At 40.3% G+C, this 72089-nt stretch overlaps 1 protein-coding gene and 1 long non-coding RNA gene across 3 annotated transcripts; one reads left to right on the forward strand and one right to left on the reverse strand.

Moving 5' to 3' along the window:
* Positions 1–216: 216 nt before the first annotated feature.
* LOC127568603 (uncharacterized) lies at positions 217–3580 on the reverse strand. The gene is made up of 2 exons (XR_007956038.1): positions 3208–3580; positions 217–1002 (listed from the first exon to the last, which is right to left on the reverse strand). It is a non-coding gene; the product is annotated as an uncharacterized LOC127568603 (long non-coding RNA).
* On the forward strand, positions 2056–47018 carry LOC127568602 (BRD4-interacting chromatin-remodeling complex-associated protein-like). Of its 2 annotated transcripts, XM_052012553.1 has the most exons (12): positions 2056–2116; positions 11991–12036; positions 20671–20719; positions 22797–22868; positions 28953–30938; positions 32300–32516; positions 34544–34665; positions 35738–35799; positions 37416–37564; positions 42428–42522; positions 42711–42813; positions 44516–47018. In XM_052012553.1, the coding sequence occupies exons 2-12, from the start codon at positions 11996–11998 to the stop codon at positions 45466–45468; spliced, it is 3849 nt and encodes a 1282-aa protein (XP_051868513.1). In that variant the 5' UTR covers positions 2056–2116; positions 11991–11995; the 3' UTR covers positions 45469–47018. The 2 variants fall into 2 exon arrangements, with proteins under 2 accessions (XP_051868513.1, XP_051868514.1); XM_052012554.1 differs by lacking the exons at positions 2056–2116; positions 11991–12036 and adding an exon at positions 24775–24981 and having other exon boundaries at positions 20676–20719.
* The last annotated feature ends 25071 nt before the right edge of the window (positions 47019–72089 follow it).

A 72089-nucleotide genomic window follows, 5' to 3' on the forward strand; every position in this document is an offset into this window, starting at 1 on the left:
AAGCAGATACAACAGCAAATCTTTACGAGGCATTTAGACAGGCACTTGAACAGGCAGGGAATAGAGGGATATAGACCACGTGCAGCAGATGGGATTAGTTTAATTTGGCATCATGGTCAGCAGAGACCTGGTGGGCCAAAGTATTCTATTTGTTACTCAAAGTTTCATAGTGCATCAAAGTTACAGACTTAGATAAATTATGAAACATTGTCAAGATAAAAATCAAAAAATCTTACAATATTTATTTTCCAAACACTAAACACAAACTTGCTTTGATTTACAATAATATTTAGTCAGTGAACACACTATTCAACATTGCAGGTAACTGTCATTATATGCCACTAATTTGTTCTAATTTGTTTAAAATATCAGTTTGTTACGTATGTACAATTTTTTCATTTATCCAGGAAATTGTTAACAAATATGCTTTTTCAGTATTTGATAATAATGAATTTGATATTCCATCCATTACCCTAACCCTGTTTCACTTGCAACAGAAACCCAAGTACTTCAAAAAGAAAATGGTTTAGAATCAGCACAGTACATGGACAGATATTTTTTTCTCACCCCGTTGAATATATATACTTTAAATTCGACAACTGAGGTTGGTTGCTTTGATTTATATGAAAATGTAATTCAATGGTAAAGCAGGATTACAAATTTGCGGGATTTAGCATCTAATTAAGCAGAATAAAACTCCAGAGCTGAATGAACCCCTCCCCCAAACTTTTTTCCGACCTTTCACAGAACAGCGTCGGAGTTACTGAAAGTGGAATTTAGTTTTACGGAACGGCGAAGAACCAACGTTAACACATCAGGACGCAGAAATTAGAAAAGACCATTCTGCAATCTGCACTGCAACAAAAATCACACGATATTGTAGATTCAATCGGAATTACAGAAAGTTGAACATTTCTCTCGGTCCTTTCCCAACCAGCAGAATTCCAACACTGCAGACCAAAGTTCGGGGTCTATTGGTGAAACTCAGATTCATTCCTCCTACTGAAGGCATGGATACAATATGAAAAGTCACGACCGTAGATCCCTCTTTAAAGAAGTAGCCCAACGCCGCTCGATAAAGGGCGGACTCAAGTCAAAACAAACTTTATATGAAACATAATAACAGCTGAATGCTGCCCACTGCAACCACTGACAACCCCTCCCTTCCGGACCTGTCATTCTCAGCTAAAAGGCTGACCAATGAGCGGAGGGGGTGGGCGGTGCTTCTTCCGCGGGCCAATAGGGTGTCGCGTGTGGTGTCGGTGCGCGCGTTGTCTTTGTTCGGGGCAAGGACCCCGGCGCCATGCTTGGCGCTTCGAGCAGTGAGAGAGAGGGAGGGGGATGGAAGCTTTTCACTTTGCTTGTTGAAGATACACAACAGAAAACGATTAAAATATACACGCAATCGAGACGACTTAACTTTGAATAAAGTCATTCTTTCAAATAGCTTTGTCATGTGATTTTTGGGACACCCTTTTGGAACACATTCCAATTAATTTAAATAATATTTAAATTTATTTCATCCTATGTCTCCAAATTCGTTCGTATAGATTTCCAAGATAAGGACAGATCAATGCAAAATTTAAAAAAAGCTACGTAACCGAGATATCTATTTATAAACCTTTTCCCGTAACTGATGAGGGTGGGTGGAGAGCAATGGAAAGCCTCAGCACCGTCTTTTTATTATTCATCGAAAAACAAAAGAGAGGAATGAGGAGGTGGGGGTGGAAAGAGAGAGAGAGTGAGAGAGGGGAAAAAAAACACTTCATTAAAAGCATTTCCAAAACGACAGCTGTCAGTATTTTTTTTCGGGTGAAGCAAAAGAGCGAAGAAGTTTCAAACATCCCCCCCCCTCCCCTTCCAAATTAAAAAAAATCTAAACACGGAACAAAGTGAAAAAGATGCATTTAATAAAAAAAATTAAAGAGGTGCCGCTTTAAAAAAAAACGCATACAACTTATGAGGAGAAAAATTATATATTTTTTTCCTTGCAGGAAAATGCCCTGAACAGCTCTTATTTTTGTGTGTGTGTTGAGTGGATTTTTTTTTGTTCTTGGTCATCTCGCCCCTGATTTGATGGCGAGGAAACCCCGTTGACAAGGCACGCTTCATGACGGTGAGTTCCTTCAGTGTATTATAATTTTGCGATAAAAATTTCAAGGAAAAAAAACAACTCCTTCGGGGAGGGGGGGAAAGGAAAAAAATAGGGTCTAAGGGAAATATTTTTTTAGAAAAATCACCTCCCCGCCTTTAGAAGCAGCAGCAGAAAGAGGAGGGGAAAAAAAATCACCCATCAACGACAACAGTAACCACCACCACCACCACCAAAAGAAAAGCTACTGCACCTTTTAAATCTAAAAAAAACTCTTCGCCCCTCATCTCCACCCTCTCCCCAAACTAAATGAGTCATTGATTGTAAAGAGCCGTTCGAAAATATAGTTTTACTTTCCGCCCCCGTGATCACGATGAGTTTAAAAAAATAGACGCCCGAGAGGGAGAGGGAAATAATCGTCTGAAATCCCTCCCTCTTTTTCCTGCTTTCTAAGCGGTTTTATCTGGAGTCACGGGCGGTTGTTGGAAGCGCCATTTGGTAAATGGACCTCACGGGGTTATTTTTCAAACCGACGGTTCTAGATTTTCCCAGTAGATTTTTTTTCCGTTTTCCTCCCTTTCCATCACCATTCCTCGTCTTCCCCCTCCCCTCCTCCCCGAAGGAAGGGAGCAGCCCGCCTAAAGATGGATGGAGCCAGGCTCGTCGCTCACCGGCGGCTTTCCTCCCCCCCCCCACCCCACTTCGCAGCGCTCGGCTGAAGAGAACACCCCCGCACACCTGCCGATTTCTACTTGTTAGCGAGCAGTTGCTTCCTCCTGAGCAGCTAAAATAAAATAAACCTAAAGCCGACCCCGAGGAGGGGGAAAAAACAATGAAGCCGTTTGGTCTACTCCTCCTGTTCTTGTCGATGGGCGGGTTTGGAGGCCGATCTTTTGTTTTTATTTTCTGACTTTTAATTCCCCTCTTCCCTGCTCAAGGTCTCCGATTCATTTCTACTGGAGTTGTCCGAGTTTTTGTTTAAATTGAAGGCTTATTTTCAATGGCAGTGGGTGGTGGTTGGTTTCGCACAACATGGCGATACCAGTTATCCCTTTCCCCCTTATCTCGTTCAATTCTAAGCCGATTTCCCCTCCCCTCCTGCTGCTTGTACCGACCTCTGGAAATAAAATTTAAAACCTGGGCTAAGAATCGCCGGCATCGCTTTTCTCCTTTCATTACATTCGGCCCGTCACTTTTGCTGACTTCGCGCTGGTCCTACCTCGTCGGAAATGCTTCTTGATTTAAATGAGGACATTATTTTTTCCCTCCTTCACTGGACACCCAACTAAAGTTGTCGGGACCAGTAAAAGAAAACACTATCTGCTACTCAGTTTGTGGAATATGTTTTTAACCACTGCATCTCGCTGTGGGCGGGATTTGAAGTTGGGTTTCAACCCATCTTTTTTTTAAAAAGAACTGAAACTGCTCTCTCTTTTACCTTTAAACCCTGTTTTTTTTAAAGAACTGGGCTGTTGCAGTCATTTAATTTCCTTTTTTTGACGGCCCTAATCCCAGTGAAGCGCAGTGCCTTCCTTTATGGCCTTTTGCTTTCGTTAAAAAAGCTAAAGAGCACTGCAACAAACTACTGTACTTTCCTCTGACCACGTTGGCAATCCATAGAATAGAAATTGCCATTAAGAGGCGATGTTTAATTCAAAACTCGGGTCGTGGCGATGAACAAACTGGCGCCGTGCCAACAGCGGTTGCGCACTTTAAATTTGCTGAAGCGACGCCATTTTCACTGCTTGAGAAACCCAATGTTTTTCCGAACATTTTACCAGATAGAATCATAAACTGTTTGTAAAATGGTTATGTGGCTTGTTGGCTGCCTGTTGATCTGTAGCACGATATGTATTTAATGCCAACGGATGCTGTTTTGCGCTGAATAATAAAAACATCATGTACTTGTGCGTGTTTTTGTTGGGTATTTTAAACCATTCAATTTGCTTGCAAAGTATAATACGGTACGGCCCCTTAAAGTTACAAAAATTTTGAATTTCCTTCATTTTCACTGTTACAATTTTAATACTGCTTACATTGTACTCTAGCTCGCTATTTCAAAGAGTTCAAACATTAGGGGTTCTATAAAATACATTGCAATTTTCAATAGCGTTTAATCAAATATAAATTTGCTTTGATACAAAGGATTAGCATCCTTTATAAAGTCCATAAAAAGGTGCAAAAATATTGCTGAAGCAGATGATTTTCACGTATAGTACAAATTTTCAAAACTTGCTTGATCCACAGTAGGGTTATGCAAAAACCTTGGGTTTATTATATGCCATATGTTGTTCTTTGTGTTGGAGGAAGATATCTCTCTCGTTTCAAATGTATTACTTTTGTAATTGATAAATATATAATGCAGTATATCGTGTAGCAAGGGAATAGTACGGTTTGGTCAACTGAAATTTTGGCCTTGTATCCATTTTCCATTGCCTTATCATTGACAGCTGCACTTATTCCTACCCAGGCCCTAAATACAGGATTTTCTTCCATTAGGAGCATCTTAGAACTTTAGATTTACACCAAGCTTTTAGTAATCTGACTTATTATCTCTTTGTGTTACTTGGTATCCAATTTATTTAGGTTGAATGTTTACAGGAAATGCTTTTGTATTAGTATATATAAGATAGGAATCACATCGACAATAAGGTTCACGTAAAGACAACATTTCTTCAAAAGTGTTTCATTCACTGTCAAGCATTTTGAGACACCCTGAAGTTGGGAAAGGCATTATTTAATTGCCAAGTCTTTACAATCTTTTGATGGTTCTGGATCTACAATTTGCATTCTATAAAGTGTAATGTGGAAGTATCATGCAGGCATCAAAATGACTTAATGTATAGAAAGGTAACCGAGGGGCATAAGGGGCAAATCTACACAATATTGTGAAGTTTTAAAGTAGAGTAAATGTGTTGAGTTATAAATAGAAAATTATACCAGAGATAAAAGTTATCATATAGTGCTGCTAGCATACCAATTAACCATTTTAGTAGCCTCTATATGGATGAGGGAAGCTTGCTCAGAGTACAGTTTGTGTCCAATAACTGAGGTAAAATGTCATTATGATTAATGAAGTTGCAGATGAAATGTAAATGATACAGTTCATCTTGCAGTATTCAAAGGTGAAAAAAGGATTTTCTTGGCGAGGTGGAGCATGTTTTATAGTGTTTGATTCAAACAATGTGCAATAGCACACTCAAAAATTCTGGTCATACATTCTGTTTGCATTTTCCTGCAAATAATCACATTTTTAGTGATATTTATTATTAATAATAGTGAAAATACTATTTTCTAAGTGTTATTACGTATAACAATTTTTCAGTGGTGGCCTACCACTGAATCAGAAGATTGTGAGTTCAAGTTCTACTCTGAGACGTTAAACAAAGATCCCATGAGATTTCCAGCTGTCTGTATAAGATCCTATGGTTCTGTTTCAAAGAAAAACTTTGAATGTTATTGGGTATCCTGGTCAATATTTATCCCTTACTCAACATCACAGAAAGATTATCTGGTCCTTATCTATGATCTTGCTGTGTCTGAATTGTCTGCCTTTTTTCTTGTCTTACATGACAACTCTTGCAGGATTGTAAAGGTCATTGAAACATTCTGAGATTATGAAGGGCACAATATAAATGCAATTTTTTTTGTTTTTACACATTATTAATCACTGTAGGATATACAACAATTATGAGTCTTGATAATGTTCCACTTCTCCAAAGGCACATTAAATGGGTGATAATGTGGTGGGCAACATATGCTTAGGCCCTCTGCTGTAATACTAAATTGCACATGATACCCTGGAATGCTGATTCAAGATACAAATAACCATTATCCATTTTAAAGTTTTACTATTGGGCTATCCACCTCAGGGAGGAATCACAGCTGAGCATTATTTCATGTACAATTTTAAAATTTGTTGATAGTAATCTGAATAGGGAATTCTTAATGTTCCCTTCAGATAGCCCTCCTGGTAAGTTTTAATAGTAAAACAGAGGCTGCTGATATCAACTGCACCACCACACTGGCATAAATGAGACAAAATTTGGAATCAAAAGGTGAATAATTATGAAAACATAGAGGGAAGGCAAATGAATGAAGTTCAGAGGGATTGAGGTGTTCTAGTGCATGAATCACAAAAAGTTAGTGAGCAGTCAAACAAAGGGGTTAAAGTTTAAGGACAGGGATGTTTTGTTCCAGTTGTACAAGGTGTTGATGAGGCTACTCCTAGAATACTGCAGACAGTTATGGTCCCTTACCTAAAAAAGGATTTAGTAGCATTGGAAGCACTCCAAAGGAGATTCATCAGGCTAATTCCTGGGATGAGAGGGTTGCCCTATCAAGAGAGGCTAGACAGTTTGGGTTTATGTCCTTTACAGTCGAGAAGAATGAAGGGTGATCTTATTCGAATATATAAGGTCCTAAGGGGGCTTGTCAGGGTAGATATTAAGATGTTTCCACAAGTGGGAGAGTCACGAATAAGGGGGCATAGCTGCTAAATATGGGGCTAGTCTTTTAAAACTGGGTTGTGTAGAAATTTCTATCAGATGGTAGATGACACTCTGGAATTCTTTGCCACCTAGGGAGGTGGAGGCCAGATCATTAAATATATTTAAGATGAAGATAGTTAAGTATTTGAAAGATCGAGGAATTGAGGGTTATGGGGAACTGACACAGAAGAGGTGTTGAGACCAACATAGATCAGCCATGATCATATTAGATGGTGGGCAGGCTTGAGGCGCTGAGTGGTCTACACCTGCTCCTATTTTCTTGTTCTTATGCACCCTTCAGCTACTCAGTAGATAAAATCAATGGAGTATTGGGAGAGGCTTCTTTGAATGAATTAAAGGATTTTAGTTTTCAAAATTTGATCTTTAATCTGGATGTGGATGGAATAGCTGAGTGCCAGAGAAAAGGTGATAAAAGCTCAAAGAACCTTTGCAAAACTAAAGTCAGTGGTGCCAAGGAAACTATTCCAATAGCTGGAATTGTACAGATGCATTCTTACACAAAAGAGGACAAATAAATCTGTTATTACCCCTTGGCACCACTCTCAGTCATCAGAAAATTAATGGAAGCTGACAGTGACAATGCTGTCAAGCAGCACCTATTCTCCAGTTGTTTGTCCAACAATATTTGCTTCGAGTTTAACCAGGAGCTTTTAGCTCCAAACCATATTAATGGTTTGGGCCAAAAATAGACCCAATAGTTAAAATCCACAGGTAGGAATTACTGCCATTGACATTGTGATAGTGTTTTGATTGAATATGAGATTAAGGAGCCCTAACTAAAATTTAAGTTAATTGGTGGGGGAATAGGATTGTTCTGTGAGCTGACATAGACTTTTTCTATGGTCTTTTTCTATGCCATAAGGAAATTTATGGAAAAAAATATATGGACTCCACAGCTTGGAGTCAGCACAAATGAAGATGTTGGAGTTCAATCATCTCAGCTCCATGACTGTAGGAGTTCCTCATTTTCTTTAGATCTTCCAGTTCAGTTTATTTCACAGGAGATGTGACACTTCCCTTTTTATGTACTATTTTCCCAAAATCTAGTGCTAGGAATACATTTCCAGATGAAGCAGTGATATACTTACAAATTGATATCATTTGCTGCTCATGATATGCTCTCTACTATGGGGAAAACTGACACAGATTGGGTATCTGCTTTGTAAAATGCCTCCATTCAGTCTGCAAGCATGACCCCGAGCTTCCACTTGCCTGTCTAATTCCAGATCTCATTCCCACTCTAATATCTCAGTATTTGGCCTTTTACACTGTTCCAACAAAGCCCCAGGAACAGCACCTTATCTTCCACCTATGCACACCTCAACCTTTTGAATTCAACACTAATTTCAACAATGTCAAATAATCAGATTTTGTATATCCAGCATTCAATTATTTTCTTCTGGCAATTTTTGATAATTATTTTGCCTCTCCTGTATATGCCTTCTCCAAGCATAGTTTTTGTTAGTCAGGTAGTCAATTGGGAAAGTGGGCAAAGGAATGGCAGATGGCATTTAACTCAGAAAAGTGAAAAGTGATGCATTTTAGGAAGTTAAACCAGGGCAGGACATACACAGTGAATGGCAGGACCCAGTGAAGTGTTGTTGAACAGAGGGTCCAAGGGAAACAAGCACATAGTTCCCTGAAAATGGCGGCACAGGTAGGAAGAAGGCATTTGGTGTACTTGGCTTCATTGGTCGGGGCATTGAGTACAGGAGCTGTGATGTCATGTTACGGATGTTGATGAGACCTCACTTGGAGTATTGTGTGTAGTACTGGGTGTACACGATTGAAGAATGTAATTAACTAGAGAGGGTGCAGAAAAAATTCACAAGAATGTTGTCAGAATTGGAGGACTTGAGTTATAAGGAGAGACTGGATAGTCTGGGACTGTTTTCCTTGGAGCAAAGGAAACTGATAGGTGACCTTACAGAATTTATAAAATCATGAGGGGCATAGATAGGAGAGGTAGTCACAGTCCTTTTCCCAGGGTAGGGGAATCTAAAACTTGAGAGAATAGATTTAAGGTGAGAGGGGGAAAAAGTGGTTCCGAGGAGTAAGTTTTCACACTGAAGATGGTGGGTGTATGGAATGAGCTGCTGGAGGAAATGGTGGAGGCAGGTAGAATTACAATGTTTAAAAGGCATTTGGACAGGTACAAGGATAGGAAAGGCTTAGAGGGATATGGGCCAGTGCAGCCAAATGGGACTAGCTTAGGTAGGCACTTTGGTTGGCGTGGATGACTTGCGCCAAGGACTTGTTTCCATGCTCACTCTATGAGATACACTCACTCTATGAGATAACAAAACATATTGGTGAATGCTGTGTGGTTGATGTAGTCTACATGGATTTAAGTAAGGCCTTTAACAAAGTTCCACATGGAAATATGGCTCAAAAGGTTAGAACCCATGGGATCCAAGACAGGTTGGCAAATTGAATCTAAAATTGGATGGTTAATAGAGGCAGAGAGTGAGGGTGGTTATGTTTGGAAGCCTGTGGATGAAACCAAGGGAAAGTTTCTGATTGTGTGAAAGTAAGTGGCAGCACCTGTGTTTTAAGTATACAGGAATGACCCTGAGCAAGTGGGTTAGGGTTAAGCTACTATGGCTGTGAATACTGGAACATATCCAGCAGAGAGGAAAAGGAAAAGGGATGGCACGCAGAAATGGTTCTTGTATAAATAGGAAGAAAGAGTTTGAGAAAGTTACAGAGCCCAAAGTTAGATAATTTAATAGTAAATCCAGAAGGCCCTTTGTTTCACCCTCATTTCAAAACTACTCAGAGTAACACATTTCTCTCATCAGGTCTGACGAAGGGTCCTTTATCTGAAATGTTCCCTGTTTCTGTTATCTCAGATGCTTCTTGACTTGCATAGTTTTTCCAGCATTTTTCATTTTCTGTTTGTTTTTAATCATGTTGGGTTAGTTTTTCTTATCCTAATCTCGCCTGCTGGACTGGTCTCACCACCTTACCATTGACAATTCATTACACAGACCCAGAAGCATAATGTGCTGATAACTACAGTAAATAAGCCATTTTGATTCATCCTATCACAGACAGTCCCTTGTTCTACACATCTGTCCTTCACCTTCTCTCCAACTGAAAACTAACGTATATCTTTTTCTTATCCAGTTCTGATGAAGGGTCGCAGATCGGAAACATTGACCATTTCTCTTTCCCCAGATGCTGCGTGATCTAAGTTTTTCCAGCATTTTCTGCTTTTACTGTTCCTTCACTTAAATTTTCATGATTTGTGTACAAGAGCATCCAGGTCCCTCTGAAAAACCAGCATCTTTCAGTCTCTCGATACTTAAAACATTTTTATATACCACAGTGGATGACCACATATTTTTCTGCATTATGTTCCATGTTGTCAAGTGTAGAGTTAACAAAGGTGTGGAAGAGGGTTTCATCTACAGATGAAGTGAGATCAGAGTTGTGAATGGTCTGGTTCATTTTCAGGTAGTTTGACAGGAAAAGGAATTGAGTCAGTGGCTAGAGAACAGCGATTGTGACTGGGACTGGAGACAACAGCTTGGTCTTTCCCATATTTAGTTGGAAAAAGTTTTTACTTATTCCTACTGGATATCAAACAGGTAGTTTAATTATTAGAGGCAGTGCAGAAATCTAGAGAGTTAGTTGTGAGAGAGGACATGTAGACACTGAGACTTAGGAGGGGACCAAGATTAGATTGACAGGAAACATCAGACATAATGATGCAAATGCAAATTTATTGCAGCTGATTGCCTGGCCAAACTGGATAGATGAGAATGAATCCAGATAAGTGTGATCCCTTCTAGGTCGATGATAGTGGAGAAACATCATGGAGACACAAGAGACTGCTGATGCTGGAATCTGGAGCAGCAATCTGCTGGAGGAACTTAGTAGGTTGAGCAGCAGCTATGGGGGGGAAAGGAATTGTTAATGTTCTGGGTTGACACCCTGCATCAGATTCTGATGCAAGGTTTTGACCCAAAATATCGATAATCCCTCTCCCCCCACAGATGCTGTTCAGTCCACTGAGTTCCTCCAGTAGATTGTTTGTTGAGAAATACTAGGGGTTGGATGGATGTGGTCATCTCTGTCAGAATTCTGCAGTTGAATGAGGAGAGGTAGCTTTGTTATAATCATATGTGGTGACATTAATGACTGCAGTGAAGCCGTTAAAGTTCCTTACCAAGGTGACAGGCTAATTGAAGGAATTAAATTTCTGGAAGGATGGACATTATTTAGGAAGTGAAAGCGTATACTTGGAGAAGGAATGGCATTCTGACAGATTTGAAAGGAAGGGGACAGTATATAAGGAGGGAGAACTGTTAACAGTATCTGGTATGATGGGGTCCAGGAAAAGATTAGATGGTTAGCATTTTAGTGGGAATAGGGTCCTGGGAGCAACAGAAAGCAGTCTTAGTGTACAGGCTGAACTTAAAGACTATTTAAGGCAATGGGATAGAAGCTAGTGAAAAAAGCAGGTTCATAGTTAGGGGAAGGGGAGTTGTTGGAAGATTTGCATTTGGAGCTGGGGAAGGGAAAGAAAATAGCAGGAAAAAATAATATGTTACTAATTGCCCTTAATGTGAAATGCAAAGGTAACTCTTGGCTTATTCATCTATTCCCAACTGTCTTCTTAAACCCCTTTCCCTTGCATTGCACCCTTGTCTCTGAGGGGAAAGGAGTTTAAGAAGAGTTCGGAGTAGATAAATGAAGCCAAATATTTCCTTTGCATTTCACATTAAGAGCAGTTAGTAACCTGTCATCTTTATATCAAGGAATCCAAATAGAAAGGACAAAGGCAGTAATTCATTATCTTCTCAGAAATTTGACACTTTAGGTATTACCTATGAACCTCCTTTGTAGAAGGGTGAATATTATGGTTCTTTGTATTTTCAGATTTGGACAGAATTGTTAAAGATGTCAGGTTTTGCCCCACATGTTAGAGTTGCTTGGAATTAAGGGCTTTTTCTGATTTTGAACTTGTTACACTAAGAAATACTACTGAATTTATGGTTTTATTTTGTAAATTGATGTTTTGTATTTTAGATTAGCTGATTTTGAAAAGTATGATAGTGTCGTATTTGCTGTATCTGTGCCTCTAAGGTATTCTGGCATTATTACAATGACATGATGAACAAATTCCAAAATATCCAACAACTTTTTCTCTTCTTTCACATGTCTTATTTGAGTTGAAGAGTCAGAGATATGTGATGTCAGCCATTTTAATAAGAACATTAACATTAGAAGTTGTTCATTCCCTTGGAGAGGCTAATAACAGGATTCATACTTGCCCTATCTGGTTTGTTCTTCAATGATGTGCAAAATTTTGGACAGAAAGTTTGATAACTGCAGTCGGAGGTGTGAAAAAAATGATTTTATTCTTTTGCCTTTTCTAGTTGTCATGGATGATGACGATGACCGTGATTTGCGAGATGTTATAGGGTAAGTATTCTCTTAAATTTGCATAATGTTCATTGGCAAAAAGATTTAAAAATTGTGTGAAATCTACTAGCATTGAGCCAGAAGGTTAGAGGATTTAAGGCTCTGCTTCAGGATTTAAGGACAACTTGGACTGACACTTCAAGTAGTACTGATGAAATACTATAGTATTGGAGGAGATAACATCTGGAAATGATGTTAAGCTGAGTTTCCATCTGATTGTTCAGATGGATATATATAACCCTATGGGCTACTTAAGGAAGAGGAGTGATTCTCATGACATCCTGGCCAACATTCAACAAACACCACCAGAAAATTGTTTATTTAACTGTTCATTTGTTTGCTTTTGTGGGACCTTACTGGATGCAAATTGCTCGCCTATTTATTATATAACATCAGGCTGAACATGCTTCAGAATGTCCTTATGACACGAAATTTACTATATAAATGTAAGTTTATTCTTCTATTACAATAGTGGACAGGAATTGGTCATCCTATTATGCTGCCTGATTTTGATGATGCGGCTGAATAATGAGGGGGCAGTATCTTCACATGCATTTACCAAGGGCAGTATTTCCTATTCTGTTCACAGCTGCTTTGCCATTTAAGGGAGATTATTATATGCTCTTTAGCTATTGCAACCTGCTGATCATGGGCTCAAAGTATGCGCCTTGTGCTACTATTTGAAGGCTGGCCCCATAGAATACTAATGCCATGTTCATAAAACAGGTATACATTACCTATTTCTGATCTTTTTCTTTTCCACTTCTCTCCAATGTTAGTTCCCCTTCCTTGCATATCTTTCTTGAATACACTTCTATAATTTTCTGGGATGAGCTTGTTCTGTCCTGGTACCTGGGGAGGTTCGGTGATTTGATGCAACATGTTTGGATTGCCAGGATCCATGGCACCACTTCTCTTCTTTAGATTAAAATAATATGATATCCCCCAAACAGTGCTTCAAGCAAGGAAGACCATGAGATAGGAGCGACTTTGTGAAATATATTTGCTGTAATGATTTAGAAAGTGACCTATTCTATGAAGTATCACAATAAATGGAGGACATTTGCTGGCTACATTCTTCTAACCTTGTTTCCACTACTGCTGTCAACACACCTGACCATAAAAGGCAAGGACTGCTTTGTCATATTCCGTCAATAGTTTTAACGAGTCAGGCCCATTCAATTTCTATCCTGATATGTGTGATTTGTCTTGGCTTTTTAGCATAGTTCCTGTATGAAAGTGTGAACAAATGCCTGAACATCTCAAATAACACTCCTATATTTGGACTGCGAGCTTCCTTGTGTTTCATGTTAGCTTGTATAATGATTTTTTATATCACCAGCCTAGAAGTTGAACTGCAAATTGTTATATCTATGACATTATTGTTCCTCCATTTAATTTTGTCATCCAATTTTCTGTTGAGTGAAGGTATGTTTCAGATAGAAGTAATACTTTGTCGAGTCTTTGTAAATATTGTACTGAGGGTGTAGTAGATGAAATTTTATATTGGTTCCTGCTCTTTATGAAGGAATGGTGTGTTAAGATCTTTAAGCTTATGTTAGCATTCTTCTTAATGCCTTTGAACTTCCTCTACACTTGCTGCTGGATTTTAGAGACTGCATTTATTTAGTGGGCTCCCTTCACATATTGCTTGTTTGATTTATTTGATGGCTGCAGTTCAGCATCAGACAGGGCTGCTTCCAGTAGCAACACATCTGAGAACTTGTGACTGAGGAGTAGAGTTGATATTACTCTGCATAAAATGGCATCATGTAGCTGGACGTGGCGTGCTTCCGAAGAAAAACTTGGAGACGCGGAGGTTGAATTCAAAACACGCTTTACTCACTCAGACAAAACGCGCGCACGCCAAAGTACCCGAGAGCCTCTCCGGGCCCACATGGGGTGGACTTGACATAAGGTTCCTGCCGGAAGGCCCGCCCCGCGGTTCGTTCACGACGCACGTCTGCCCGTGGCCGCCGATGGCGGTTCGAGTCCCGTGTGTACGGGCTGCTACACCCCCCCCAGAAACGTCCATCGGGGGCATGGGGCCCCCAGTCTGTGTGTCCCGCTTGGGTGGCCTGCCTCGCCGGCGCAGTGTGGGTACCCTCACCGGTTGCTCAATGTCCAAATGCACCAGTTTGAGGCGGTCCACTGTAAAAGTCTCCTCACGGCCACCCACCTCCATGACACACGTAGACCCATTGTGCTGGATCACCTTGAAGGGTCCTTCGTACGGCCGCTGTTGGGGTGACTTGTGCATGCCCCTGTGAATGAAAACGTATTCGCAATCCCCGAGGTCCTTTGGGATAAAGGACAGTGTAGTGCCATGCTTGGAGGTCGGAACCAGTGCCAGGGTCCCTACCTTGTCCCGCAGCCTTGTCAGCACCTCCGCCGGCGTCCCTGCTGGACCTCGGGCCTCTGGCAAGAACTCGCCCAGGACCGTCAGGGGGGTGCCGTAGACCAACTCCGCTGAGGAGGTGCCCAGGTCCTCCTTGGGGGCTGTGCGGATGCCCAGTAAGACCTAGGGGAGCTCAACTGTCCAGTTGGGGCCCCTGAGGCGCGCCATCAGGGCCGACTTGAGGTGCCTGTGGAACCGCTCGACGAAACCGTTGGACTGGGGATGGTACACCGTGGTGTGATGTAGCCGGGTGCCCAGGAGCTGCGCCAGTGCTGTCCACAAACCTGACGTGAACTGTGCTCCTCTGTCAGAGGTGATGTCCGCTGGGAGTCTGAACCTGGTGATCCAGTTTGCGTTGAGCGTCCTGGCACAGGATTTGGTGGACGTGTCTGCTAGTGGCACGGCTTCCGGCCATCTGGTGAACCTGTCGACCATGGTAAAGATATACCTGGCGCCCCGGGAGACAGGCATGGGGCCGACGATGTCCATGTGGATGTGCCGAAACCTCCTGAGCGTCGGCTGGAACTGCTGGAGGGGGGCCTTCACATGCCGCTGGACTTTGGCGGTCTGGCAGTGTATGCAGGTCCTGGCCCAGTGCCCGACCTGCTTGTGCAAACCATGCCAGACGAATTTGTCCGCTACCAATTTGATGGACGCCCGGATGGATGGGGGAGCCAGGCCATGTAGTGTGTCGAACACCCGGCGCCTCCATGCAGCTGGTACCACAGGCCAGGGTTTGCCGGTAGATGTGTCACACAGGAGCCGAGCCGCTGTCGGGCCAACAGGGACATCCTCCAACTGGAGTCCCGAAATGGCGGTGCGGTAAGCCGGGATCTCGGTGTCCGCCTGTTGCGCCTCCGTCAGCGCCATGTAGTCGATCCCTGGGACTGAGGTGGTCGCTGAGTGAATATGGGGGCGGGACAGCATGTCGGCGACTATGTTGTTCTTCCCTGCAATGTGGTGGACGTCTGTGGTGAACTCCGAAATAAAGGAGAGGTGCCTCTGCTGCCGAGCCGACCATGGGTCCAATACCTTTGCAAGGGCGAAGGTGAGGGGCTTGTGGTCTGTATACATGGTAAAATCCCTTCCTTTGAGGAAATACTGGAAATGCCAGATAGCCAGGTAGAGCGCTAACAACTCCCTGTCGAAAGCTCTGTACTTAACCTCCGGCAGTCGCAGGTGTCGGCTGAAAAAGGCGAGCGGTTGCCACTGGCCCTCGACAAGCTGCTCTAAGACTCCGCCGACTGCCATGTCAGAAGCGTCAATTGTGAGCGCAGTGGATACATCGACTCTTGAATGTACCAGGAGGGTCGCCTTCGCTAATGCCTCTTTGGCCCGCTCGAAAGCCTCTGTGGACTCCGCATCCCATGCCACTTCTTTGGCCTTGCTGGCCATTAGACCGAACAAGGGCCTCATGACGCATGCTGCCACCAGCACGAAACGATGGTAGAAGTTTACCATCCCCACAAATTCCTGCAGGCCCTTGACCGTGCTGGGTTTTGGAAACTGGCGGATGGCCTGGACCTTGTCCGGTAGAGGGGCGGCGCCATACCGATTGACTCTGTGGCCCAAGAAGTCGATCTTTGTCCGCCCGAACTGGCACTTCGCTGGGTTGATTGCCAGTCCGTGGTCGCTCAGGCGTTGGCAGAGTTGGCGCAAATGTGCCACGTGCTCTTGGTGTGACTTGCTGGCCACCAGGATATCGTCTAAGTAGACAAAGACGAAATCTAGGCCTCGCCCCACTGAGTCCATGAGCCTCTGGAAAGTCTGGGCGGCGTTCTTGAGGCCGAAAGGCATCCTCAGGAATTCGAACAACCCGAAGGGGGTGATTGAGGCTGTCTTGGGCACATCATCGGGGTGCACGGGGATCTGATGGTACCCCCGGACCAGATCGATTTTTGAAAAGATGCTCGCCCCGTGTAGGTTCGCCGTGAATCCTGGATGTGAGGCACCGGGTATCGGTCGGCAGTCGTGGCATCATTGAGCCTTCTGTAGTCCCCGCAGGGCCTCCAACCTCCTGCAGACTTGGGCACCATGTGCAGCGGAGATGCCCATAGGCTGTCTGAGCAACGGATAATCCCCATCTCCTCCATCTTCCGGAACTCCTCCTTGGCGCGGTGGAGCTTGTCGGATGGGGGCCTACGGGCTCAGGCATGCAGCGGTGGTTCTTGTGTGGGAATGTGGTGCTGCATACCGTGCTTGGGATTAGTTGTGGAGAACTGCGGGGTGATGATGGAGGGAAAATCTGCCAGCAGCCTGGTGAACTCGTCACCCGAGAGTGTGACGGAGTCCAGGTGGAGGGCCAGTAGCTGGGCTTCCCCGAGCTGGAAGGTCTGCAATGTCTCGGCGTGGACCAAACGCCGGCCCTTCAGGTTGATCAGAAGACGGTTGGCCCATAGGAGATGCACCCCTAGTAACGGCCATGATACCACTGCCACCGTGAAGGTCCAAGTGAAACGGCTGGGCCCGAAACGCAGTGGGATGGTTCATGAGCCGTATGTTCGGAGAGTGGTGCCATTTGCAGCGGTGAGATCGGGATCTGGGGCGGCATTACGGGTGTCTGTGTTGGAGGGGGGAAGAACGCTGATTTCAGCCCCGGTGTCTACTAGGAAACGTCGCCCGGAGTGTCGGTCCCAGAGGAATAGGAGGCTGTCGCGATGGCCAGCCGTCGAAGCCACTAGCGACGGCTGGCCCCGGCGTTTCCCGGGAAGGCACATGGTGGGCAGCAGCGGCGCGCGTTCGAACCCCATCTCTGGTGATAAAAGCACCAGTGGTCCGAATCCTCCTCCTTGTCCCCTGTGGGTCTCAGCGGCTTTGGTTGTGGGGTCGTGGCCTTGGGCTGTGTGGTCGTGGTTAGGCAGATGGAGGCTGCTCCCCGCTGTTTACTCTGCCACAGAATGTCTGCCCTGGTCGCGAGCCTGCATGGGTCGCTGAAATCTTCAGCTGCGAGGAGGAGGCGAATGTCCTCTGGCAGTTGCTCGAGGAACAACTGCTGGAATAGAAGGCACGTCTTATGGCCCTCCACGAGCGCCAGCATATCGTTCATCAGCTCGGATGGCTTGCGGTCGCCCAGGCCGTCCATGTGCAGGAGCCGTGCGGCTCACTCGTGGTGGGAGAGTCTGAAAGTATGGATTAGGAGCGCCTTGATCTTAGTGTACCTGTCCTCCATTGGTCGCTGGTGCAGGAGGTCGATAATCCGGCCTGCAGTGTCCTGGTCGAGCGCACTGACCACATAGTAGCACCGCGTGGCGTCGGCTGTAATGTCTCTGAGACTGAACTGGGCCTCAGCCTGCTCGAACCAAACGTGGGGCTGAGCGGCCCAGAAAGTCGGGAGCTTGAGCGAGACTGTGTTGTGCAAGTCGTTGGAATGCATGTCACGGGTTCCAGATGCCATCTGGAAGCATCGGGGTCACCAAATGTAGCCGGACGCAGCGCGTTTCCGAAGAAAAACTCGGAGACGAGGAGGTTGAATTCAAAACACACTTTACTCACTCAGACAAAACGCGCGCGCGCCAAAGTACCTGAGAGCCTCTCCGGGCCTACGTGGGGCGGATGTGACGTAAGGTTCCCGCTGGAAGGCCTGCCCTGCGGTTCGTTCATGACGCGCTCCTGCGCATCCGCCTGCGGCTGCCGATGGCGGTTTGAGTTCCGTGTGTACGGGCGGCTACAATCACTCCTTTGCTCACGCCAGTCTTCAAAGTGACAGTTAAAGGCATCTCATCAATAAAGATGATCAGCAGCCTTTAAAACAAGATTTTCCTAAGAAAAATCGAGGCTGACCAACATTCAAGCCAGATGTCGAATTCATATTTTCTATGCACAGGGAACCTATGTAAATGAGAATGAGGGGCATGATTTCTAAATTCCATATAGGTTTCTTCCTGAAGGCGAATTTCTTGCATCCATGTCACAGATGAACTTCCTGTTTGTTATTTTCTGATGTTGAAACAATATCCCAAATCCTCTTGTTATAAGATAACTAAAATTCTTTGTTTGGATGAAGTGAACAAATAGCTCAACAAAGGAAAAGGTTTTTATATGACACAAGACATTATGGTTATCTAGTGTTTGAAAGAGATATTTTCCCTTGAGCTTTTCTCCATCATGACTTCAGCTCACTTCTTCTGTTTGTGAAGTGAATCTTTGACTTGAAGTTAATGTAACTTGTTTTTAATGTAACTTGAATGCACAGTTAATAGTCAAAATGTTGTGTTCTTTAATTTGGAGAAATTACCTTTTATTTCCAAATTAGATAATTTAACATTTACGTAAATAAGCTTTTTTCCCAAGAAGCTTTGGGCATGAATGACGGCTTTATAAAGAAGTTGTTAATATTAGAGAAAAGTAGTAAATAACATTTTTGGTTTATATACAATGTTAAATTGTTTTGACAAAAATATAGAAGTTTCTGTCCTCCAAAATGCATACAATTTTAGCTCTGTGATGACTTTTGAAGGGGTGAGGATTGAACATCATTTAGTAGGAGTGTCTTGCATCTGAGGATACAGCCTCAGAATAAGGGGATGTCCCTTTAAAACTGAGATAAGGGGGAACTTCTTCAGCCAGAGGGTGGTGAATCTGTGGAATTTGTTGCCACAGAGGGCTGTGAAAGCTAGGTCACTGGGTGTTTTTAAGCCAGAGATTGATAGGATCTTGATTGGTAAGGGGTCTAAAGGTTGCGGGGAGAAAGTGGGATAATGGGGTTGAAAAAAAATGGTGGAGCAGACCAAATCATTGCCTAATTCTGCTCCTATATCTTATGGTCTTATAAGACTTGGGGAGATCTCCACATTAAACCCTTCCCAACCACAGGCAGACAGCACTGCCAGTGCCAGTAAAATAATCCAAAGTTGAACAGAGGAAGACAATGGGGTTACATGTGATAATATGTGACAGAAGTTAATGAGTGGAGGATACTTACATATAAATAGTGGACTGAAAGTCAACCTCAGCCATGTGCAGTAACATGGTTACCAAGCTTTATTGACAGGAGAATTATTCAGTCATCTGCCTGGAGCAGAATTACTCTTCATTCTAAATTTTTGTTGAACATATGTTTTCACAAAGGTACTCATGAAAAATGCTACCATAGAAGCAACTTGGTTCTATATTTTGTATCTTTTTTTCAGGTAGTTCTTGAGGCTGCCAAATTAAGCAAAGGCCTACAAATAAGTTATCTCTCATGTGTTACTCTTTCATAATGCTTTCTATAACTTTTTCTATGTCTTTCTTCATTTGTTTTCAGTTTTCTTTTCTTACCTGCAGTTCTTTTTATCTGTCTCTTTCTCTTTCTCTCATCTTTCTTTTCTGTGTAACTTGTACCTTTGTTACTTGGAATCTTGATTACATTAGCTTGGTGTGCCAATACACCATGTCACAATAAGGGTTTGTTCTCTTCAAGGCTGCCCTGTGAATTCAGGATTTCTTAGTCTAAAGGGTAAGGTGCTTGTTTAGAAGTGAGATGCTTTTTCATAAGAAGGTAGGGGAAATTGGAAGGAATCCCACTTTTGATCCTTCAAACTTATTGTGGTTAATTACACATCAGCATAGAGAAGGACATTTAATAGGTATAGGATATTGTCTTCACATCCACATTGCTGTCATGATGTGGGGTGATTTAAAAGATTTACTGGTAAAACCTTTTGTATTCTTGTATTCTTCCACTTCAGCTGTTTCTTTTTAATGCAACCCTGGATAGAAATAGCTTGAATATTCAGAGAGCAATAAGAAAGATTTTGACCTGATCGTTGTTCACTGCATTTCAGATGTTTTGAGATCTATTTTCATACAGTTGCAGTGATTAAGTTTATGACATTTGCTGGATATGCTTACTACTGAAATCAAACCATCATCCTGATTTCCTACCATTATTTCAAAGTGAGAAAGTGCTACTTTACGTTATAGTATAGTTCAAAATAGTTCCACATGGATCTGGCTCAAAATCCTTTGTTTTCGCATTAATCCTTTTATCAAATGAAATATTCCACAATCAAAGTAATTAATAATTTTCAGTACCGTGGACTTAATGAGGCTTTCGTGCCCAGGTAATCATTTCATTTCACGCTGTGGGGTAGGTGTTATGTTAGTGGTTGAGTTCTGTCTATGCCAAAATCAGTTAAAAAATATATCATTAGGTTTTATATTTGTAAAGTAAGCATCGGCATTTTATTATCCTGTAATTTACCTTATGCTGGAAGAATTAATGTCATTTCATTGATTACTCTTTTCTTTAATAGTGATGTGCAGGCATTGAATGATTTTCTGCATGGATCTGGTAGTCAAGAAGTAAGTATTTTTACTTGTCTTAATGCAAATTTTATTGATTAATTTATTTATGGCTGTGTTACAAATTTCTTTGTCAAGTAGAATTACATTAATTGTATCTAGATAGTGTAAAATAAATTTTTAAAGCAAAAATGACCATGGATCAAATGGAATTCATAATCTGCTGTTATATTTTGTGCTTTTCCTGCCCAGTGGTAAATTTTACAGTAATACGATTAAAAATATTGATGGATATTATCAGAATTCGAAAGAAGACAGCCCTAGAAAATGGATCATACAGTGATATGTTTTTCACTGCCATGTGATTGAAATTTTATGTTTAGATGTGTGTGCTGCAGTAGACTCTCGAGGCTGATTTGCTATTCAGTAGTCTAGCCCAAGTTGACAGACTGTCTTATGGTGAGGTATGCTGCCATTTCTCCATATTATCTCGTTACCACTGGTGTTTTTGCTGTGGTCCTGCTAAATATGCTGTATGAGCTGGAAGTAACAGGCCAAGCAGAGGCAGGGCAGACATGTACTTGGATTCTGAGGGAAGAGGGGAAGTAGGTATTGGAACAACATCCATAGATCCTTCCCCCCCACCTCCCCCCCCAAGAGTGTCCTGGAAGCTGCACTCCTATTTTCAGCTTTTAGAAGAGAAATGTTTCTGGAGGTCAGGGTTTTCTAAGTTAGTGATGAGGATTCTTTTGACTTCTGTAGTGTGAGCTCCAGCCAGGTACCTGTGCCTGTGTGAGTCATGATCACCATCACTGGGAATTTCTAGATCATTTCAGGTGAAGATGACAGCTAATTTGTGCCATGTATGCCAGCTTACTGCACAATGCAATATGTGATGTTAGATGTTTATTTATTAGTCACATGTACATCAAGCACACACAGTGAAATGTGTCTTTTTGTATCACTGAGAATGTGCTGGGGGCAGCCCACAAGTGTTGGCACTCTTCCGGCGCCAACATAACATGCTCACAACTCCTAACCTGTATGTCTTTGGAATGTGGGAGGAAACCGGAGCACCCAGAGGAAACCCACGCAGACATGGGGAGAATGTACAAACTCCTTACAGACAGCGGTGGGAATTGAACCCGGGTTGCTGGTGCTGTAATTGTGTTATGCTAACCGCTACGCTACTGTTATGATGCTCTCCGCTCAAAGAAAAGGGACTTTCTCTCCTTTTGCTTGATCAGGGGCCATTGGGCTGTGGATACTGAGATTTCCAAGGTTGTGGGTTTCCTGGTGGTTCAGGGAGCAATAGATCGCTCTCATGGTACTTTACATTCCCCTTGAAAATTCAGAACTCTTGTCTGAATAGCAAGGACTATCACCCCCTGGACATATGGTTTGTGTGCAGCCATGACAAAAAACTTCCCTATGCTCACTAGCATGTATTTAGAGAGCTTGCATGATTCTTCCATAGAAAGGCTGTCCATATTATTTCCCATTTTCATCCATTCCTACACAAAGGACTGAATCTTGAATGAGAAATATGCCTTCCTTTCTTGGCTCCTAACTCTTCTATGCAAAGAAAATCCTTTCTCTTTCTCCTTTCTCTGTTGCCCAATCCATGAAAAAACTCTCCTAAGTCACTCAAGTGCCTTCAATTTTACACTGCCTAGTCATGGCCCACTGTTCACCACAATACTTTGTGGGTACTGATCTGCTTCAGATGGCAAGATTCTAAACTCTGGAATTCTCTTCCTAAGCTCACTCTCCACTCGCTATCCACACTCTGTAAAACCTCCTTCTTTGATCAGCCCCAAGACATTGATTCAGTTGTCCTTGTCCCAACCTGAGCTGTCTGATCAATAATCTGCTCCCATCATAAAATCAGAAATAGGGATGTTGTCGATAATTGTAAATTATTCAGTTTCTTGTAGTAGTTCACTAGGTGTAGTACAAGGTGTGGACTACATCCAGGCTTGGGCTGATAATAGTTTTAGTTATCTCTCCAAATATTTTTATGTGATTTGGTTTCAAATTTTGCATAATAACTCTCTTGTAAACTACATTAGCATTTACTATTATATTAAAAGGCTTTATGAATATAGTTCAATCTTTGGTGGTTTGATTTTTACAGGTAGACGAGGATGATTTGCTTGGTTCAGCCTGTACAATTGACAACTCTCATTCACTCTTTGCTGATGCCATTGTAAGTATGATAATCAAGAATTAATATTTTAGGTAAATGACTGGTATTCATAAGACTATTGTATATGTGAAATGATACATATGTTTTAAAATAATTATTCATTAGTTTTTCTCATTTTTATATTTATCCTTTTATTAGCAACCTTGCTTATTTGACAGTTTTGTTCAACACTGCTGATACTTCCTTCTTTGCCTTGATTGCACCACTGTGAAGCACTTTGTGATGCTATTCTATCTGCATCTTCATTAAATAGGTGTAAGTTTTTGTAACTTTGCATATCATGAGCAGAGTTATTCCATTTGCCAAACACGTCCCTAATCCCTATAGAGTATTTCTCAAAAAACTTGGAGTTACGCAGAAATCTTTTGATTATAGATGGCAATTTCTTTTTCCAGATAAGACATTGAATTGTCCTTGAAATACTTTGGTGCTCCCAGGATGTTGTTAGTATTTGATAGCAAGGTGAACCTTGCAGACGTAGGGGGCTGTGCCACAGAACGGTTAGGATTACATCCAGCATTCTCATTTGGTAAATGATATTGAAGAATTAGCAACTTTGAAAGCAGCAGATAATTTACCAATAGGTGCATATATTGATCTTATTGTAATCCTGGAGTATGATCTAGTTTCCTTATTAACTTCTATTTTTCAGAATATGAGAAATTTCCTAGCTGAAAAATTGAAAAATAAATTGCTGTACAACTTCATTGCCTGATGAAAACAAAATATAATAATTGATATAATTATATAAAAATAGCATCTTTCTTAATTAATGTAAAAGTAGATTTTAAGTTATGGAGTATCACTCAAACTCAAAGATTAAGTAGAGAAATTATCTTTTTACCAGAGTAAGGTTCATTAAGTCTTAAGGAGGCAAATAGCTTCTTACTTTGATTAACTCCAAATAAATAGTAAAAACATATCTGCATTTATATAGCACTCTTCATGTCTTCAGGATTTCACAAAACACCTACATTGAAATACTTTTTAGTTATTTTGTAACATAGGGAAACACTGCAACCAGGTTGTGCATAGCTAGTTATCATAAATGATCGGAGAAAATAATAATAATTTATGTTTTAATGATATTAATGGAGGATTAACTGCTGGCCAGGATACAGGAACAGCTCCCCAGCTTTTTAAATTGGATGATTGTTTTTTTTCAGAGAGTGTAGCTGGGTCCTCATTTTATTAAACTACCCAAATGAAGCCAGTAGCAACACAGGCTTTCTTAAGCTTTTTTTAACTGAAATGTTATCCCAACTATCACTGAGTTAATGTGGACATCAAAATAGAATTTGTATTATTTGGGCCAGGCAAACATCCTTTGTCTGAGGTAAAGAAGGATTATATTTGGTTGGATAAGTGAGCTAGTTCCGATGATTAAAAATGGCTTGGGTATTCTATAACAGGTGGTTCAGAAGCATCTGTTCACCATGTGGGAACATAAGTGGAGTATTATGGATGTGCATAGTCCTAACAATATACACTAAATTTGACGCTGCTTTGAATAGAGGACTTGCCTTTACTTATTTGCCCACTGCATTGAGTCATTAAGGTTAATTTGACAAATTTAATGAAACACAGCTTTTCATATTACTGTGTATATGATTGAATTAAATTACATGTTCATCGTAAACGATTAGAACAGGTACAAAACTTCTCAATCAGCATTTAACAAGGGAAGCATAAAAATTACCAATTAACAATTTCAAAAAATCTCCTATCAAAAATGGCCAATGAGCAATAGCTACCAAAACTAGAAACCAGAAGAGGAGGCAAATGAATTGATACAGTTTAAAAAAAACTTTCTTCCATTGTATTTACTTCTTCCAATAAACTAAATATTTACAGCATTACGAAGACGAAAAATATTAAATTTGCCAACTTTTACTGTGCCAACCAGGTGAACCTACAACACAGGGCCACATGCATGCCAGACAGCGGAGACAGCATGTTATAGAGAGTGCTAAAATTCCCACATCAATGGATCAGATTAAAGCTCTGCAGTTACGTCATATCCAGTCATGAATGATGAAGGGCAGTTAAACCATCAGCGGGAGGAGGAGGCTCCATGGACATCCTGATCCTCAACGATGGCAGAACCCAGCATGTGAGTTTAAAAGACAGGGCTGAAGTATTTGCAGCCATCTTCAGCTAGATATGCCAACTGGATGATCCATCGTGGCCTCCTCCTGAGAGCCCTGTCGTCACAGAAACCAATCAGTCTTCAGCTAATTTGATATCAGGAAATGTCTGAGGGCAATGGATACAGGAGAGGCTTTGGGCTGTGACAACATTCCAGTTTTAGTGCTACAAACTTGTGCTCCAGAATTAACTTTGTTACGCTATTTCAGTACAGATACAACACTGCCATCCATCCAGTCTGTCTACAAAAAGGACAAACCAAAATCAGCCAATTACAACTGCATAACCATGCTCAAGTCATCAGCAAAATGACATAAGGAGCCTTGAATATTGCTTTCAATTGGCACTTTCCAGTCAGCTGCTCACTGAGGCCCAACTTCCACTAGGACAACTCAGCTTTGGCCTCTAGAGTCTTCGTCCAAGCTTGGAAAGCGTGAAAAATTCTAGAGTGGAAATGAGAGTGATTGTTCTTTACTCAAGAGGTGCATTTTCTAGTGTGCATCCTAAAGGAGCCCAAGTAGAATGAAACTTGTGGTGAGTGGAGGAGATATGGAGACAGCTATCCACTGACTGAAATCACAGTTGGCAGAAAAGAGATGCTTGGGGTTTTTGGAAGCCAATTATCTCAGTTCCAAGGTATTGTCAAAGAATAGGAATTCCTCTGGGGCCCCATCTTTATCAGCAATTTTCCCTCCATCACAAGATCAAAAGTAGGGATAGTTGCCAATGATTATACATTGTTCAGTTTCCTTTCAAAACGAAGTAATTTGAGCTCAGTTGTGGTAAGAAAGGTGCCAACTCAGGGACTGGAAAATAAATGACAAGTAGCGTTCATATCACACACTTGGTAGGTAATGACCATATCCATAAAGAGACAGTCTATTCTCCACCAGTGTTATTCTGGGAGGTCACATTTGATCTGGAACTTAACTGGCCCATCACAAATAATATGGCTGCAAGAGCAGGTCAGAAGCTGTTATTCTCTAGTTAATAACACATTCTCTAGTTAATAACACATCTCTAGTTTCTCTTAAGCCTTTTCAGCATCTGTGAGGCATGCAATAGTATGATGAAATATTATCTACTTGTGTAATTGAGTGCAGCTCCAATAACACTCAGAAAGCTCGACGATATCAGGGCAAAGCTTAACTGCTTGACTGGCACCCTGTCCTTCACCTAAAACTCCCTTCACTATCTATGCGTAGAGCCTGCAACATATTCTGGATACAGGATATACTGCAGCAACTTCTTCAACAGCATTTTTCAAATTTGGCACCCTCCTCAAAGAAGGAAAAGGTGCAAAGGAACCACTGGCTCCTCATTCCTCCCTTCTCACACATCATTGTGACTTGAACAGACATTGCAGTCCATTGACTGTTCCTAGATAAAAATCCTGGAAATTCCCACTAAATAGCTTTTGTGGGAGTTATATGTAGACATCAGGACTTTGGGAGGCTCACTGTCCCCTTCTTGAATGAAAAGAGGGATGGGCATTAAATTTTTGTCTTGCCAGAGATGCCCATAACAAATTTATAAATAAAAGAAGTCATAGTTATGGGGAAATGAGCAGGGTTGTAGGAGTGCTTGATTATCTGTTGAAAGAGCTAGAACTGGCGTGGTGAATCAGATGTCCTTTTACTGTGAGATATTTTGCAATTTTATTGCAGTATAAAGAAAAGCAACAATTTGCTGTAGATGAGAAAAACTTGCCAGCAAAATAATAGTCAAAATATCTGATGTCTTCATTGTTATTTGGTCAAAATCCTGGAATTCCTTCCTTCATGGCACTTGTTGAACTCTTAATTAGTTATTACAACACAGGGCCATTCAGCCCATTGGGTTTATGCTGGCTATGAAGCAGCCTTTTAATTTAACAAGAGAAACAAAAATAAATCCATTTAAATAGCAGTTAAAACTTGCATAACCTCCATGTTTATAACATTTGAACATATTGCTGCAAAATGAGCACATATTTTGTGAAGATCAATGGATCACAGGTTCACCTCAGCTGCCAATAGTTGGAGAGGTCAGAGGTAAGAGAGTACAAGATTCAGGGTAAGAGACTAAAAGAAATACATAAGATGATGTTAACGTGAGAACAGAGGTTTATTGGTAAGTAGCCACTGAGCATTTTCTTAAATGCCCAAATCAGGGACTGTTCTTAAAGTGTGGTTTTTCTATATCTGTCATGGACCTGAAGTATGGTGGGATGCTTAAGCTTGTAATCAGAATTTCTGTAACTCATGATTCGAGGTTATAGTAGAAGAATGGATGAAGCTTCAAGGATATTAATATTGTTGAGCCTCTATTTTTAAATTAGGATTAGAAAGGAAAGGTGTTTTCTGCCTGCATTGCAGGACTTTGGCTGGAATGTAGAACCGTAATGTTTGTTCTCAGTTTCCAGCCTACCTTAAATTCCAGTTCAAGGAGTATTACACATCTCAACAATCAATCTGATATTACTTCCAGAATCTGCTTGGGAAAGTTACTATGTAGCCACAGGAAATTTATTAAATATGCCCTCATTTGGCCCAACTCTAACTAGTTAAGAGCTGACATGAGTAAGTTCCTTTGAGAACTTAATAAACCTGTAACTACTCAAGAGAAATAAAATGTTGCCTTTTGAAATATCATAAATATTATTATCTTTTGTTCTCTCATACTAAAACAACCTCACTTTGTTCCTTCTTAAGCTGTAGAGTTCATTGCAGTGGTAAAGACAGTTCTGCTTTCTGCTCGCAGAGTAGGTCATTGCCTTGAAATTAGATTGCAGTGCCACTTTTCTTTGTCTTACATGACTTAATGAAAAATCATTTTGGAAAGTAAAACTATCAATTTCATGGAAATTCTCTGGTCTGCAATTTTCTTTCTATGTCTTTTCTGAGTCTTACATACTGACACATAGGGAAGCCAGAATATGCACAATGGTGTCCAGTTGCACATTGTGCAGCCTGGCCACCACTCTGAGCTTTTCATCAATGTGCCTTTGGCCTTTGGATGGCAAGAACCTCTCATGTAGATGAAGGTTTCACAGCACTTCTGAAGCCTGCTTCATTCTTACTAAAAGGGGATCTATTGATTAGATTCCAAGTTGGGAATCTGCTTGGATAGGTCCATAATTAATAAATTTACACAGTTTCCTCGAAGATCCCTCTTCACTGGCCTGGTTGCAAGTTTCACCACTTAGCTTGAGACCCTAACCTGATTAATTTCTCAACTGATCTGCTATCCAGTCCAGTCTCCTGAATCACTCATTTGCTGACGGAGTCTCACCCCACTTCCCCCAAGGTCCCCAACAGCTGATTCTTCCTCCACAGGTTTCTGGTGGACAAGTTGTCTCTCACTTCACCCCAATCGATTTCCCTGTCTGTCAACCCTTTTGTCTTATATTCAATCATTGGTAGCTGATCCACATCCTGCTTAACTGATCCTTCTTAACTGATCCATCCCAACTTCCTGACCCTCTTTTCTCATGCACTCTACATAACTGGACTTAACTGATTTCTTCTGTGTGCTTTGCAAAGGAAAGGCCTTGAATTGTGTAACACTTACCATATTTTGCACTATTAATTTTGCTGTAATGGATCCTTGGAACAAATGCTCATTAATGCATCTAAACAGGAACCATTCAACTTGTAAATACATATTACTAAGGTACATTTATTGGCATCAGTTGCCCCCCCCGTATTTTGATAATTTTACCATCCCTTCTGTGTGGGACAGATAATTTTGGCTGGCCACAAGCAGCTGAAAATCTGATTTTGCTGGGCAGTCACTAGAATACCATCTTATTACTAACAGTTACTTTTTAAATGCTTCTAATTCAGTACAAAATTCAATTACTAAAATTAAAAATAACTGAAATATTTGTTTCAACCAAAATTGCACCTGCTGATTGATGAATGATTACATGATGTTCTAATTTGCATTTTTCAGGTTGCTGATCCTACCTCTTCTACTAAAGATACACACAACCATATTGGTGAAGAATCCAACTCAAGACTACAGTTAGCAAGTAGTCTTAATGTCTTGGAGGAGCTGGATACGTCTTCTCCTCTTTCAAATCTAAATGGGGACCAGCCTTTTGATATTCTGCAGAAGTCTCTTCAGGAGGCCAATATTACTCAACAAACCTTACAGGAGGAAGCAGATTTGGCAGCTGGTATTACTTCTACACAGGAGTTTCCACAACCTCAGATTCACCCTACATCCTTTTCTCAGGTTTCTCAACTGTCTTCTGGCATATCATCTGTAAGGGGCTTGACACAACAGCAGATGAATGTAACACCGTCACCCATTTTACAGCAAGTCTTGCGAACTCCCTTTGTAAATAATGAAACTAATGTACAGCCTGGCTTTTTTCAACAAATGGGCATCAACAGTGTTGCCATTCAACATGTACCCAGTAGCAACCCAGGTGGTGGAATTGGACCAGTTCAGCTGATTGGTTCATTAGATACACAACAGCCTGTAATGACTTTTAATCAGCTTGAAGGGTCTCAGTTTATTTCAAAGGACAATGGACAGCTACCTGCTCTAAACTCAGTGACAGTAGGCAATTACAATATTCCCTCTCTTCCCAACCATCAACCAATGTCTTTGAACCCATCTGGTTTAAATGAAACTGGTGGATTGTTGCTTCAGAGGCGAGTGACAGCACTTAATGGAAACACTTATTATGGGGCCTCTAATATTGGCCAGGTCCCACAATCTATGTCCGTTCAGTTTAGTGGTAACAATATTCCAACAGCACTGCCTTTGCATAATATTATTCTTCAAAGAGGTCCTGTACCAAGCCAGCCTAAAATTTCACTCAGTATTCAACCCAAGCCTGCTCAGATCAATCAGCAACAAACTGTTTACAATATAAACAATTTGGAATTGCAGACGGCATTCAAAATCCAAAATGAAGTATCATTACAGCAGCAGCAAATGCAACATAACCTTCCTTTTGGCTCCACAAACTCATCTCAGAATGCAGTAGTGGGCTCACCAATGGGTGTTAACGTTGCGAAGCAGCAAGTACCTAGAAAGTCAGGTAGACCACAAGTTTTAAATCAAACTGGAAGCAGTATCATAATTCGACCTCCTATTGGGCAACATGAACCCCTTGTATCCCAGAACCAGTTTTTCATTCCTACCAGCCTGGCATTGAATATGAATTCAACTGTTCAGCACCTTCAGACGGCAAATGGACAGATTATTCAAAATCGAACAGTACCCACCCAGTTGGTCTCCAGTCAAGTAGCATCAGAATGTGTTATAACAAATCGCAACTCTTCAGGTACAATGCTGGCTACCCAGTCTTTTTCAGGACAGTTCTTAAATCAGAACTCTGCTGGACAGTTGACCTCTGGTCAAGGTGGCATGGAGCAGGTAGTTAATTCTTCAGGACAGCTGTTATCAAACCACGGCTCATCACAGTTAGTTACTGGCCAGGTTCCACTTCAACAGGCTTCACAGATGTTGTTTAATCTTCCGACCTGTCAAGGTGTGCAACCCACTGTTGGCTCAAGCATTAATACAGGAATATTTAAGCAATCTGGGCAGAATGCAGTTCGAGGAAGGTCATTCCAAAATCAGCTGACTGTTTCAATTGCACCTAGTTCTGTGGGCTCCAGTTATGTGTCTACAGTGCAGACTCCAATATCATCAGCAAACAATGGTGACCATACACAAGCAAGTTCTGGTAGTAACCTTGTAGTGGTTTGCCAGGGTGATCAATCACTTCTAACTGTACAGTCTACACAACAGCAGCCACAGCAGTGCCAGCAACAAATGGGTATGAATCCTATTTTCCGGATTACCAATCCTTATCACCAAAATGCCAATGTAATGCAACCCTCGCGGCAGGTCGCATTCAGCCGGGCAGAGATGCCAGTAACGCAAATCAGCAATCAGCAGCAATTCCTCTGTTCACAAGTAGGTGATGAATGCACTAAATTTATCAATGATTAATATTTAAGAAGAACCTTTTGGTTGATATTACCTGATGTATTTTCATTTGCAAAACATTGAAAAATAGGAATAATAATGTACTGTATTGGTGCAAAATTCAACTTACCCATTATATAATCTTAAAGCTACTAAGATAGAGAGAAAGATGTTTTTCATTAAATTGTTATGTCACTCAAAATGAACATAAGCTGAAATATTTTGGAATGAAATATTTAATTAGACTACATGGATATGGTTAACTTACTCTAAGCAGATTGTTCTTAAGAGTTTTTTTGATTTTGTAGTGTGTGTACATTGTAATTCAATATAAAAAAACAATTTTTCATAAAGCAAAATGCAGGTAAATAGCATCTCTGTAGAGAGAAATCAAAGTTTACATTTGAAGTCAATGGCCTTTTAAACCTGATAAACCTCATCAACTTGAAATATTAATACCATTTTTCTCTCTCTGAAGATGCAGCCCAACTGCTGAGTGTTTATGGCATTTTATGTTTTCTTTTAGATTTCCAGCAACTACAATATTTTGTTTTGGGTTATAGTTTAATTTTCTTATTTTTGTGAACCTAGTCAAAGGAACTTGAATAATTTCTAATCTTCTAATGTTTCATGGAGTCTTTTTAGGAACAGGAACATGAATAGGCTCTTCAGCCCCTTGAGTCTGTTCTGTCATTCACTGAAATGATGGCTGAACTGTGACTAATTTCAGATATCTTCATTTACCCCATATCTTCAATGAACAAAAATCCATTATTCTGAGATTTTAAATTAATAATAGACCTAACACTAATTGCTGCTTGCAGAGGAGAGTTTCAAATTTTCTGTCAATCTAATTCAATTTTGTAATAAGTTAATTTCAGTTACTTGCTGATTTCTTCTGTATGGAAGTCTCTCTTGATATTTTTTGAATAGTTTTTTTCTAGAGATTTGCTTTCCATTTCTTTTTCCTTTCTTTTAGTATCAGCTTATGACAAGCAGGTCTAATGGGTGACTGTTACATTCAAATATCTGATATCATAATATGATATATTTGTGATTAATCTGGAGTTAATTTATAAGTTGATATATTTTCCAAAATTGGTGCAACTTATGTACTTGAACAAAGGACTATATGAAATGTACTTAATGTATCTTGTACCTTTATAAATTATGAAATATTTAAATTCACAAGTTGTAAAGTGGTTGAATTCTAAATATTACTAGAAAAGATATCATGTGAAATTTGTATTGACTACTCTGATATGTGGAAAAATATTGTTTAGATCGTGTTAAATGGGATGCTAGATGGATTAGTGTATCATTTTATTTATTCAATAACATGGTTGCAGGCTTCTAAGAAGATGATAGCAAGTAAGCAGGAGCCAGTCACTAGCCAGTCATTGGTTAGTTTGGGGCAGCTCTCCAATCAAGTTTCAGCTTCACTGTTTGGAAGTCAGACCCTGCCCAGTTCTGTTCAAAAGGCTCATGCTGCTGATGGCCTACGGCAGCCACAAATACCCAGCTCATTGACGAGTGCAGGGATCCTGGGCAAAACCACGTGTCTAGGTATGTAGGGGAAATTTTCAGTACATGGACGTTGCAACAGGACCTATTGTCTTACATTACTGCTTTGTTAAGAATAATTTGTGAAAAACATTTTTATATACTGCATCTTGAATGTATTGTGGTCATGTTGTATCACAACACTTTGAAACAAAGCAGAGGTAAAAAGTAAAATGAAACTGCTAAAAATTTGCAAAAAAATTACGGAATTTGAAAATAGTAAGCATATCAAGATGCAGATTAAGAGCTTCAGTTTTAAATAAATGATATTTTGGAAACAAGTTATTTAATTTGTGCATGAATACATTTGAGAACATATAAAAGCCCTAAGATAAACTTAACTGTTCAAACTTGTAATCAGTAATTAATACTATCCTCTCAATTTTTTTGAAAAATGGAGCTAAACAAGTGACTCCTTGGTCCACTCATCCCTCCCCCTCCTCAGACACTTCCCCTGTAACCATGTGAGGTGTAATGCCTGTCCTTACACCTCTTCCCTTGCCACCATCCAGGGCCCTAAGCAGCACTTCTTGGTGAGGCAGACATTCACATGCATCTCTTGAGCGTTAATTATTGCATTTGGTGCTCCTGATATAGCCTGCTGTACATTGCTGAGACTAGGCGCAGACCAGGCTTTGCTGAACACCTGTACACTGTCCGCTATGGCCTTCTGGAGCTCCCAATTGCTAGTCATTTTAATTCTCCCTGTCACCACACCAACATGTCTGTCCTCGGCTTCCTCCACTGCTAGGGTGAGGCTAAATGCAAACTAGAGGAATAGCACCTCGTATTCCACCTGGGTAGTCTTCAACCCAACAGCATGAACGTTGAATTCTTCAATTTCAGGTAAACTGCTCCCCCTCTGTCCTTCTTCTCTCTCCTTCCGATCTACTCAGCTCCTCCAACACCTACTCCCCCCCTCCCCTCCAGTCCCCTATCACTCTGTTTCTTTCCCCTCCTGTCCCATCCAATCCATCTGGCCATCACCCACACACTCCCTCCACAGGTTTCCTTACCCCCTCAGTCCCCATATGCCCACCCTATCTCCCTTATCTGATTCCATGCTGCACCTTCCTCTCCTATCAGATTCCATCATCTGCAACTCTGTTGCCTCCACCTATCACCTCCCAGTCCCTGTGGCTATTTCTACTTTTCTCCATCAGCCTGTCGCCTCTCCGCCCCTGGATTCAACTATCGCTTGCTAGCTCTTGCTCCGCCCCTTTTTATACTGGCTATCTTCCCCTTTCTTCCCGGTCCAGATGAAGGGTCTCAACCTGAAATGTCAACTATTCTTTTCCCTCTACAAATGCTGCCTGACCTGTTGAGTTTCTCCAGCATCTCGTTTGTAGCTCAAGATTCCAAGAGAGTTTGTCAAACCTAATGCAGAAGAGAATAGAACCATGGAGCATTGATTCAGGATAAGGAATCAGGCATTTAAGATTGTTGACAAGTTTTTGCTCTCAGGATCGTGAATTTTTGAATTTCCTATCCCTTTTGGAAAGTATGCCATGGATAAGCCATGACATTGTTGATTGGTAAATTGGGTTTGAGGAGCCACATGCTCGTACTCGTGTATTTATGTTCATATTTTTCAGACAGCTGGTAAAATAGGAACAGCTAAAATAGTGATATTGCTGTCCCTCTCCATTACACCTTAACTGCAGCTGAACTGAGGGCAGTTTATCTGTAGGTTCACAAAAGGAATTTTTATTTAAAGTACAATGTTATCAGGGGAAATGAGAACAACTAATTAAACAGCTTAAGAAAATCCTTCATGAAAATAGATTTGAAAATTAATGTCTTAACTGCCTAGAAGATTTTTTTGCATCTCTGCAATGTCAGTTAGCTCAAGACAATACAATAATGTAGAATTAATTAAAATCTAATTAAATACATACATTTGTTTCTTTAATAAAATAACAGGCCAATTTAATCTGCTTTGTATCTTCACATTTCATGTTAAGGTTTTCATGATTCACTTTCTTAAATGTCATTTATAAGGTTCTTTTCTCTACATTTATACATTGTAGCCGTGCAAATGAGTGATGGTCAACTTCACAAAGCTGCTGGTACTTTACAACAGCATTTGGGACAACTACATTCATTGCAGGATAAAATATTAGGGCAGCCAGAGATGCAGAAAATTTCACAAGTAAGTTGTTGGATTTTATTTGTTTTAATACCTTATGTACAATTTGGGCTCTATCATTTCAATTTCTAGTAATCAATAAAAAATGGTCAGCATTGTCACCAGGTTTTTCAAAGTATCTGAAGACTTCAGTTTTACAATATGAAGTATAATGCTAAATACTTCTTTGACTGCTTTGATACTTTTATTCCCAAATAATAAATAGCAATATTAAATTGCTTTACACGTTTGTACATTTCTTGCAGTTTTGGCCCTTTCATCTTTAATGCACATGCCTTGAACTGCCAAAGCCCTATACTCTGGAGTTCTGTTTCTAATACACTCTGCCTCTTTACTTATCTTTAATTCTTTGCTCATTGACCAAATTTATGGTCAGCTGTACTTGTATCTCCTTGTGTGACAAGGAGTTAAATATTCTTTGATCTTTTTCTTGCAAATCACAAGTTTTGCTATGTTAAAGGATAAATATTTGTTTGTTATGTCAATCAATTACAACAGTATATTTTGTATATTGTTTTGCAATGTTGAACTCAAGAAATTTGCAGTAATACCCTTGGTGCTAGTTGTTAAATTATAGTTTTTTTGAGCCATTTAATAGTTTTAGTGAGGAATGTTCAAAAATAGTTTTACTCAGATGGATCTCCTTGAAGTGGTAGAGTATTGTCAGAATTTAGAATTTGTTTTGAAAAGAAACACTATAAGATGAATAGTTATGAAATTCTGCATTACTGGTAGTTAAGTTAATAGGTTCTTAACTAGTTTACTTAAATTTGTTTGCTTATTCAGATATTAGAGAATACAAGATTTTCTCTGTTTGAATTTTTAGTTTGCTTTTGTTTAGCTAACTGCATTTTATTGGCCTCTTGTTTTCAAGCAGTTTTAAATCTTGTTGTTTGGAGTGGCAACTGTAAACATGAATGTGTCTGAACTGTTCTACAATGCTCCACCTCCCACTTGTGTTCTAATCTGCCAGGAGGTGCATAACTTCATATCTACTGACATACTGATGAAATTGTTGTAAGTGCTGGTGTTTTATAATATGGAAGCATATCATACCATGTTTGTTTCATTCTAGTTTGATGGCCAGATTGTGGGACAGAAGAGACCTGCATCAAAGCAACTTACTAAAGAAAGTTTGTATGTACATTTGTTTAGTGGTATACTGAATTTTTAAGAATTTTAAATTATTTGCATTAATAATATTACTAGTATATTCTGTATCTGCCTATCCACTCATGCATGATTAAATCATCGCTTCTTTTGTTTTGCTCCACTGCTGCCTTCCTCTACTATTGATGCTCATACTTCCTCTGTGTCTTTTGCGGTCTTTGCCCCTCTCAGCTGTTATCATCATATCCTCAATATGACATTTGTTTGCATCTGCTGCACCAGTCTGGTTAGGTTGGTTATCCATTGCCAGAATTAGTTTAGCCATTTTCAACAATATTACTTCTCATCATCTGTAACTAAATTCATGGTCATTCTGACTTCAAACTTCTCTACATTAATTAGTTTCTTCTATATCATCCAGATCCAAAAAAATTGTCCAGCAGCTTCTTGTTCTTTTCTCAATAGTTTTATCCCTCTGACAAAATCCAATAGCTGCTTCTTTGATTTTGTGCTTGCCCTACATTCTCACCTATCAGTTTTTGATTCAATTCTAATTGAAATTTTAATTTCTTTCATCCTTCAAGTAATGTTCTTCTATTTCAAGGCCATTTTCATCACACTGATAAGGTCAACTAGAACTTCCATCCACTTCAACTACATCTTCATCTCTAAATGATCCATCATTTCTAAGACTTGACAGTATTGTAATCAACTAATTATCTATCCAGGTGTCCATCTACATCCCATTTGAACCCACAACATTTAGTAGAAGTCACCAATAATAAAGTATGCAACACTGACCTTGGTAGAGCATCTTTGATTGCTTTCATTGACTCTGCAATTTTTGTCACAGTAGACTCTTCATGGGATATTGTCTTAATAGTTTGTGCAGTGCTATATTCACATTACTCATCAGTGTAGTATTTTTATATTCTATGCAATGTGTTATTTGCATTCATGTGTATATTATTGGAACTTCTACCAGAACAATAATGTTCCAATTTCTGTATCAACCCTTTCAAATGAAGTGTTTCAAATTTGAGCTTGTGTGTCATGGGCTGTGGTGACAGGACAAGGTCATACTGGTCATTGTCACTATTCATCTAGAAAGAGGTAGAGCAGACCTTCAATCAGTCAGGCAACGTGGATTGAAAAGTAAGACCTAGAAATTAAAGGACAGACGGCTAACTTATTACCCACGTCCACTTATTGTAATGCTTTGATTTGTTAAGCTGTAAAACTGTTATCCTTTGATAGATGTCATGAACTCAGCATTCTTCAATATTTACTTGTAAGGCATAATTCAGTTTCTCCCCATCATTTCCAAGCTGATATGTTGCTGCAGATAGAGGTTTGTGTCGGGGTTCTTTCCAGGCATCATCTTTACTTGTTTCAAAGCTGTTTCATTTTATATTAACCACAGACATTTCATTGGTTAGTTATTGTTGATATGATTTTGTGTGTGATAAGAGCCAAAAATAGCTTTTAATAATTGCATTGTCAAACAGTTACCATTGCTGTATCTTTAGCACTGCAAATAGGATGACTGGCCATTGTTGATTTTTAGATCAACTTCTAATATGAACAAGTTTTTCTAAAAATTGCATGATTGGCAAGTGGCCTAATTTTATTTTTTATTTAAGGATTCTTCAGCAACTACAAGAAGAACAAAGGAATGTTCTACAACCTGACTATAAAACACCATTCAGGTCACAAGAAGATGCCATGCAAAGGCTTCTACCATATCATGTGTTTCAAGGGAATCTACCTTCCCAAGAGGAATTTCAGAAAGGTAAGTCTCCTGAATATTTTAATTTTACTTTTCTGTCAGATGTACTGAGGTCTAATTTTATGTAGCTACATTTAGGACTCTGGAAATATTATGAGCTGCAATATTTGGAATTGATTTACTCTCAGGCAGTTGAAAGTCCTCTGTGCCCTCATTAGTTATATACTGCAAGGATCTCCTGTTGATTATACTCATAAATGTACGACAGTGTTTTCATTATTACCTGTAACTGATACATTAAAGTTAAAAAGTTATGAAGTATAAATAAATAAATAAACAAACTATTATTGCTGCATATTGCATATGATATGACAGCAGTAGACAGTTGAGAGTGTGTTTTCAGATGAGGAGGTGTTTGGTCACCTTTGTTTTTAAAATGCAAACTTTCATTCTGTGGTTTGATTGCTAAATAAAAAAGGAAAGCAATTACACTTTTGTGAAGTGTTGTATATTGGGAAGATAAACCAGGGTAGAACATCACAGTCAATGACAGGGCCCTGTGGCATATTGTAGAACAGAGATACCTGGGGTACAAGTATATAGTTCCCTGAAGGTGGCGACACAGGTAGAAAGGGTGGTGGCAGAAGGCTTATGACGCACTTGCCTTCATTCGAGTTGGGAAGTCATGTTATGCTGTACAAGATTTTGGTGACACTGCATCTGGAATATTATGTGCACTTCTGGTCACTATACTATAGGAAGGATGTGATTAAGCTGGAGAAGGTGCAGAAAAGATTCACAGGGATGTTGCCTGGACTGGAGGGTTTGAGTTGAGATGGGCTAGGACTCTTCACAGGTGCAAAGGAGATTGAGGGGTGACCTGAGAGGTTTAGAAAATCATGAGGGGCATAGATAAGGTGGATGGTCACAGTCTTCTTCCCAGATAGGGCAGAATAAAACCGGAAGGCAGAGGTTTAAGGTGAGAGGGTAAAGATTTAAAGAGAACTTAAGGGGCAAGTTTTTCATGCAGAGAGTGGTGGGTATATGGAATGAGCAGCCAGAGGAAGTGGTGGAGGCGGGTACAGTTACAATGTTTAAAAGATATTTGGATGGGTACAAGGATAGGAAAGGTTTAGAGGAATATGGACCATATGCAGGCAGATGGGACTAGCTCAGGAAGGCATTTTGGTCAGCATGGACGAGTTGGCCTGAAGAGCCTGTTTCTATACTGTATAACTCTATGACTCTGACATTTTCAGAATCAGGTTTACTATTACAGACATAGATCGTGAAATTTGTTGTTTTGTGGCAGTAGTACAGTGCAAGACGTAAAGATTATTATGTTACAAACATAAATAGTGCAGAAAGAGGAATAGTGAGGTAGTGTTCATGGGTTCGTGGACCATTGAGAAATCTGATGGCGGACGGGAAGAAGCTGTTCCTGAAACATTGAGTGTGGGTCTTCAGGCTCCTGTAGCTCCTTCCCGATGGTAGTAATGCAAAGAGGGCATGTCCCAGATGGTGAGGGTCCTTAATGAGGGATGCCGCCTTCTTGAGGCACTGCCTCTTGAAGATGTCCTCGTGGTGATGCATCATATATCGGTAGAAATTTGCAAGAGTCTTTGGTGATATACCAAATCTCCTCAAACTCCTAATGAAATAGAGCCGCTGGTGTGCCTTCTTTGTGATTGCATCAATGTGTTGGGTCCAGGATAGATCCTCTGAGATTTTGATGCCCAGGAATTTGAAGCTGCTCACCCTTTCCACTGCTGACCCCTCAATGAACACTGGTGTGTGTTCTCCAGAATTCCCCTTTCTGAAGCCCACAGTGAATTTCTTGGTCTTCCTGAAGTTGAGTGTGAGGTTGTTGTTGTGACACCACTCAACCAGCCGATTTATCTCACTCCTGTACGCCTCCTCGTTGCCATCTGAGATTTTACCAACAACAGTGGTGACATCAGCAAATTTATAGATGGTGTTTGAGCTGTGCCTAGCCACACAGTCATGAGTGTAGAGAGAGTAGAGCGGCGCGCTTGTGTTGATTGTCAATGAGGAGGAGATGTTATTACCGATCCACACTGACTGTGGTCTCTCAATAAGGAAGTCGAGGATCCAGTTGCAGAAGGAGGTCAGAGGCCCAGGTTTTGAAACTTGTTGATAAGTACTGAGGGGATGATGGTGTTGAACGCTGAGCTGTAATCCATAAGCAGCATGCCATATGTTTTGTCGAGTCCTGATGAAGGGTCTTGACCTGAAACGTCAACTGTTAATTTCCCTACACAGATGCTGCCTGACCTGCTGAGTTCCACCAGCACTTTGCGTATATTGCTCCAGATTCCAGCATCTGCAGAATCTCTTGTGTCTGATGTATGCTTTGCTGTTGTCTAGGTGTTCCAATCCCCTTCCAGTTTTGAAATTTATGTTAATTCATTCGAATTGTTATTTGAATTTCTTTTCAGTTGTTCAAACCCAGGAGTGCACTGAAATGTTTCACCACTCACTTAGGTAGCCACTTTAGTTGTTTTAACCATTACACTCTAAAGGACAGAGAACTTTGTTTTGCTGCAGCACTCCCAGTGTTCATTATGTTTTTTTGCTCTGTTTCAGTTTGCAGGTTTCAGTAGTAGCTTAACTTTTGCGTGTCAATCATCAGGAACTTACGATATATCAGTTTTCAGAGAATTCACCAAATTCCCAAATACTTTTTCTTTACTAATAGTTCCTTTAGTTCCTCATTCTCACTGGACCCTTGATTGTCTAATATATTTGTCAGGTTTTGCTTAATTATTGGCATCTTAAAAAAATTAATTGTAAGGTAAAGTTCATTTTAGGTTCAGTGGTGTCAATCAGTGCCTTAAACAGTCTGAGCGTTCTTTGTTTGAATGTAGATTCATAAAGTTCTGTATTCATCTACTTGTACAATGGTGTTGCTCTGGGATGTAAAAGTAACAGATAATTTGGACCACTGCTCATGTATATCCTGTCTGAATGCAGACTAATTCAGGTGAAGAGGAATAACTTAATAAAAATTATTCAGCTGCTTTATTCTGAAGATACAGAACAACAACCCACCTGATTAAATTCAATAATTCCATAAATACATTACGTGTAGTATAGAGGTAATGAACATAAGCCACTCCCGCATTTCAGTGGATTGTCTTATTGACTTCAAGTTAATTGTTATCATCTCTCTCTGTCCTCTCTGTAATCCATCCTATCAATCCTTTGTTGTCTGACTGCCTTCAGCTTTCACAGCTCTTGTGTTTTTAAAAATCCTGACTTCAACTTGTAGTTTCTCCCCAATGCCCCTCTTAGCCCCCAACAGAGAAAAAAAAACTCCTCTTGTCTTATTAATGATGATTTCTGAGTTCAAATGAAGCATTATTACAGCAGCTCGGAGTATAACTGCTCAGTAGAATGATAAACTATATTTCATTTTTAGAACTCTTTGGTTAAGGCACACCAGCTGATCAATCCTTGCACACTCACTTTTTGTTTTAAAGTTGAAACCTTGAGAGCCAACTTCAGCTCAATAATATAATTTTTAACATATTTATATCTTGGACATCCAACAGCAAAGTCTCAAATAATGAGACGTGACCCATCTGCAATTTCAAAAAAATGTGTCAATTTGCTTTCCATTATATAAAAAATAACTTAGCAATTTTTTAAAAAATTCAATTCTTTGGAAAAACACTTAAAGAATCCTAAAGTGTCCAGTGAGTCACACTATGACTTTAAGACAGTGATTTATTTATGGATTTGGGTTTATACCTTGATATCAGATGTTGATACCAGGACTATCAATTGAAAATGGGCTCTACCTGGCGTTACTCAGTAACAACTGTTTCTGGGTCATTTTGCAGAATGGCAGAAGTTATTCAGTCCATTGATATCCTTCCACCTTGCAACCCCACTCCCCCCCCCCCAGCTGCCCTGCTCCAATTCCTATCTGCTGGTCCTCCCTCCACAGATATGACCTTTGTCTTGGCTGTGTTTTTCTCAATACATTCTGTAGTGAAGAAAGAAACTGTACCCACTGTTTAGTATTATCAATGACCTTAGAGTAGAGGTAGGGAGGTTAGTAGTGGCCCACCTCTTAAATGATCTATCTCAGGATGAACCTCTCCAGTGAATTATAACAATTTATAATTCAAAAGAAGGCCATTCAGCTGATTGTATCTGTGTTGAGAAGAAGCTATCCAGCCTAATCCCACCATCGAGCATTAAGTCTGTGGCCCTGCAGGTCACAGGTCCAGAAAAACATCCAGGTACTTTTTAAATGCAGTTAGAATTAGCTCTACCACTCTTCAGGAAATGAGTTCCAGACCTCAGCTACCCTTAGGATTTTCTTTTTCCTTCCTCCTCTCCTGTCTGATCCTTTCAGGTTTAATCTCTGCTGCCTGGTTTTTGATCACGTCCTCCCTCTATACAGCACGTCACAACCACCACGAAGGGAAATAGGTATCCTCAATAGGCACCTTCCTCTGCACACTCAGCCTCCACCTTACCAAAGTAAACAACCCTAGATTATCCATTTTTTCCCTCAGCTACAATTGGCTTTTATTCTTGACTACATAGTACTAAAAACAGAATTTAGGAGTTTGCTTCTTGCAAGCCTGCTTCTTGCTTCTTAAACCTTTCAAGTCTGAAAAACAATTAATATTAAGTTGTTTAGAGTGATATAACAGGAGGGAAAAAAAGTTACTTATTAGCACCAAATGTGTGAGAGTATTGGCTGCCACTTGAACTTGATTCTGTACACTTCGTTTCTTTGAAGCCTGTGGAATTGAATGTCAGAGGGTGAGTAAGTCCATTAGGTAGTACTCTCAAACACCCTTAGTGTGATTGACTGAAAGTGAAATTTTCCATCATTGTGCTTTGAGATTGATAATTGTTATTAATTGTGTTCATTTTTTTAACCAGTGGATAATGAATTTGAAGATGTTTCTGTGCAATTACTAAAGCGGACTCAGATGATGCTGAGCAAGTATAGAAAACTGTTACTGGAAGATGCAATGGTAAGCACTATTAAAATATGAATGCATCTGTTGGACAATGTACATCCTATATTTCCAAAATGGCAAAAGTACAGCTGCGGGGAACTGCATTAAAATAGCATTATCAGCATTTCAGTATATCAGCAATTGAAAGTAAAGTTGAACATTATTTTGCCAAATTATGCTAATCTTTATTTGTTTGGCTTTAGCGAGTAAATCCCTCTGCTGAAATGGTTATGATTGACCGAGTGTTTAATCAAGATGAGAAAGTAGCCCTTATCCAGGACAAACGGTTTTCCTTGGAGGATTCTGGTAGGTGCTATGGCACTCTTTGTGACTGGATGTTTGTGTAGAGATCTGCAAATTAAAAATGTATTTTAAGATACTCAATTCCATTAATAATGAAAAGTTAAAATATTTTGAAATGCTTACAGTGCTAACTTTGTGAACTTCTTTCAGGATCTTGACTGGTCCTATTTTCTTGTAAAGTAACTGGGTAGAGACTGATCATCCTATCTCTGTTAACAATGGGAAAAAAATACATACATGTAATGAACTCCCAAGATGATTGAGGGACAGGGAAACTTAGGTTAAACAAGGTGGACCAGGATATTCAGATTGTTGTCAACCATTAATGGGGATGCAGATAACAGAGCAGTCAATTTTTCACTAACTATCCTGGTTAACTTTTTTAATTTGTCAAAATCATCTTAGGAGCAGAATTAGTGGAGAGATAATGAATAAAAAATCCGGTAGTTCATGCAGTGTGAAGTGATGGGAAATTGGTCATAGAGTCATACAGCATGGAAACAGGCCCTTTGGCCTAACTTGTCCATGACGACCAAGTGCCCATCTAAGGTAGTTCCATTTGCCAGTGTTTGGCCTATATACTTCTAAATTTTTCGAATCCACGTACCTGTCTAAATGTCTTTTAAATGTTGTTATTGTATCTGCCTCAACCACTTTCTCTGGTAGCTCATTCTGTATACACACCACCCTCTGTGTGAAGAATTTGCCCTTCAGGTCCTTTTTAAATCTTACCCCTTTCACTTTGACCATATGCCCTCTACTTTTTGATTCCCTCTTCCTCTCTCCCCCCAAGACTTTATGCATTCACCTTATCTGTGCCCCTCATGATTTTATACACCTCTATAAGGTCAACCCTCAGTCTCCTACCCTCCAAGGAGTAAAGTCATAGCCTGCCCAACCTCTCCCTGTAACTCAAGCCCTTGAGTCCTGGCAACATTCTAGTAAATCTTCTTTACGTGCTTTTAAACTTAGTGACATTTTTCTTATAACAGGGTAACCTAAAATGTACACAATAGTCCCAAGTGTGATCTCACCAGTGTCTTGTACAACTGCAACATAATGTTCCAACTCTGATACTTAATGCCCTGACTAATGAAAGTCAGCATGCCAAATGCGTTCTTCAACACCCTGTCTACTTGTGCTGGTACTTTAAGGGAACTATGTACTTGTACTCCTAGGTCTCTCTATTCTACAACAGGTTGTATATCTTTGCTCTCATCTACACATCAGATTTCTTATCATGAGAGACAATGTGCAAAGAATATGTGTATCTAACAAGGGCAAACAGGTACATAAATAACCATTATTTTCTCAACACTTGCTATTATTGGCGCTTCAGCAATGCAATGCTAAGAATGCCAGTGTTTGCCACCCTGAATTGCAAAAGTAATAAGGGTAACATTTAAAAAAAATTGTAGAAATGCACTGAAGCCTACAAATCACTTGCAGGCCATCTGTTTTCATAGACAAAGACAGTGTTTTGAAAGTACTTTAAAAGGATATATATCCATTCCCAGAGGCCACCAGCTGCACTATTCCAATTTAGTCATCATAGATTAACTGCTAAGTCAGGGACATTTTTATTTTTACTAGACAAGCTAAAGACTCCTATCTCAACATGCATGAATATTTTGCTGAATATTATAGTGTTGATTTAGTGTTATACTGCAGTAATCCATATCACTTTTTCTCTTCCTTTATTCAGATGGCTATTTGGCAAAGTTTTGTTGCTCCTCATCTGTTTTTGTAAAATCTGCTGCTGAAACACAACAATTAACTACTGATATGACGCCACACAAGTCTTCAGGCAGTCACAGTGGGCAGCCTACACCAGTGAATACAACTATCAACCAAAAAAGTGAACCTTCAAAACTGGTCCATTTAGCTTCTTCTGTGGCAAGTGGGATCAAGGCTGTCACAAATTCTTCCACTGACAGTCCTTGCATTGCTAAATCGTACAACAGCAGTAGCAAAGAGCTCAAACTAACCATCAAGCCAGAGTCAGCTTACAGAGCTGGAACACAGAGTAAATCTTCAAAAATTCAAGAATGGTCTGATATTGGAAATGAAGGAGGTAAAAGTAATGCTGGCTCTACGTCTGCTTATGTAGAGGTTCAAAGCACAAAAGGTTGTGAACCTGTTGTTGGAACTGTCCAAACTTGTGATGGAGAAGAAAATAGGTTCAACGTCGAGAAAAAGCACAGTAATTTTTGTGATAAAGTCACTGTAGAAAGTCTAATGAAGGAAGGACAGAACCGTGTTATTAATCAAATTAATAATTCCATTAAATTGGAACATGATGAGGGTGACTCACAGTTGCCTTGGCATGACCAGTCACAAGACAAAAGTGCTAAAAGTTCTAAACAGCAAGAGTTTACATGTGTGCAGATTAAAGATGCAAAAGAAGCTCAATGTGACACATCGCTCCATGAACATTTGGAGAGTGCAATCAATAGCATTTTGGATCTACAGCAAGCTCAGAAACCTTCTGATAATGCAATCATCAAAAATAGCTCACCTGAAGTTGAAACTCCTCATTTTTCAGCCTTAGCTCCCGTGGAGAACTATGTAGAAAAATGTATACCAGATCATAATGAAGGCATCAGAGAAACAGACTCCATCTTAGAAGCAGCAGTAAATAGCATATTGGAATGCTGATAATGTGACTGTAAAGAAACAGAAATGACAGATTGTCAACTGCGTTGATAACTTATAGGGATAAAGATGGGAAAAGTAGCACATTACTCAATACTGAGAACAGGCTTTTAGTGTTCCTGGAAAGAGGATAAATGCAGTAGAAACTAGGAAATAGATTTATTTTGAAGTATGACTAGTTTGAGCTTAGGAAGGTCTATTGTAGTTTGTACTTTGAAAATAATTATGGTGGCACAAGGTGCGCATTAAGTCATTTGTTTAAAAGACGTGAAGGGAGATATTTAATTTAATTTCTTTTTTTAAGGCTCTAATTTCATGTAAAGTGCACTCTTCAATTTCAAGAGTGCTTTTCAGTTTATGGTAGAAATTTATGTTTTTTAAATTGATACTTTAATGTATAAGTGTTGTTTTTGGGTTATTTTTGTCTTTCATATTATGTAAGACTTTTTGAGAATTGAGTGCCAATAAGTTAAGTTTTGAATAGTTAATAAGCAACATTCCCACTTAAGTCAGTTTAAAACTGGAACTCTTGATGATGAGGTGAAAGTCTACTTCATTATTCATTTTCCATTTTTAATACCACTATCATTATATAAGGAAGGCAACTTTAGGTCTTAAAGACTGAAATTGAAAGCACAGTGTGTGTGTCCATGCTGTGATTTGTCAAACTGTAGATCTAAAAAATGATTATTCCATTCCCATTTTGCAGACTTTTATTGTTTTTGTCTTGCACATGCAACTGTAAGCTTCCTTGCATAAGTGAAGAGCACAAAATACACCGTTAGATCAGTTAGGCCTTACAAACTGACATCACAAGAAAAATAACATCACTTATGAACTAAATGGTACAGTGTCTTTTATTTTAAACTCTGATTTGTGTAGTGTTCAGCTCTGGTCCTCCTTAGAAATGCTTTGTACACATTTTTAAAATATTTATAAAGATTTTTTGTAAAAAAAAAAGAAAAAAGGAAATGTCAAAGTTATTTTTGTTATGTTAGTTCAGTACCTATATATAAAGCATGGTAAAACATGATCAGAGTGAATTATTAAGAAGTATTTTAGTTAGATGCTAATGAAACACTGAATCAACTTGTCAAATGAGCCAAAGAATTCAACAAAACTGATTTGTGTTGGTCTTTTAATTTATTGAAGATTATCTGTGTATTCAAATTTGTAGCACTGCAGGCTAGTGGCAACCATTTTTCAATATTACAGTTTATTTGAATATTGTGTTGTAATTATTTATTTTGGTATTCTTTGCATGAAAAGTAACTGAGTGATAGGTATAACTAGATAGTACAGTAACATTAAGAATCTTTGAATTCTTAAATAATGGCAGAAAATTGGAAAAATTGTTTTGTGATATGGGGGTTATTTCTTATAAAAGGAAGTATGTTTTGTGAACATTTGTTTAACTGCTTTCCTGCCAAAGATGAAACCTTCTTAATTTTGTCATGTATTTTTAAGGTTAGTAAATTGAAGATTTGTATACACATAAAGCAACAATAGTCCTTGAGTTGAATCCCCAGCCTTAATTACAATAAACTAAGGAAATGGCATGTTTCATTGGTTATTAAATTTGTAAAATCCCCACTCGTGAATTTTTTGGAAATATTAAATATTTTGAAGGTTAACCTTAAAAGAATGTTGTGAACCATCTAAAATCTAAAGCAATGATACTTAAGACACAACTAAGCTAAATCCGAATATCCAATTTAATCTACCTTTCTGAGTTGCATTTATTCAGGAAAAATATTGCTCATTCTTACCTGGTCCCAACATTCACAGCACAGCCTGAGTTGAAGTGATAAGGGGACAATTGAAAAGCTCACAGATAGAACAGCTGATTTGTTGTAAGGGTCACATACCAAACAGAATATTGCTGTTCTAACTGTTTACATGCCTCCCTCTGTAGTTGGGATCTGCCACTGGCATCCACAATATTTACAATTGCAGTTCAGGGATTAGTGCACATTAAACATAGGGATGTCAGCCCAGTGGATCCAAACTGAGTGCTGGCAGGACTCTTAAATTAGTGTGTTTCCAACCAGCAGATCAATTGACCAATTACTTGTGCCAGTTTTTAAGGCGAATGCTCTCCATTTGTTCACTCATGTAGTTCCATTGTAATTGATGAAGGCAGAGCGGTTGACATGGTTTACATGGACTTTAGCAAGGTTTTTGACAAGGACTTCCATGGAAAACTGGTCCAAGAAGTTAAGTCACGAGATCTGAGGCGTGTTGGCAAAGTAGATTCAAAATTGGCTTAGCGACAGAAGGCAGAGGGTAGTGGTGGATAGGTGTTTTTCTGACTTGAAGTCTGTAACAAGTAAAGTACTGCAGGGATAGGTTCTGGTACCTTGTAATGTACATAAATGATATGGATGAGAATGTAGGTGGTCTGGTCAGTAACAGATGACACAAAAACTGGTGGAATCATAGCAAAAGTCATAGATAGCGAAGAAGGTTGTCTAAGGATACAGAACATAGATCAGCTGGAAAGTTGAGCAGAGTGATGATAGAATGAACTTAATCCAGAAAAGTGTGAGGTAATGCACTTGGGAAGGTCAAATTCTGGTAGGACAGATAGAGTAAATAGCAGGGAGCTTAGCAATGTTGATGTTCAGAGAGACCTTGGGATGTGGCTACACAGGTAGATAGGGTAGTGAAAAAGGCATTTGTTATGCTTGCTTTCATAGGCTAAGACATTCACTATCAGAGTCGGGGCATCATGTTGTAGTTATACAAAACATTGGTTAGACTGCACTTAGATGATTGTGTACAATTCAGGTCACTGCACTACAGGAAGGATGTGGTAACAATTCAGAGAGTGCCAAAGAGAGTTACTGGGATGTTGTCTGGAATGGGGAGGACTGTTGCATAGGCTGGGTTTATTCTCATTGGGATGTAGGAGGCTGAGGGATGACCTTGTAGATTGATAACATTATGAGGGACATAGAGAGGATAGATGGAATCTTTTTCCCAGGACAGAGGAGTCTAAAACTAGAGTGCACAGGTTTAAAGTGAGAAGGGCGAAGTTTAAAGGACATCTGAGGGATATGTTTTTTCACATACAAGGTGGCAAATATCTGGATTGTGCTGCCAGAGTGGATGGTAGAGGCAGATACAACTACAGTGTTTAAAGGGTGTTTGGATGGATATTTTGATTGTAATGGTGCAGAGGGGTACAGGCTTAATGCAGGCAAATGGGATTAACGTGGATAGGCATTATGATAGGCATGAACAAGTTGGGCCGAGAGGACCCATTTCTAATTTGAGGAAATTCCAATTCTAATTTTCTAATCTTAATATGATTCTAATTTGAGGAAAAGTTATTGAAACAGGCTTAATATATTGGGTTTATTTTAGATAATTTTACTCCTCACAGCATGTGTTGGATATAAGTTCTTTCTAAAATTATGCCTTACTGCAAACCATCAGGAGCATTCACTGATGGTATAGGTTTATAAGCAAGTAGTTGAAAACCTTCACATTGAAGAATATAGTTTGTTGAACTAAGTGACCTAATAAAAAATGTCAGCAAATTCTTTGCGAATTTGCTTAGAAACAACAAATGTGATGATTCGATAGTAGTTGTACTCTGGATACTGCCCAGCCAGTTTGGTTAACGTTTGGTGCAAAATTATTCAGAAAAATTAGACAGGTTCCTGTACATGAATATCATGCAGTGACCTCCTCTAGAAAGTATGCCGGGGTGCTCGGCTATTGCATTTATCCTTTCGAACAACCCATCAACGTTTCCTGTGTATTAATTAATGTGTATAATTTGGATGTCTGCTTAGATATAAAATTAAAACCCAACTTCACCACAGCCAATTTGAACCCAACTTCAGCCCAAGGATGCATAATTTATTGAAACCTGATCCAAACTGGACTCATATAGTCAGCATTGGGGTAGATAGCCAGTATGAAATGGGGAACCGCCTCCAAAATGAAGGGAAGTGAAGTAAATACTGCCTGTTTACATACCATCCTAGACCAAATCAGAATTTCTGCTGAATTGTTTAGTTTCAGGAAAAAAATCTCTGACTGTTGTTTCCCATTTTGATACCCTGTTGGTGTATAAACTGAAATGCCATTCTCAAATACTTTATGAAATTGTCCTCAGCCATTTTATCAGATGACATATTAATTTTAAATATTATGCCTTTCAGAAAGACTGATGAAAATTCATTTTAAGAACCCCTTTCAAATACTAGCCAATCTTGCCAGTTCATATCAGGTGTGACTTTTTATTTTATAAATTCATTGTCTATTTTCTGTTGGCAACTTCTATGCTGCTTTGACAAATTAATTTGAATCTGTGAAGTTCACACACTTCTCACAAACTGACAGTAACACTGTAATAGTTGGTGCCCACCCCCTCAGAACCTGGTTGGTAATGTTGACTGAACAAAATAAAAATTGAGACTGGGGACTGTGACAGGCTGATATGTGATGTTCAATAAAGCCGTATGGAGTAATATTCACTGTGCTGTCAGCACTCCCCCAGCTGCTTGCAGGCCTATCAATTCCCACTGTACTGAGCCTTAGTGCATTTAATTATAAAGAAGCAGGTATCCCCAATCTTAACCAAGCCAAAGGACTTGTATTTCTTTTTGATACTCTAATGGGACCCCACGTATTTCAGTATAATGTACCTCACTGAGGAAACAAAAGAGGAAATTGGGAGATGTGTTTTGCAGTATTTGTTGCAGAAAGCCATTTTAAGATGTTAATACATAGTGGATTTGATCTTTTTTTATTTCTGAGTTTTATTTTTTGGACTGATGAGATCTCTTAGCTATGTAGCGGTAAGATAAAAGTTTACAATATTTAGTTAATTGTGGGGTAGAACCACAAAACCATGGAAAGCAACAAGAGCATCTTGGTGGTAAAGGAAAGTGTTGCACTGAGAACATGAGGATTATTGATGTGATTATGTAAAAAAATTATTTATTCTAAAGAATATTTGATACTCTAAATTAGTTAACAGTTGATATCAGACATATAAGGTGTTTAAGATCTTATCTGTATGATATATACAAATGAGAGTGACATTGTAAATTTGCATCCTTTCCATTAAACAAAAGTGATCCTGCTCAATTGCAAGGAGGGATTAAGATGTTGCTGATACAATAACATACCTAAAATTTTCATGATCTGCGTCTGAACAAATGTGAAATGGTATGTAACTTATGCCTATTTGTCTTTGATGAGAATTGACCTTCACGTGAATGCATCGTAAATTCTGGGAGAGAATTAATTTAGTTTTTTTCGGGATTCAAAGGTCTACAACTGGGTAACAAGGTGCGAAAATATATTGTTTCCAATTTGCAGAATAAAATATGTCAGCTTGACCTCCTCTCTGATTTGAAAGGCTATGATTCAATTCACATTCCAGAGATTTAAATTTATAATCCAAGCTGACATTTAATGCATCACTGAGAGAATGCTGCACTTTTGGAAGCACAGTCTTTTGGGTGAAATGAAAACTTGCATCTATCTTGGATGGATGCAAAAAAATTCCTGTGGGATTACTTGATGAAAATTAACAGTATTTTCCTGATCATCAACCAAAATACTTTAAGTACATTTGCCAAGAAGTTCAGAATAACCAAATGGGTGTTCTGGATGGTGGTTGCTGTGGATGCTAATGATTTATTGTTTGGTATTTGAAAATATGCTGCTTGGGGCTGAGGCTGGTTCTTAGGGTTCAGGAGAGAAAAGAGTGCCAGCAGCCATGGGTCAATAATCAGGGCCTGGGATACAGTTGGTGCGCAAGTCAAGTGACTGGGTTGGAGTTAGTTGGTTAGTTTGCAAAAAGGATGGAGATAGGGGAAGTGTTTGTTGGATAGAAAAGAGTCTGGATATCCTGTCAGTGATCAAGCAGGTGGCTGGGATTTGGAGATCAGAGCCTCCATCTAGCATTTGGAGATCAGAGCATTGGGGAATTGGAGGATTGGTGCCTGTGCTTTCTGCTGGTTGGTACCATCAATAGTTGGGAGGGACTATCAGGGATTGGAGCATGGGCATTGTACTTGAAGGAGAAAGCCGGCTGCCTCCCAAATGATCAAAAGTATGAATGAGACTCAGGGATCCCAATCTGGTGCTGTGAAACTAGATCCACTTGTCCTGGGAATACTCTACAATAGTTGTTAGTGAACTAATTTACATCCACTTGTCCCTTCCCTTCCCCATGTTTAACTTTAACTTCTCTACTATCACTTCCTTAGTGATAGTTAATTTAGTTAAACTAAGTTAAAGTTAAGCAATCAAAAGTTAAAGGAGCAGGCCATGGAAATGACATCATCTCTTGTGTGACTGATGTGAAAGTTTTAACAAGCATACAAGGGGAAATTACTGTAGGAAGGGCCCAGTCAAATTTCTGTGTAATGTGAAATAATTCAGAAATTGTTGTTGTCATATTTCCCTTCTGCTGAAATCAACTTGTAGGCCAATATTTGGCCATTATCTCTGCTGTCTGTGAATTTGCTGCACTTCAACTGGTTTGTGTATTTCTTATATTGAAGTAATGATCACAATTTTAAAGTGCTGCATTGACAGTAAAGTGCTTTGGAATTCCTTGGGGTTGTGAAAAGCCGCATATTAGTGTGAGTTCTTTCTGGTAGTCTATTTGTGGGAATTCAACCCCTCAACATTGATCTATGTCATGGCTCATTTGTATCATAATTTCATCCAACAATTTTGGAATTGAAAGCCTCAGTTGACTTGCCGTCATGGAGTAGATTTTGATTTTGATTAAAATAAGACATAGGAAATCTGGAGCCCTCAGATTTCTAAGTAAAGCATGCTGGCAAACTGCTAAGATTTAACCCATAGATTAATCAAATAAATGTCAACCATTAAGAAACACATTAAATTTGTCTAAATTGGAATTGGAGATCAAGCTTTTACCATAAAATTGGTCCTTGTAGCTTCTATCCTGAACAGTAGAAATGGCTTCTGAGACTGTATGTTAAAAGTATTATTGGACCTGGAACAAGTAATCTGATTAGTTGCACCTTTCACCCTTGAACAATTTAATACTACAATTGGATTTGGTAGGAGCTTAGTTCTTATTCCATTTTATGCTGCATGATATGAAATGTACTAAGCTTTATTTAGTGGCTTAAATATTCTAATAATAAACTCAAGCTTATACTGAAAACTGTCAGAGTAAAATCAAACACTGCAATTTATTTTTCAGATTAGGATAAAAGAAGGAATTTAATGCGAAATTGTGTTGTTTATTAACATTGGAAATAATACTGCAAATGCAGAGTCTTCTGAAGTAAAGGTACTGTACCTGTAAAACCAGAGGTCACTTCAAGGTTAATGCTCCTGTGGCTCAAATTTCTAGCCTGCTTAGTTTTACAAATGAGCAAAATTATTAGCAAACAAATTATAAACTAAAATAACCCATTTTATTAATTCCAATCATTTGATGTTGGAACTTCTAAAAATGTTTCAGTGGCATACCTGATTGAAATTAGAAGACCTATGATAAGATAGGACAAGATATCTTTATTAATCACGTGTACATTGAAACACACAGTGAAATGCATCTTTTGCATAGAGTGTTCTGGGGGCAGCCCGCAAGTGTTGCCACACTTCCGGTGCCAACATAGCATGCCCACAACTCCTAACCAGTACATCTTAGGAATGTGGGAGGAAACGCAGACCTGGGGAAAATGTACAAACTCCTTACAGACAGTGGCCGGAATTGAACCCTGGTCGCTGGCGCTGTAATAGCGTTATGCTAACCACTACACGACCGTGCCTGCCACAGATTACATTGAAAGTAAATCTAAGCGATTATGGTTCACCTTTTTAATATGATAATAGAGGCTCAGAAACTAGTAATGAGCAATGCTTGCACAATATGTTTAGGCTTCCTGTATAGTTTTCCCCCCCACATCAAATTATGAAGGGATTTGATAGAATAGACACAGAAGGGGTGTTTCCACATTTAGAAGTGTCCAAAACTAGGAGCAGAAGATCATTACTGATTTATAAGAAAGTTGGGTGAAACCTTTTTACACAGAGTGGCTAAAATAAGGGAATCATTGTCACGTGGAGCTATTGAGGCAAAATGATGCATAAACAAGGGAGAAGTAAACAACTATGTTATTACAGTTAGATGATGTAGTTTGAAAGAAAGTTTGCATGGGCATAAACAATGACAATTTTATCTGGGCCAATTGTATCTGCTGTAAATTTTATACAAAGATTCATATTTACTACTCAAACAACTTCATATTTTGGGGTTCTGTTTAACATATCGATCTGCTTTTATTTTTATGACATAGCCAATTCTTATGACTGCCATATTCTTTCTATTTTTAAAGGGGTCTCATTCAACAACATTCAATGCTATTAGCAACTGAGCTACTTCAGTTCAATGTTTTCTCTACCAGAACCTTATAAGCATCATGTTGTATGGTAAGGACTCCTACTGACAAATTACTAATATCAGAAGACCAAAACTTAAACATGATTTTAATAGATCTTGTGGAAAAAAAACATATTGCAAAGGCTCTAATACATAGTAGGACTCGAGAAGGCTTGTATACTCCTAAATGAAATATGTGCTTAATTAAGGGGTTTATAAAGTCAAACAATGCCTTGATGTCGAGGTAATTTAACTAAATTCACACCTGGATTTCAGCTCTTTGCGCTATGTTTGGATCAAGACTTAATGAGGCTTGATCCAAGCTGAGGAGCTGAGTCGTCCCAGCACACATTATTGGTGAGTAATTGATAAATTGATATTTCTTGCATCACTTTGACTGATCGTAGACTGATTGGCCAGGTTGGATTTGTTTTTTTTGTTACAGGACAGTTGTGGGGAATTTCCCTTGTTCGATTGATACCAGGATTGTTCGTACATATTGGTTGGAGATGTGGTTAATTTTGGGGTGTAAATGTTCAGGACTACAGCCAGGATGTTATTTGGCTCCACAGCTTTTGCTGAAGCAAGTATATACTCAGCTGTCGTCTGCTATCATGTGCAATGAATTAAAGTGGCTGGAGACTGGTTTGTGATACAATGGGGACCTCAGATGGAAGCTAAGATGGTACTTCCGACTGAAGGTGATTGAAAATCTTAAGCAAGTATTAACAAGAGGTTCTCTATTTTTAATAGTGCTATGACATCTTTTACATTCATCTGAACAGTCAGGTAGATCCTATTTTTTGTTACCTGAAATGAAAGACAATGCTTCAAATAATGCATTTTTTGTTACCTGAAATGAAAGACAATGCTTCAAATAATGCAAATAATCAATCAGCATTGATTGAAGTTTATATGGTGGGTGAATCTCTTCCAATTTACAGAACAACTCCATTCAGTTTGTAAGCATGACTAAGCTTCCAGTCACCTGTGACTTCAATTTTCCACCCCACCTCCACTTTAACCTCTCATTTTATGCTATCAAGTCTTTTTGTCTTTTAATTTCTCTCATCTTCCACCCTATCACAGACATACTCTTTAGATCTCTCCATCCTTCCCCTTTCTTTGCATCTTAAAACATGTTTATCTCTAACTTTAACAATAGCAGTTCTTTGATCGGAAGCATCAACTGTTTTTCTCTCCAATAAAGGATTTTAAAATTAGGGATTGTCATACTTGGAGCCAGTTTTGGTCAGCAATGCACAGATGTGATGGGTAAACAAAACTTGACAGTCAAGATATGGACACCAGAGTTTTGGATGGCAATGTTTATTTGGCAGGAGAGCCATGTGCAGTTGATAGTCATAGTCTTGAGGCAAGGAAGATTTCAACAACAGATGAGCTGAGGTAGGGGTGGAATTGTGATGTTACTGAGGTAGGAATATGTGATCACCAAGGTCATTTCTTGGTCAAATACAAATATTATGAACAGTGTGACTTAGCTTCAAATAGTTGCCAGGTGATCAAGGAATGCAATTTGTGGCCATTTTAATCTCTTTATAACAAATTACATCTTAAGTAACTATTTTACTTGTATCAAGTTAAGTTCCAATTTGAACTGTTGTCCTTAGACTTAGCATCCCTTGGATGATGACATGTTTCTTCTTTTGACCTATTGCCTCTTCCAGATGCAGGACAGTGAACTCTGCTTGGCTGCTCATAACCCACAACAGGACTGTGTGTCTTCTGGCACTCTTCTGGCAGGTAGCTATTGCTGCCTGCAATCCTGGCACTTGCTTCTTGGCATGCTGGTAATACTGGAGGCCTGTTATATGCTTGATTTCAGAAACATGACAGCAACAGGCAGCCAGATTTAAGCTATCACCATCCCACTGGATTCATTGTGGGGTGTGTCTCCATTGATCAGCTAGATGGCTAGTCTACTGAGAGCTATCGGATCATAGAAGTTGCATCTGAATTTGCAGGCCATTATTGCAGTTTTGTTAGACTCCATCAGTCTGTAGGTTTCCATTTATACAAAAGACTTGGGAGATTATCCATATTTTGGGTTTTAATTTTAAAGTTGACTTGGAGTGTTTTAATTTTGTCTTGGCAAATGGTTTCTCTTGCTGTATAATCCAGCTCAAGTTTATTAAAATATTCTGATACTGGTCTATGCAGGGATACAGAGATCATGGAGGTTTTCTGATTCGTCAGCAATGTTAAGCTCTTGAAAACTTCCTGGTAGTCCTTCTCCAGAAGATAATTAACTTTCTCTAAAGTACACAGAGGAACAATCGCACTGAAGTAAAATGTAATCTACCAAACAATCTGTTCAAATGGTGAGACTGACAGTGAAATATATTTTTATAAAGCTAATGGTGGGGTGACAGATTTCAGGTTGCTATCATTAGATTTCTGAGTATATGCACAGAAATAATGCAAAGCACACTTGTCTTGGATATTTTATTAATGGCAAATTCTGGCCTTTTCTCATAGGACATACTTTGAAAAATAAATTAGAATCAGAGTCAGAATTAGGTTTATTATCACCGACTTAGATGACGTGAAATTTGTTTGAATTACTTCTTAGGAGAGTGTATTTTGAACAGAACAGCATATAGATTTTTTTGAAGTAAAAATTACAAATAAATAAAATTAGTGTAGTTTGGTTATATAAAAATCACAACTATTACCTGGAAAAATATTCTTTGTGTGGTATTACCTTCAAAAACCACTAGGTGTCAGAAGATTCCTGCCTGAAAACTCTATCTCCACTAACATTTTCAGTTTTCCATAATTGGTTTTACAGATGCCTAGAATTTCAGCCATTTAGTGTCTGATTTTTATATACCATGTGATCAAATTGAAATGAAATACAAATTGCTAAATGCAAGTAAAACCTCCAAGTAGGTATGCACTGGATGCTTATGTGTAAATGACGTGCCTGGCTGTGGAGGCCAGTGGGTACAAACCAATGATGTCCATCTGTGTGAAACACAACTTTGGCTTTGCCACTGCAGTATTGGAGTGTGCATAGGAAACAGTGGTGGTCTTGATCAGGAATGCATGTGTTAATGAAAGGAAAAAGGCCAGCTCAAGCCTCCTTTAATGGATGAATCCAACTTGAGCCATTGTCACTTATATACAATAGAAACAGACAAACATACATACTTGTGGACATGTGCTTTAGTGCAGGACAATGGAATCTTCTCTGATGGACCAGATTCTTCAGTATTTATGGGTGAGTCATTCCATTTACTTTGGGTGGTGAAGGTCCCAATTCTTCCAATCTTTCTCCCTGGTGTAAATTTTTCTTCTCGCCCGTTCCACCAGGTGAACTGGATCTGCTCTCTTACTTGCACTTGTGGATCCTATTGAGATTGAGAGATTTTAGAGATTCTGATGTGATGGAACATTGCTTCTTATGTGATGCCAGCAATTATGTGTGGTAACTCTGTCAGATGCTGGGAATTGTGCTGTTCGTGTCCACGAGATGTTGTGTTTGTGTGCATTAGCATATCACTTCCCTGTGGCTGTGGATAGCACAGTTTTTGGACATGTTCAAATACATCTTCTGGCCTTCTGCTTCTTTAAAAAACTAATGATGGAAAAACATATTTAAAATTAGACATGAAGCACTTATGTAGGCAAATAAGTTACACAAATTTGAGATGTGAGTTATAAAGTACATTATAAAGTTAGCACCTAGGTGTTGTGTAGAATAACTGAAAGTCATTCAACAAGTTTCTTCCATCAACATGATTTATTGTAGAATACCTCGATATATCAGAATGTCCTTACCTTTTGCAATTTGACCACTGAAGTATAAAAACTGAAGGATTATTGGATATGTATATATTTTCCATGTAACAATTTGACCATAAAAAGAAATAAGTTATTATAATTTTAAAGCATCATCTGGGTTCAGAAGAAGAGATTATCCACCTGATCTTCACAGTTCTGGGATACATGAAGGAATCTTAAGACTATATTGTAAATGTTAGAAGTAAATAATGGAATATTGCAGTCCCCTATCATTCACAAGAAAATGAATCGCATAAAAGTAAGTCTGTTGGCTGCACCTCAGTCTAGGAGGAACAAAGAATTTGTGAGTAACATTGAAGCAGCAAAGGAAAATCATTTAAACTATAAAGGTGGAGGAAGGAGATAAGTGCATCCAGATGAAAGAGATTACAGGTTAAGAGTTAGTCAACAGGAGGTAGAAATCAGAAAAAAAACTACATAGAAAAAGGTGCAGTGTAGTTTTTCTTGACAGACAGAAAGGAGGCAAATCTAAATCCAGCTGCTTATATGTGAATCCTACAAGCATTAACAATAAATGGGAGACTGTTATGGGAGTAAAAGGAGAATGTGATTGGGAATAACAAATACATGACTAAACCCATGGGATGGAAATTAATTTAAAGTTTGAAGGTATAGAATGTTTAGGAGGACAGAAAAGTCAAAGATCAATAGAATGCACCTAATGTATTTAAGGCAAATGGAGGATAAATGAAATAGGTTATATGGGAGCTGATAATCTGGAGAATAAACTACCTGGGTTAGAGACTTGTGAATAAATGCAGGCTTGCTGTGCAGGTTGACTGGAGGACAGTTTTTTAAGTGGTTCCAAGTAATGTTTGTGAGAATAGAAAAACTGCTTTTTGTGGGAGGATTTGAACCTGAAACATTAACTCTGTTTCTCCATCCATAATTGCTGTGGCCTTCCTGAGGACTGGATGAAGTCGATGCAGGCAGATCAGAGGGGAAGCGGGATTAGAAAACATAACAAGTTGAAGATAGTCACAGAGAGATATAGGAGGGAAACAGGCCCTTCGGCCCACTGAGTCCATGCTGACCATCACGCATCCATTTTCTGCCAAGCAAATTTTCTGTTTTTATCGAAAAGAATATTGGTGCAGGTGGCACCTATAAATAGGAGCCCTTGGGTTTTACAGCCCGAATTAAATTCAGGGACCAGCAAATGGTTCAGGGAAGAATAAATTGTAATAAATTAAACAATATCAGTTGGAGAGGGGGACAGGATCAATTTCAGGACCAATATTAGGAGGTCCTTTTTCACATAGTGATCAACTCTTTAACCAATCTTCCAGTGGTAGATACAAAAGCACTGGAATCATTTAAAGGGCAGTAAGGCACATCAGTGGCAGTAATATTGCGTTGTTCTGGATGGATGCACGGCGAGGGGCTGAACCACTTTCCTCAAACATGTTGTGTTTTTATGTTGCTTAAAACATGGACAAAATGACGAACCTGGAGTGGCCTTGTGGTAAAAGGTCATCCCTGCCAAAGAATGGTCAGATGTGGGAGATATTCGACCAATAAAGGTGGGAAAAGATGCAATTCTAGTTGCCTGCAGAATTGCAGAAATGTTGCAAAGGAATAGAAGAGCTGGATGAAATGGGTGTAGGCAGGGGTTGTGCTTGGGGGCATGGGGTGGGATAGAAAACAGCAAATTTGAGGGACATTTATGAAATAAAAAATTAAAATGTTTGAAAATGAGAATGTAACTAAAGTTTGAAGTGATCACAGCCACTGTTCAAACCTGAGAGTTGCAGGTGCCCATGTGAAAGGTGAGATAAGTATTCTTGAAGCTTTTACTGAGCTTTCTTTGAACAAGTAAAAGTGACATTGACTGAGAGGCAAGAGTGGGAACAAAAGTTTTGAGGGATAGGTAATCTGTTTCACAGTTGTGGCTATTTAACAACATGATATTTCAAATTGGTTTTCTTAATGTAGAGGAGACTGCATGGATATAACAGGATTATCTAAATCATTGGCATGAATTCTGCAATTTTATGGTCAAAATAAATTCTTCACAGAGTTTTATGGTTTGCTGTTAACATTTGCTACATCCCATAACAATTTGGAGTTTGGCCCTTTACACAGATGACTTTGCTGTAAAGATCCCAAATGTACTAAGTTTCATCCAGTTCTCAGTAGGTGTGGATCCACACTGCAGAAGTGTGATATTAGCTTTAGCAATTTCCTTTGGGAAAACCACATGAATATCTATTGTGGGAAATGGATAATACCAACACTGGTACAGTTGAGGATAATTTATTGAATAGAGAATTATGAAATGTTTTGACAGCAGAGTAGAGGGAGCTTTTCCCTGAATCTAGGCTATGCTCTTCCTGACTTGAGGATGCTGAATGCTGACACCACAAGTGGTACAAGATGGCAATGATCACGGGTGTGAGTTCATTTCTGTTGGCAGCCATACCATTTAGTTGCTGATCTCAGTCGTTTGAATCGGGGAATTAACTTGAGCAGGGGCCAAGTGCATTCCCACTCTTTAGGTCAGTTAGTGGGGAGAATTGAGAAATGAGCTGCTGTCTCATTATGAATCATTTTAGCAAAGAGTGATTGTCTTTGAGTCCTCTTTGAAGAACTTGGACCATACTATCCAAGGATCTCAGATAATAGGGCAAAGGAATATATGGAAGGGAACTTGCCCTCAGCCAGAAGTACCGTGTGAGCAAATTATCATCTGTGCAGGAGGAAGAGGGGTTTTGAGAAAATAATGAGAGTAAACAATTGTTCAAAGCAATTGTGTTCTTTATTGGAAAATAGCAACAACACCGTTATTATTAGACCAAAATCAATATTCTTTTCCATTACATCAAATACAATTGATATATATTTTATCACAGTTAATACAGAACAAAAATGTGAGTAAACATTGCCGAGCAACACTTAAGCAGTGCTTGCGATCATTGCTGATTTTCATGTCTATTTATTGCCAGGTGTCTATCCTGTTTAGTGGCACTGCAGTAACTGAGGAATGAGTACCTATTACCTGTGAAGAAGGAAGGAAGCAGACCAGAAGTAGAAATGAAAGATCCTGGCAGAAATAGTCTCTTGGGAATGTGTTTAAATGTATATGAAGCAGAATTGAACATAGAACATCGAATATAGAACACAACAGCACAGCATAGGCCCTTCGGACCACAATGTTATGCCTGCATTTTATCCTGCTCTAATATCTATCTACCCCTTCCCTCCAATTTCTCTATCATTCATGTGGCTATCTAAGAGTCTTTTAAATGTCCCTAGTGTATCTGCCCCCACAACCTCTGCCGGCAGTGCGTTCCATGCACCCACCACTCTCTGTGTAAAAAAAACTTACCTCTGACATTCCTCTTATCTTCCTCCAATCACCTTAAAATATGCCCCCTCGTGTTAGCCATTGCTTCTGTTCTTTTGTATGTAAGCATGATGCCACTCTACTGACTTCTGATGAAATGAGGAATAGTATGTGTCAATGTTTGTAGTAAACATCGGACACGAAGACAGATTCTCATTACCCTTGCCCTGAGAGAACCCCAGGAAAAAGAAACTGGGCACCGCCTAGTGCCATGTTATGGTAGTACAACAATTGTAACCATGGCCAAGAAGCAAAAAACAAGCTGCTGGAGGAACTCAGCTGGTCAGGCAGCATTTGTGGAGGCAAAGGGATGGTCGAGACCCTGCATCAGGACTGAGATCGCCAAGATGAAGTGGGCTGGAAGGCTGTCAGTAGCTTAAAGGCATCTTATAATGAGATTCACCAAGAATCAACAGAATGTAACAAGGAGAACTTTATCAAAAGAAAGAATGTTACTGGCAACATACAAAACATGGTGTTAGGAAGGGGTCTGAACATGTTTATTGATTTTAAATGTGGTTTTGATTAGCATTTTGAAACGATTAGTATTTGCAAATGCTATGTAGTTCAGGAGGGACTATGGTGTAGCTTGAAAGACAGACTTTGGATGCATGTACCAGAATGAGTGCTGGAGCCAGTTTCGTGTGTTACTAAATGGATGTAACCCATTCAGACAATGCAGTAGATGCAGGACAAATAACCAGAAACACCAGACTTTGTTCCATCAGATAGTGTACTACTGACCTGCATATTGGAGAATAACCTCAACAGCTGGACTTTGAGGCAAAGTAATTTTACAACTGACTGGAAGCAATTGAGAGGAGGAACTTCCTGTAGCAATTTCTTACAAGGAGAGGAAAACAAGAGCATAGATGTTGTTATAACAGGTTGGTCACAGAGAGAGAGAGCTCCACTGAACAAACAGGTCTACCAGTGAGACTGTTGAAAGAGGTTCTCAAAATCTTTGAGAACTACAGTGATCCCTGCGTAATGAGATGGTGGACAAAATTAACTTTTTCAGCAGATATCAGGTGAATGGGAAAACTAAAATTGCGGGCTTCAACCAGTGACTTTAGAGATCTGAGGGACTCGTTGATCTGTGATAATACTGCAACTGAAGCACTGAAGGATCATTTCTTGAGAGAAATTGGCTTAGTCCTGGCAAACTGTGTCAAATTCTGTAGGAGCTCAGAAGTGTCCGAGGTTAGAGTTGGTGAGCTGGATAGTAGGGACACCATTCTGCTCAAGGACAGCAACAGCACGAAGTTTTCAAATATTGCAGCAAACAACATGACTTCCTACAATGATCGAGATGGGCCGAAGGACCTGTTTCTGTGCTGTATAACTCTATGACTCTAACTTCTTCCCTTGACCTCCTCCTCTCCCTGCACCTTTCCCAGCCGCCTCCCTCCTCTTCTCCCATCCTCTCCCCTTTCCCCTCCCATCCTGTTCCCCCCTCCCACCTCCACCTCCCATCCCCATCCATCCCTCCATTCCCTCCTTCCAAGCAATGTGAAAGATGATCTCTCATTCTGTCACAGAGACTGTCAGGCAGTGTCAAATATTTTGAGATAAAAGAAAAACAGAATGAGCATTATGTCCAGCAAGCTGTTTTAAAAGCCAAGCAAGAAGCAAGTAAGCAATTCTGCATTTAATGTGTTCAATACAATGAGGAGTTTTATGGTTATGAATGCAGAACTGAAACTACTATTTGCATGGGACGCAGGGAGGTGTGGGAGATCAGCATCCTTTACAGTAGAGCTTTCAAATCCCAACCTAGATACCAGCCTCAGTGAATATCCAAAGCTGCCCACTCTGATTTAATGATTTGGGGCCATACTTGGTTAGATTACTGCATATTCAACTCTATCCTGAAGGATTATGGAAGGGTCAGTTTAAACTGCTGAAAATGAATTTAGTTTCGCTAATTGCAGAATAGGTGAGACTTTTTGTTCACTTTCATAATTAACAGTGAACTTGGAAATTTAAAAGCAAAATTACTTCCCTCTTCCTGCTGAAAGAATAGGTATAATATTACTTTCCAATGCTTTGCTTGTTACTACTGCGGGTTACAGTGTCTCCTCAGTATTCACCCCAAACAGCAGCAGTTTCCTCTTCAATACCACTGCTTCCCTCTTGTCAGTGTGCACTCTGCCATTCTGCAGATATAAAGATAACCATCAGTAACAAAAACTTCGATGACTTTGACAACACCAAGGAGCAAATTTTTGAATCTTAACACAAAAAGAAATGTGAATAGACTGAGAGCTTCACAAGAGATGCTGGAATCTGGAGCAATGCACACAAAGTGCTGGAGGAACCCAGCAGGTCTGGCAGCATCTATGGAGGGAAATAAACAGTCGACGTTTTGGGTCGAGACCCTTCATCAATGCTAGAAAGGAAGAGGGCAGGATGCAGAATAAAAAGAGAGGGGGAGGAGTGCAAGCTGGCAGCTGATAGGTGAGTCCAGGTGAGAGGGGGAAGGTAGGTGGGTGGGGGAGGGGGGGGGTGACATGGAATGATGCAGGAAGCTGAGGGGTGATAGGTGGAAGAGGCAAAGGGCTGAAGAAGAAGGAATCTGATAGGAGTTGTCAGTAGACCATGGAATAAATGGGAGAAAGTGGGGAATAGGAGGGAGGTCATGAGGGCAGGGGAGGGGAAAGAGAAGAGGTGAGGGACCACAGGAATGAGGAAAAACAAAATGGGGAGTGGTAGAGGGGGGAAGGGGAGGGGTGGGAAAAAGAGGGGAGGGGTTACCAGAAGTTAGAGAAATCAATGTTGAGGCCATCAGGTTGGAGACTACCAAGGCAGAATATGAGGTGTTGCTCCTCCAATCTGCGTCTGGCCTCAACATGGCAGCAGAGGAGGCTGTGGATAGACATGTCGGTATGGGAATGGGAAGTGGAATTAAAGTAGATGGCCACTGGGAGATCCTAGCTGTTGCGGCGGACGGAACGAAGGTGCTCGAGGAAGTGGTCACCCAATTTGCGTCGGGTCTCACCGATGTAGAAGATTCCGTACTGGGAGCACGGGATGCAATACATGACACCCTCACCAGGAAGGACTGTCTAGGGCCCTGAGTGGTGGTGAGGGAGGAGGTGTAGGGGCAGGTGTAACACTTAGTGCGGTTGCAGGGATAAATGCCGGGAGGGTCATTGGTGGGGAGGAATGAGTGGATAAGGGAGTCGCAGAGAGAACAATCCCTGTGGAAAGCAGAAGTGGAGTAGGGAAAGACGTGCCTGGTGGAGGTGGCGGAAGTTGCGGAGAATGATGTGTTGGATACGGAGGCTCATGGGGTGGTAAGTGAGGACAAGGGGAATCCTGTCCCTGTTATGTTGGGGGTGAAGGATGGGGTGAGGGCAGACGTACAGGAAATGGAGGAGATGTGGCAGAGGTGACGGTGGTGGAAGGGAAACCCCGTTTACTGAGAAAAGAGGACTCTGATGTCCTGGAGTGGAAAGCCTCATCATGGGAACAGATGCAGAGGAGTTGGGAGAGGGGGATGGCATCCTTACAAGTGACAGGGTGGGAAGAGGTGTAGTCAAGGTAACTGTGGGAGTCAGCGGGTTTGTAAAAGGTGTTGGTGAGACAGAGCGATCAAGAATGGGGAGAGAGGTGTCGGAGATGGACCAAGTAAATTTGAGGGCAGGGTGGAAGTTGTACTGATGGCTTGTCAGGACAAAGGACTAAAGGATTACACTTCCAAAGATTTTGTTCAGGATTTCTGCCTATCAAAAACTGTTGTAAGGTTTCAGTAAAGCAGTAGGTCAAAGTGAAGTGGAATGGACAACTTTAAGTGAAATGGAGCTGGCAGAAATTGTGAAGCATGTGTGACGACTCACCGGTATTGAACCGGCTCCTGAGATCGCGAGCGTCGTCGGAGGCCCCGACCCAAGATGGCACAGGGCCCTCCTTCTTCTCCATTGTTGGGCTAGGAAAGCCCACGTGTGGGAAGGTCAGGTGACCCGCACATGATGTAAGTGTGGGAACTGAAGCTCGGGAAGAGTTTTGGTATTAAAAGGCACACCGTGCCCCTGTCGAGCAATCGACTTCTGACTCCAAGCAGCAGACTCCGTGTCTTTATTCTACAGTAGTGTAGCCAGCTGCTACACATGATCCTTTAATGCGAAGAATGGTGGGGTGGCAGATGAGGACCAGGGAACTCTGTTCTTGCTCTAGGAGGACATGGGGGGGATAAAGCAGAGGCCTCTGCTGTGACCTGATCATTTGGGATCAGAGAGAGGAAGGTCAGAAGGAATGATAAAGAAACAGCAAGGGTGGAACTGGGGTTGGAGGGGACACGGGAGAGATGGGGGATGTCAGAGGAAAGAAAAGGAGAAGAAAGGTCAGGAAGAGTCTCGGAATCCAAGAGCTGATGTGGGGTGGGTGAGAGGGTGAAGGTCTCTGTGTGCAGATTTCATGTTGGAGACAATGTTGGGAACATCCAGGACTATTCCTTTTCTCCCCATAGCACTGTGCTGCCTCCCCACTGCTGGGCCTGGCCTGCTGAGTCTGACATTGTTTGTGGGAAAACTTGTGGAAAAATTTCTGTCAGACAGTATTAATTATCATTTAGAAAGGAATGGATTAATCAAGTACAGACAGCATGGATTTGTTAAAGAATAATAGTGTCTGAACAGCTCTGACCGAATATTTTGGGATTGATAACAAAGAAGGTTGATGAATATGATGCACTTAATCTAGTGTACTTTGATTTTGGCAAGGCATTTGACAAAGTCCCACATAATAGGTCGATCTAAAACAAATGTGATTGAAAGGAAAGTAGAAGTTAGGTCAAAACTTGGCTCACTGGCAGGGAGCAGAAAAGGTAATTTGTGGATAGGTTTTTGTAATGGGAAAATTGTATCCTGTGAGGATGGTAGAGCTCAATACTTGTTTTTTTGGCTCTTTATAAAACATAATGATTTAGGCTTAAGTGATTATGAAGTTCACAGAAGAAAGCTGTCAATTGCATGGAGTTAATAATGGACCGGCCATCTGGGCAGAAAAGTGGCCAGTGGAATTCAATCCAGTGGAATTTAGGAGTCACAGAGACAGGGAGTCGTACATCATGACTGACTCTGTGCCAGCCATGGAGCATCCATTTACACCGACCTCATTTTATTCTCCCCACATCCCCTCAACTCCCTCCAGATTCTATCACTCACCTACAAATCAGGGGCTCACAGTGGCGAATTAATTTCCGAACCCACAGGTTTTTGGGACGTAGTATTGGTTTATTATTGTCACTTGTACTGAGGTACAGTGAAAATCTTGTCTTGCATACTGTACAGATCAATTCATTATGCAGTGCATTGAGGTAGTACAGGGTAAAAACAATAACAGAATACATAGTAACGTGTCACAACTACAGAGGAAGTGCAGTGCAGGCAAACAATAAGGTGCAAGGTCATAACAAGGTAGATTTTGAGGTCAAGAGTCCATCTCATTGTATAAGGGAACTGTTCAATAGTCTTATAACAGCGGGATAGAAGCTGTCCTTGAGCCAGGTACCTCAGGCTCCTGTACCTTCTGCTTGATGGGAGAGGGGAGAAGAGAGAACGTCCAGGGTGGGTGGGGTCTTTGATTATGCTGGCATGATTATGTGGGAAGAAACTGGAGCACCCAGAGGAAACCCAAGCATAGGGGGGATGTGCAAACTCCATGCAGATGCACAAACACACACACACACTGAGGTCAAGTTTGAACCTGGGTTGTTGGAGCTGTGAGGCAGCAGATCTATCAGCTCTTGGAATACATATCCACAGATCCCTGAAAGCTGTTGAATAGACCAATAAGGTGGGGTCAGGGCATACTTGCGTTTATTAACCAAAGCATGTAATGTAGAAGCATGAAGGTTAGCCTACAGTAATGCATACAGATATGATTGCACTAGAAAGTTTATAGTAACAGGAAATTTTTTAGAATGTTGCCAGCATTTGGAAGCGTTGCAAGGAAGATTTGACAGGCTGGAATGTTTTCCTTAGAAAATGGGATATTTAATTGAAGTACACAAAATTATGAGGGTCAAGATAGAGTAGAAAGGAAGGATCTATTTCCCTTAAATGAGCAAATAGTGATTAAGGAGCATGGATTTAAAGTAATTGCTTGAAGTATTAGAGACGAGATAAGAATTTTTGACCCAGAGTGTGGTTGTGATCTGAATCTCACTCCCTAACAGAAAGAAATAGAAGCCCTCAACACATCTCTTTCCAAACCGTTGTTCAAGTTACGATACTTGAAGTAATGTAGCTTACAATGCCATGAGCCAAGATTGAGGGTGGGCTTAACAGCTATTTTTGACCAGCATGAGCCTACAGTTTTTTAAAATTTCATTAATTCTGTGCACAGCCCATGTCTAACTAATGGGACATTTCAAAACTCAAAGGATTTGGGTAGCTAATGAAGGTTCCGAAGCATTGAAAAGCATTAGGTACATCATGACTGCCTGAGAGCTACTTCTGTGATCATTAATAAAGCCACATCTCTCAGTTTGGCATGTAGGTTCAGCACATGTTCCCGAGATAGTGTTTCTCTGAAATTTTTGACAGATACGCTGTCTTCCTCATCTTTATTTCAACCATAAGGCTTATGTCATCTGCATATAAACATATATTTTTAATCTGTTGGTCAGAACTGACTTGCTGAATATCAAGTTCCCTCTCCTGAATAATTCACCAGGTGGCGCTGTGCTTGGACCTGAAAGATAATTAAAAAGAGACAAATTATAGTTCTAAATGGGGAATTGTTGGGGGGGAGGGTGTTGGTGGGGTGGTGGAGGGGGAGGGGTCTTAGGGGAAAAGGAAGGAGAAAATCAGGGTACTGTTTTGCCCTTTGAATTATCTAATGACCCAACCAACCTGATTCCTCCATTAGCGTTAAATAAACCAAATGAATTCAACCCTTTGCACGCACAGATCTGAAGGACTTTTTCAAAGGGCAATGTACTGTGAAAATAAACAGTAGATTGCAATTGTCTGTTGCTAATTATTTGAGAAATGTGGGCTGCTTTGACATCAAAAGCTGCACCCTCTTTTTAATTTAGTTATTTGTTTCAGTAGGATAGCCTTTTAATCTAACCCAAATGAAGGCAGATATTAAATCAGAAGAATGTGAAGAATGTATTTATGCATAATCAGCTTTGTAACTCAAAAGCCTGTCATCTCCACAGGAAGCTAAGTCTAAAGCTGGGGGCATGGTGTCACTGTAAATCTCATTTATGCAAACCAGTGCTTTAAGATTTCAAAAAAATGATGGATAGCAGCTTTTGAGTTTGCTCCAGTCCTTTTTAACATTTTAGTAACCGCGAAACTTGATCAGTGATGGTGATCATTTTTATATGAACCTGGCACGTCTGCAGTATTTTAAAGGGTTACTTTCTGAAAATGGCCATGAATCATGTTTTTTGTTGTGGCAAATGTAAACTCTGAGATATGGTAGGATTATAGTTAAGTTACTCGACTAGTAGCCAGAGGTCTGGATCATTGATCTAGATACATGTGTTCAAATCCCTCCACAATAGCTGGGAAATTTAAACTCAAGTAATTAAATAAATTTGAAATTTAAAAAGCTATCGTCAGGATCGATGACCACAAAACCACTGATTGTCGTAAAAGTCCATCTGGTTCACGAACATATGTGATCTCAAGATAAGGAGGAGGACCATTAAGAAGACAGGAGAGAGAAATGGAGCTTCTTGCTGCCTTGGTAAAGCAGCCAGCAGAATCAAAGACCCCACCCACCTGGACATTCTCTCTTCTCCCCTCTCTCATCAGGCAGAAGATACAAAAGCCTGAAAGCACGTACCACCAGGCTCAATCACAGCTTCTATCCCACTGTTATAAGACTACTGAACGGTTCCTTCGTATGATAAGATGGACTCTTGACCTCATACTATACCTCGCTATGACCTTGCACCTCATTGTCTACCTGCACTGCACGTTCTCTGTAGCTGTGACACTTTACTCTGCATTCTGTATTGTTTTACCTTGTGCTACCTCAATGCACTGTGTAATGAACTGATCTGTATGAATGGTATGCAAGACAAGCTTTTCCGCTACCGTGGTGCATGTGACAATAATAAACCAATTCCAATTCCAAGCTGGCAGCAGAGGTTGAAGGGGGGCACTGCGGCAGGAGGCCATATCAACTGTGGGCCTTCAGAGAGCAATGTATGAGACCCCTTTCATTTCATATGGTATTACATTACCTATCGCAGATTCAGACCAGACCACTACTTTTGGCACACGAGGCCTTCTTAACTTTCATGCCAGTTTAGGCAACATCAACTAATCTCCTGGTTCGCTGTTGTACTATGGAGGGGACCAAGATGCTTGAGACCAGCAGTGACAGCTTCCTAACATCCTCAATGGACAAAATGAAACAGCTTAAGACAGCATTAACCTTTGCTTGCATTTAGGGTTCCCCAGAGTCCAAGATATTTCAGGCAGCTACCATGTGGCTTTGTGTACTCCTGGTAACATTTTGGTATCTTCCTGAATTATTTTCTTCAGGATCTGGGCATCACTGGAAGGAGAAGCATTTACTGTCCATCCCCAGTTGGCCTTGAGAAAGTTGTGGTGAGCTTGAACAGATGCAATGCTTTGGTCAAATGGCACCTTGATGTCAGGGCAGTTGCTCTCACCTCTGAAATTCATTTTTTGTCCATGTTTGAAACAAGGCTGTAATGGAACGGAGTGGTGCTGTTGAAACACAAACTGCATATAGGTGAACAGGCTGTTAGTGAATATGTATCATTAGACAGCACAGTTGATGAGACCTTCATCACTGGAGTTGACTGAGAGTAGACTGTTTGGGCAGTAATTAGCCCATTGGATTGGTCCTAGGTAATTTTTGCAAGTCTTGGGTAGATGCCAGTGTTGGTATTGGTTTATTATTGTCACTTGTACCGAGGTACAACGAAAAGCTTGTCTTGCATACCGATTGTACAGGTCAATTCGTTGCACAGTGCAGTTACATTGGGTTAATACAGAGTGCATTGATGCTGTACAGGTAAAAACAATAACTGTATAGAGTAAAGTGTCACAGCTACAGAGAAAGTGCAGTGCAGTAAGGTACAATGTCATAACAAGGTAGATCGTGAGGTCATAGTCCATCTCATCGTATAAGAGAATCTTTCAATAGTCTTATCACAGTGGGGCAGAAGCTGTCCTTAAGTCTGGTGGTACGTGCCCTCAGGCTCCTGTGTCTTCTATCTGATGGAAGAGGAGAGAACAGAGAATGACCCGGGTGGGTGGGGTCTTTAATTATGCCGGCTGCTTCACCAAGACAGCGAGAGGCAAAGACAGAGTCCAAGGAGGGGAGGCTGGTGTCTGTGATGCGCTGGGCTGTGTTCACAACTCTCTGCAGTTTCTTGTGGTCCTGGGCAGAGCAGTTGCCGTACCAAGCCGTGATACATCCAGATAGGATGCTTTCTAGGGTCCATCGATAAAAGTTTGTGAGTGTCAAAGGGGACAAACCGAATTTCTTTAGCCTCCTGAGGAAGTAGAGGCGCTGGTGAGCTTTCTTGGCTATGGCATCTACGTGATTTGACCAGGACAGACTCACTCCCAGGAACTTGAAGCTGTCAACCCTCTCGACCTCAGCACCGTTGATGTAGACAGGTGCATGTACACCGCCCCCTTTCCTGAAGTCAATGACCAGCTCTTTTGTTGACATTGAGGGAAAGGTTGTTGTTATGACACCATTCCACTAAGCTCTCTGTCTCCTTCCTGTACTCTGACTCATCGCTGTTTGAGATATGTCCTACAACGGTGGTATCATCTGCAAACGTAGATGGAGTTAGAGCAGAATCTGGCCACACAGTCATGAATGTTTAGGGCATAGAGTAGAGGGCTGAGGATGCAGCCTTGTGGGACACCAGTGTTGAGAATAATCGTGCCGGAGGTATTGCTGCCTATCCTCACTGATTGCGGTCTGTTGGTTAGAAAGTCAGTAGCCTTACTGAAAAATTACTAGCTGTACCGGAACAGATTGGTCAGAGGAGGAACGAATTCTGGAGTGCAAATCTTCAGTTCTCCTGCTGTGGTGTTTTCTGGTCCCATACAGAAGATTTCAGCTCCATCTATATCCAGACGGCACTTCACAGATGTCTATTCCAACTTTCCTGGCTATGTAATTATTCATTCGTGCGCCCTTCTATTCCCACTGGGATATCAAGTCAGAAGCTGCTTACTGGGCAACAAGGAATCTCCCTGTCAGATATGACTCACGGCTCATGTCAGGAGCCAGGGCAAAGCAGTTTAGCAGGCCTAAAGTAAAACATATGTCTCCCCCAGAGAGCTAATTGACCAGATAGATGGCAAGCTCAGACAATGCCAATCAGCTTGCATTCCCAGTTCAGCACCTCAGACAACAGGAGGAGCAGGAGGAAGACTATGAAGAAGACAGAGCTGGAGCAACATTAGGTACAGAACCCACCCCAGCTCATCCGAGTGTCCCTAATTTCTGTCTGCATTTTCCTGCTGGCAGGATCCTGAGGACTGACATGCTTGTGATCAATAGGGCAGGACAGCAAATGATGTTTTGGACGGAGGAAAAGTGTGAGTGGGAGCCAACAGAAAGATTGGGAGGGGATCGGGGATCGGGGAATGATAAAGAGGTAGGTCAGATAGATAACTGGGAGTATTGAGGACATCACTGGGGAGTGGTGGGGGAAGGAGGGAGCTGGGGAAGCTGTCGGGGCACTCACTAACAACAAAAAGTTAAAAATGAGACCCAATGGATGAATATCAGTGCATAGAATTCTCTTACCAGAAGTCTAGGTAGTTCCAGGCTTTAGGACTGAAGCAAGAAGGCATCAGAACAGGTTTGGGTAGGCAGGCCCTTGACTTGCAGTGGAATTTCACACAAGTAACATCAAACAATGGTGTTTGTATATTCTTTTGTGCTGCTGATTGAAAATAAACAGAGATAGGAACTTAAGCAGAACATGTTTTGCTGAAGGCAGTAACTCAAACTAAACATTAGTGTCTGGCACCACAGTGTGTCAAAGTCATTCCATGTGGTACATGCAGTGTATGACTGTTACCAGAC

Source organism: Pristis pectinata, chromosome 3 (genome assembly GCF_009764475.1).
Source record: "Pristis pectinata isolate sPriPec2 chromosome 3, sPriPec2.1.pri, whole genome shotgun sequence".
Taxonomy (NCBI): Eukaryota; Metazoa; Chordata; class Chondrichthyes; order Rhinopristiformes; family Pristidae; genus Pristis; species Pristis pectinata.

Bases quoted from the DNA above. Each gene is read 5' to 3' on its own strand.
- LOC127568602 (XM_052012553.1), top strand. From the start codon at position 11,996: ATGGATGATGACGATGACCGTGATTTGCGAGATGTTATAGG. The intron at 12,037-20,670 runs GTAAGTATTCTC...TTTCTTTAATAG, and splicing joins GATTTGCGAGATGTTATAGG to TGATGTGCAGGCATTGAATG. The intron at 37,565-42,427 runs GTAAGTCTCCTG...TTTTTTAACCAG, and splicing joins CCAAGAGGAATTTCAGAAAG to TGGATAATGAATTTGAAGAT.